Below are 72,089 nucleotides of genomic sequence, written 5' to 3' on the forward strand. Positions count from 1 at the left end.
ACTTTGTGAGCAGAAAGAGGAAAAACACACAGTCAATAGGAAGAAAATAGAAAGAAGTTTCATCTGATATGAAGTGGGAGAGAGAGAAGTATGTGACAAATTAGTAAGAATTACTACATATATTTTTAGCTTATTCCTCCTAAAGGTATTTGAAGTATCATTTTACTTAATCTTTACAGCAATCTCATGAAATTTAACTTAAAGTTCCTGTTATAAAGATGAGAAAACTAAAGTGCAGAAATTTGCTCAGTCATTCAACTAAGAAGAGCATCACCAGGTATTGAAACAACTGAGCCGTACTCTAAGCCTAGACCTTCTCTAGTCTACCCACCTCAAGCAAGAGAAGCCATGTTTGAATTGATATCCCTCCCTTTGGGAACTGAGAAGAGAAATGAGGAAGGGTTAAGAGCTTGCTCTGTTCTTAGGGAGATAGTGGAGTGGGGAGGGAATCAGGTAAGCTAGGTTCTGATTCTGCTGCTGAACAAGCTAAGGAGCCTAGAACAAGTCTCTTCCCTTCCTATTTGTTTCTGATCCCTAGGATTTAAGAGATCTGAGTAGAGGTTTGCAGTGCTGTGACTTCTGAAACTTTCTCTGCCTCTGCATGGCTCTTTACAAGATTATCTCCTGCCTGCTGGGCCAAAATTTTCAGGAGACTCTTAACAGCAGGGGTGTGGAGTTTCTTCCTCAGCTTCCTCCTCTTTTTTAGATGGGGGACGCTGTACATTATAATTTTTTTTTTTTTAATCACCATGGCCTAAATTGAACAGCCAGTATTCTCATCTCCTTAGCTCCCCAAAGTGATTAGAGAAGAGCCAGAGTAAAACTCTCCTAATACTGCATATTCCTAGATGTTAAAACCAGTTGCCATTGAGTCAATTCTGACTCAAGTCGACCTCGTCTGTGTCAGACTAAAACAGTTCTCCAGAGCATTTTCAGTGGCTGATTTTTTAGAAGTAGATCTATAAGTCTTCTAAGGCACCTCTGGGTGGACTCAAACCTCCAATCTTTCAGTAGGCAACCAAGTGCATTAACCATTTGTCATGCGTTAAATATGCATTCCCATGGTAAAATGTCTGGAATCTGAATTCTGCATGAATACTACCCATATTGGAGGGCTGTCTGGAGAACTGGAGAAGTAGAAAGAAGGGAGAAATCTAAGCTGGGAAGGACCTGATCAGAGATTCACTGGGCTCAGGGCTATCAATCTTCCCTGCTTTGCAAATGAGTGTTGTGTAACAACCCTGCGGCACCCAAATCCAAGGTCAGCCACGTCTCCAAGAGACTAAAGAAAGATTCCAGAACCAGTGATCATGACATATGGTTTATTGGGGACCTCACTTACAGAACGGTTGGTCCAGGTCAGCGGCTGGACCTGTTTAGCACCCTCAACTGCTTAGCAGGGGACATAAGCTTATATACAGTTCCAGCTGGGGCTAAGGCTTACTGTTTTTCTTCCCAAGTCCTTGGGCAGCCAGTCTTCCCAGAGACTTCATGTCCAGGCCCAGATGTTTTTTCTTATTGCTGCTAAGGCATTCTTTGGCTTTGGGCACCGGCCCAGTCAAGCCACTCCTGGCCTTGTACCTTAGCCCAAGTCCATCCTGAGTTCATCCTCAGCATGCTTTGGGGAAAAGTAAAGCTGACTCCAATAGTAGGGAGTCCATATAGCTGAATAGCATTTCCCTACATGAGCTATAAACCATACGCACCACTTGGAGCTAACAGACGCTTCTAGGAGCTGGTCAAAGGTGGGACCAGGCTTTTGACATGGGAAGGGTAGTGGCCTCTTATGCCCTAAATGGGGATTCCTGTGAAAGGCTGAGAAATCCTGGGAGATGATACTTGGCATCAGAGGTCACACAACTTCCCCTTTCTTTGTGTGGGGAATACGTGGGGTCAGATTCATCAACTAACCCAACTCTGGTAGTGAAGAAACTGATCTTCTCTGAAGGAAGGCAGGCTCCTTAGAGCTGAGCCACTGAGTGTGCTTCAAAGAAACACACAGGGAGAGCCAGGTCAGGTTTATGTGTAAGGGAAAGTTCCAGAGACTGGAGCCAGAGCAGTGGCTTGGGTGGGGTAAAGGAGGCAGGCAGGAGAGTCCATCCAGGCTTGGGTGGGGTATCAGTGAGAGAAATCCCTTTGCATTCAGGGCCAGCATCCTGGGAGATGGGTTTACATCATGCAGGGCCTGAGACAAGGTGGTTGGCAGCAGGAAACAGAGGAGCAGGAATCATTTCCTCTGGAGCTGAGAATCCCACCAATATAGCAGCTAATCCTGCCTGGAGCTCTTTCTGTCAGGGCTCCTGAGGGTGGGTTTTGGAGGAAAGAGAGACCTGGACCCAAACGTAGAGGAGAGCTAAAGTGAGGTGAGAGGCTTAGAGTTCGGGTGTGGTAGTGGAGGTGGCACCAGCCCAAAGGGAGGTGGCTCATTAAGTGGATGACATCTAAGTAGATGGGTGGGGAAGGCAGCTGGAGCATCTGTCTGTCCTTTCCTGAGCCCTTACATCTTTTCTCAACTCATCCCATGAGGCCTGTCACAAGGGAGGGTTTCCCTTACAAGGAACTTCCTAGTAGTTCTCAAAGCAGCCTTTGGACCTCTCTTTACAAATAATGGCATTCATTCATTCATTCAGTCAGTCCCTAACTGCCAACTCACTGAGCAGCTACTACACCCCAGGCACATGTAGGGTAGTTGTGGACCCATGGCTAGGATGACCCAGTAAGGGCAACTGTTGGTGGGGTGGTGACTTATTCTGGTAGATGACCCAGATGTGGAGCCAGTAGGTACTCCAAACATTTAGGAGTGTGTGTGATTGGGTGGGGGGGAGTGGGCGGAATGAGGAGGAGAAACCATGCACACAGCTGGATTTTAAAGATGATTTGGATTTTCCAAAAGCCACGCCTAATAACAGATTATACTTTGGGGGCAGGTCTGAATTAGTGACCTCAGTTTCTTGTTATTTAATCAGAGAAAATTTCTGATGGTAAGGGCTCAGGGAACCCCATATATCCCCAAGTAAGCCCAATGACAGAGAGAATCTTCACGATCTGACCATCATGTCAGACAGATTATGGAGGAAGGGAAGACCAGGGCAGGTTCTCAGAGGTTGCCCACCTGACTGCCATCCCAATTTCTTCTCTGATGGGGCATCTGGGCCCTGTCACTATGCCATCCTGAGGCACCCTCCAGGGTAAAAGCAGCTCAAGTCCCAAGCAGGCAATTTAGACTTTCCCCTCCTCTCCCAGGCCCTGATCCACTGAAGGGTAATAAATTGAGTGAGTTGCTTATTTTCACCTGTGCTAATAAATTATCCCACCGGTTTCTAGCAGAGCTAAATACAGAAAGCCTAGATTCTCCTTTGTTTTAGCCCCTCCCTTCTCCCCAGTGCCTATAGAGGCATTAAATAAAGCTAGAAATACCTAATGTTTATCCCCGGTGCCACTTAAAACATTAGCAGCTTTATTCCTATTTAAGAGAATTCACCTGAGCAAAGATTAAGTGCTTACCCAGAAGATAAAACTCTGTTTTCTCAAATTGTCACTCACACAAAGCTTTTTCAAATTATAAGTGGACCCAGCTCCAAGCCTCCAGGAGTCTAAGCTGCCCGGTTTTCATGTTTCATCATTTTCTTGCCTAGGCTTCATTTCCTATGACAGGAAAGAGGCATTAGGGAGAAGGGAGGGGTTAAAACAAAGGAGAATCTAGGCTTTCTGTGTCGAATACTTTTTCTCATGGGGTTTGATGTATGACCTTGGGTAAGTTGTTTCACCTTTCTTGGCCTCACATTCCTTAGTCATCACTTGAGGAGCACAGACTAGAGGCTCTCTGAGGTCCCTTAAACTCAGTTGCTCTAAACTATTTTGCATCTCTCACTCCAAAGAGTTCCCGGTCTATGGGGAAGAAGTGGTCTTCATCCTTGGGTATCTTCTAGAGTAAAAGGCATGACTGACATGTATTAGGAGCTCTGTTAATATTCGTGGAGTGAATGAATAAATAAATATTACCACAAGAACAGTGTTGGCTTGAGCAGGCAACCCTCAGAAAACTCCCAGGAGATACAAAGCCAAACAAAGGAGGAAAACGTTGCAGCTGGAGTTGGAAGTGGGCAAGGGGCGGGAGAGGTTTGAGCACTGAGGAGCCCGTGGATGGGCTTGGGGTGGAGGTACCCAGAAAAGGTTTCTGGGCTTCTGGGTGGGGATAGTGTATAGTTGGGTTAGGAAGGGAAAGGGCCATGACCAGATGGCTGGGTGTAGTGGAGGGAAGAGTTTATCCCAAAAGACAGATTAGCCCTTGAAAATCTCTGAAGTAGGAGAGGGGTGAAGGTGTGGCTGGTGAAAGCTAAACAGGTTTGCCCAGCTTTATAACCTGGTAGTCAGGGGTGAAGTTAAGAGGGAACGGTCTGTGAGTAATTCTAAATATGTATAGTTCATTTTTTTTTTTTTTTTTATAGTTCAGTGAGGTTGGGAGAAAAAGGGGAGGAATGGATGTAAGTGTCTTGGGTTCCTTAGACAAGGAGTCTATAATCCATCAATTTCATTACCTCCCACATTCAGCTCAACTAAGGCAAATAGCTCATGCCCACCTCCACTCCACTTGTTCCCTTCCCTTTTCTACCTGTTCATGTACCACCACCATGTTCTGTCCCACAGAATATGGAGGAATAGCTGTTCCAATGAAAAAGAGAACAAGTCAGTGGCAGGCCAAACAAAGACTCGAATCTCCCCCCAGGGTTAACTCATCAAACCAGTTAAGATGCTTGCTGCCCACCCCTCCCCCAACACAAGCTCTACTCCTGGGTCTAAGAGGGAGGGTGGCAGTGGGAATTAGGCCCAGATGACATCATTGTTGGATAGCCGGTGCCAAAAAAATATCAAGTGGGTGGTTTTTATCACAAAAGCTGAGCCAACAGGTAATTGAGGGGAGTGGGGTGAATCATGTTTGACAGGCAAGGAATGAAAACAGAGCAGCCCTGAATGATTCTATTTCCTTGAGGCAAGGATCATTCAATGTATAAAAGCCAGCTGGCCGTGAACTTCACTCCAGAACCAAGCAATCAGAAAACCTGTTTTTCGCTGTGTACCAGGTGAGTCTCTGATTTGAACTGACTTAGCATTCTTACATATTTTTTTCATTTTTTTGGAAACTGGACAAAGAAAAACATGTACGAGGCCAATGTGATAGTCACAGAGTTGGAGAATATGGGAATATCTTTATCTTAAACGAAAACAGTTTGGGCTTGAAGGGACCTGAGAGATGGGTAAGTCTGCTGTTTCAGTGTCCTGCTGTGGAACTGAGGTCAGGGAAGGGGAGCCATCTGTGCACGAGCCCACAGTGAGTTAAGAGTAGGATTAGGACTAGGAGTCAGGCCCACGGTACTTTCAGCAACTCAGTTCTGTGTATGATATTTATTATAGAGATTATAACACATTCAACAGGTCTCTACTGAGCATTTACTATATTTAAGGCAATGTGCTGGACACTTTGGGTAAATCAGACCTATATGGAACTTACTCAACAAACTTATAACACATCAGGGAAGATAATAGTTGTTGATAGCTGCCATTGAGTTGGCCACCGGCTCATGGTGACCCATGCACAATGGAACAAGACAGTGCACTGTCCTGTATCATTCCCATGATTAGTTGTCGATCAAGCCGTGTGGTCATAGGGTTTTCATTGGCTGATTTTTGGAAGTAGATCACCAGACCTTTCTTCCTAATGGAAGATAATACATGTATATACACAGGTGAAATGCAAAGTAGTTGGTGGTTGGTGAAAGGAGGTAGGGCAGGGAGGGGACTATGCGGTTTTGGGGAAACTTTTTGCAGAAGAGATTCCTAGTGCTGACACATGATGTGAGCTATGATGGAGGAGCATTTGGAGAGGCTGCAATGAGTCTGACAGGAATTTGTGAGCAAAGACTAGAAGTGAAATCGTAGAGGCTTAGGTTAATATTGAATTATCTGTAAGTGACAAGACATCCCGCGTTACTATGAGTTTGTAGGTTACAGTTGTTTTATTGTATTATTTTCCAAAAGACCTAGTATACGGGCTTCTTATCCCTCTCCAAATCCAGTTTTCTTAGGGTATATGCCATATCTCAGGAAAACATGGAGCTGGGAAATGAACCCCACTCAAATGGAGCAAAACAGTTAGCTTTAAGCTCCTAGATCCTTCTCTTGAAATGACTCAGAAATTAACAAGGCATTTTTTACTCTCAAATTTAGGGGGACAACCAGGGGAGATGAGAAACTCTGTCTTCTAAAGGATCCAGAAATGTGGCGCATTTTGACATGTAATATGGCTTCTTCACTAGTTAATCCCTGTTTAACTAAATCATCCTTTTTATCTCCAGGTCCAACCACCTTTGAAGCATGAGTTCCGAGCAGCAGAAGCAGCCCTGTGTCCCACCCCCTCAGCTTCAGCAGCAGCAGGTGAAACTGCCTTGCCAGCCTCCACCCCAAGAACCATGTGTCCCCAAGGTGCCTGAGCCCTGCCACCCCAAAGTGCCTGAGCCCTGCCACCCCAAGGTGCCTGAGCCCTGCCACCCCAAGGTACCTGAGCCCTGCAACCCCACGGTGCCTGACCCCTGCCCCCCAACGGTCACTCCAGCACCAGCCCAGCAGAAGACCAAGCAGAAGTAAATGGGTCCACAGCCATGCCCTGGAGAAGCCAAACACCAGATGCTAAAGTCTTTTCCCATTCTGCTTATGAATCCCATCTGTCTGTTGACCTTGCAAATAGCATGTTGTCACCCTGAGTCACAGTCCCTCCCTCGTTTGTACCCTCTAAAAATATTTTCCTCACACTCACTCTGGTGAGTTCCCTGAGCCTCTGAATAAAGCTGGGGTTCTCACTGGGTGAACTAGTCTTCCAGTTGCTCAGGATTTATCTGAGGAGTGACTTTGGGATGGATCAAGTACTCTTTCCTGTTCTGCCCCCATTAAATCACTTTTAATTCCACACCTGACTTCGTGTGTCATTGGCCAACTCAGCCTTCTTCATTGTTCTCTCGAAGCAGGAACTGCACACAGAGAGAGGTTGGTTATAGTCAGAAGGTGCCTGATCCTGGCACTGAAAATGTATGTGTGTGTGTGTGTGTGGCTGTTGTGCACAAAGAACATACCTGGTCTGCCAATGGGAGATTATGAAAGGCCACTCAGAGCCTGCTACTTTAGGCAGCCTCGGCTAGAGCAGGGCTTTCTCCTCGCACCTGAGTGAGCCTTGCCTGAGTTTAGTTGGTGCCTGCCTCAAGTTATCTCTGACCCTGAGTACCTTGCCCCCAAATCACCCCTTATTCTTTTCAGTAATTATTACTATCCTGAAGAAATAGTGCTCATACATATTTTAGGCTGATTATCAGTTCTTGTTCACTCTTCTTCCACTTCTGATTTCTCATAATACACATAGCCAAGCACTTAAACATTCACACTCACAGACACCAATCCACCCACACATACACAGAGACACAAGCAGAAATAGACTCCTATTGGTGGACATTCACACAGACACACACATTAAAAAAAAAAAAAAAAAACCACCCCAAAATCACACAAACATGCATATACTCTGATTTAATGCCCTTAAACTAAACCAAACCAAACGCATTGCCATTAAGTCAATTTTGAGTCATAGGGACTCTATAGGACAGAGTAGAACTGCCCCATAGAGTTTCCAAGGAGTGCCTGGTGGATTCAAACTGCAGACCTTTTGGTTAGCAGCCGTAGCACTTAACCACTAAGCCACTGGGGTTTAGTCAGTCTTTTTCTCTCATGAGTGCCCAGTGTGAAGACACACACTGCTGTAGCAGGAGGGTGGAGGGTATAATCCACAGTCACTTCTAGGAGAAGCTGAAGAGAGATGACCTTCACCTTCTTTCCGTACAAACATATACTCACACAAAAGCATACAGATTTTTTTTTCTCTCTCTAAACACACACATGCACACGCATACGTGTAGGGTCAGGGTCTCTGTCAAAGCAGAACGTAAAAGCAGGTGTGTCAAAAAAAAAAACAACTGAAAAGTTGAAGCAGGTTTCAGTAGGAGGAGAGAGCGATACGGGTAAGACAAAAAGTCAGCCATAATGTTGAGGAAGAGCAGGTCATTATAATATGTAATGTCAGGGGTGAAAGGAGGCCCATAAACAGCACCTATAGCCCCTCCATTATTCAGATAAAGAAACTGATGTCCAGAAAGGGAAGGCAATGAAGGTCATCCAAAAATTGTGTTTCTGAATTATACCCAGAGTCTATTTGTCCAGACTTTCAGGCTCTGGCTCTTTCTCTTGTACCCTTGTGTTCTTAATTTGGGGGTGACTCGTAGGTTTGCATATCTGTGTTCACCAGGTTTGCAGGCCTGTGTTGAGCAGGCCTGGGATATTAGGGAGCCAACTCTGGAAACACAGAGACCAATATTACATTTCAGAAGGACCACAATTGTTGCAGGGAAGTGAACCCCATTTCCAACAAGGTGAGTGGTCCATAATATGAAGGGGCGTGAGGCAAGTGACAGGCAGCACTCCAGATAGACTTGGTAAGAGCTCCAGAGATATTCCAAAACTGCAAGACAGAAATTGTCCAACAGGTCATTAACAGGTGATGAGTAGTTGGCAGGAGAGAATGACGTCTGTAAGGTGTGTGCGTGTTAAGGAGACTTCAAATTGCTACTCATTAGCACGATGGAAAATGTTAGTAATATCTCTAGGAGTAGTAGTCACCATTAAAGGATCAGTCCATGAGCGAGGACACTGGCTAATAAATACCTGTTAGGAGGATAAAGTCAAAGGACCACCTTAGAGGGCTATTGAGCAAAATGAACCAAAATTCTTAAACATCTGCATATCCTCTGCATTCCGCTGCAAAGTATTCACTTGTGTTCACAAAGATTTATTTATAAAAATGGCCATTCCAACATTATACATAATAGAAAAATAAAGTGGGAGGGAAACAACATAAATTCCCAACAAAAGAAAATTAATTAGTTAAGTGATTATGTACCTATGTGGCAGAATATACTGTCATCATAAATTAGTACAGCAAAAAACTAGTCATATGGAAAAATGTTCAGATAATATCAAGATCAAGTAAAATATTATGGCATGTAGCACATAATCACATCTCATTAAAATGTATGCACATATGTATAAACAGAAAAAATCAAACAGCATTTAATACAGCAAAATATAAAGAGGTGAACATAATTAATGTTATTAAATTGTATACATTTCAATATGTGTATATAGATATATACACATGTATGCGTACACATAGATACTGCATAAAACACATAGCTACTGTATACATGTATATGTTTATACACATACAGTGACTGGCTGGTGAGTGAAAGCTGCTGTTTATTCTTTCAATATTTCTCTATATTTTAAGCATTTTTCACTAAAAAATGAAATTGAATTTATTCATAAAATTTATTTTACATGTTTAAAAAAATAAGGCATGTAAGATGCAGATGCTTTCAAGTAAAAATGTTTTTCCAGAGCCTTCTTGAAGCCCTGCATCACTTTCCAGGCCAGCAGCTCAAAGGTGGAGGGGAGGGTTACTGCTTGTTTTGTTTGTTTGTGTTTTGAGTTATTCCACACAAACAACACAATTCTAAATCTTTTGTGAGAAGCCCCTGATAATACCACTCCCTCCACTTCACTCACACTCACAACCCAAAGACTCCAATCTTGTCTACTGACTTTGACCACTGCTACCATTCAGGGTCAAACAGGTTGTCTGGCCTGGGGTCTTAAACGCTAGCAAGCGGCCATCTAAGTTACATCAATTGGTCTCAACCCACCTGGAGCAAAGGAGATTGAAGAATGCCAAAGACATGAGGTAAATGAGAGCCCAAGAGACAGAAAAGGCCATATAACCAAAGACTAAATCAGCTTGAGACCAGAAGAACTAGATGGTGCCCAGCTACCACCGGTGACTGCCCTGACAGGGAACACAAAAGAGAATCCCTGATGGAGCAGGAGAACAGTGGGATGCAGACTTCAAATTCTCATAAAAAGATCAGACTTAATGATATGACTAAGACTAGGGGGACACCAGAGGTCACGGTCCCCAGACCCTTTGTTAGCCCAAAACTGGAACCATTCCCAAGGCCAATTCTTTTTTTTTTTTTAAATAATTTTTATTGTGCTTTAAGCGAAAGTTTACAAATCAAGTCAGCCTGTCACATATAAGCTTATATACACCTTACTACATACTCCCATTTACTCTCCCCCTAATGAGTCAGCCCACTCCCTCCTTCCAGTCTCTCCTTTGGTGACCATTTTGCCAGTTTCTAACCCTCTATACCCTCCCATCTCCCCTCTATACAGGAGATGCCAACACAGTCTCAAGTGTCCACCTGATACAAGTAGCTCACTCTTCATCAGCATCTCTCTCCAACCCACTGAGGCCAACTCTTCAAACAGGGCTTGCACTGGACTATAAGACAGAAAATGATACTGGTGATGAGTGAGCTTCTTGGCTCAAGTAGAGACATGAGACTATGTGGGTAGCTTATGTCTGGAGGTGAGAGGAGAAGGCAGAAGGGGACAGGAGCTGGTTGAATGCTCATGGGGAATACAGGGTAGAGAGGAGGAGTGTGCTCTCTCATTAGGGGGAGAGCAGCTAGAAGTATATAGCAAGGTATGTATAAGTTTTTGCATAGGAGACTAACTTGATTTGTAAACTTTCACTTAAAACACAATAAAAAAAAGTTTTAAAAAATATAGAACAAAATTCTAACTCAATAAGAAAGAACCAGACTTGCTAGACTGACAGAGACTGAAGAAACCCGGAGAGTATGGCTCCCAGACACACTTTCAACTCAGTAATGAAGTCCCTCCTGAGGTTCACCCTTCAGCCAAAGTTTGGACAGGCCCATAAAACAAAATGAGACTAAACGGGCACACTAGCCCAGGGACAAGGACTAGAAGGCAGGAGGGAACAGGAAAATTGGCAATAGGGAACCCAAGGTTGAGAAGGGAGAGAGTTGACATGTCATATTGTTGTTAACCAGTGCCATAAAACAATATGTGTACTGTTTAATGAGAAACTACTTTGTTCCGTAAACTTCATCGAAAGTACAATTAAAAAAAAAAAAAAAACAGGTTACCTGGCAGAGGTGGAATTCTCCTCTCTGTCTGAGCTCCTTCACTTCCCTCAGTTTCTTTCCTCTTCTGAAGAAGAATTACTGTTCACTGAGCCAACAGTAGAGATCAGGGTGCTGCTTTTGGGTAAGGAATTTGAGGTACAAGTTATACACAGGCTGATAAACTGCAGGCTCACTGTGAGGCTGCTGTTCTCTTCTTGTGCATGGAAGGAAATGCGCATTTGATTCATTTTCATGGATGTGTCTTGTTTTCCTCAGCCTCGTGTCTCCATGTTTGCTGATGAGAAAGGAAGTTAGTAACTGGTTTAATTAAGGTCCATTTAATAAAAGGTAAGTTTCCACTGGGCTGCTTGCTGTTTCTCCCTAATTCTGACTCAGGAGCAGTAGCTTCACTAGGGGGTTGTAGGGTATGTGGACCACCACACTGGGTACCAACATCAGAAGAGATGACACCATAATGACTGTCTATAAAATATTTGTGGAGTTTTCCACAGAAATTTATTATTTTTTTAAAAAAAAATCCCTGTAGTTAGCTATAACAGCAAAGACATTTTTCATAAGCCCAGCCTACATGTATCTATGTGTCTACAAGGCTAAAGCTCGGTGCTAATTCAATTTCTGAACCTTCTAATAGGTTCAGAGCTATTATTACTCTGGTTAGTGCTGTTATTATTATCCAATTACAGTGGTACTTTGAATCACCTGGTTTTGTCTGCATGCGCTACAAGCATGAGCTACAAGCCTGCATGCGCTACAAGCCTGCATGCGCTACAAGCCTGCATGCGCTACAAGCCTGCATGCGCTACAAGCCTGCATGCGCTACAAGCCTGCATGCGCTACAAGCCTGCATGCGCTACAAGCCTGCATGCGCTACAAGCCTGCATGCGCTACAAGCCTGCATGCGCTACAAGCCTGCATGCGCTACAAGCCTGCATGCGCTACAAGCCTGCATGCGCTACAAGCCTGCATGCGCTACAAGCCTGCATGCGCTACAAGCCTGCATGCGCTACAAGCCTGCATGCGCTACAAGCCTGCATGCGCTACAAGCCTGCATGCGCTACAAGCCTGCATGCGCTACAAGCCTGCATGCGCTACAAGCCTGCATGCGCTACAAGCCTGCATGCGCTACAAGCATGCGCTGTTGTTTTCATTGCTGCCGGTGTTTTCATAGTCACTGATTTTGTCAAATTTTCTGGTGTTTTAGCTACAATATTGTGGTAATTGGTATCTGTGAACCTACATCAATAACATCAGTAACTTTTTTGAGAATGAAATATTAATTAAAGGAAAAGGAGAAAAATCAAAAAAGGCTTCTGCTCATTTACTGACAATGTTGTAAGTAATAATGTTCTAATTCAATGTAGAAAGATTTTACAAAACAATTTTGTTGTTAGTATTCATACGATCTAAAAGAAATATTGCACTTAAGCAATTTAAAACTGTATTTATTACATATTATTCTATAATTAAAATTGATAATAAACAATACTAAGGATTCTGTATGGTCTGGTATGGGAGAAGGTCGGGGGCGGTGACACCATGAGATATTGCACTGTGTGACAACAACTCTAGTGACAACACTGCTCAGTAGGGTCCCTCTCCTGAGCGTCTATACCAACAACTTTCCTAGTCTGCATCCTCCATCTCCCTACTTAATTTATGTGATTCTCTGCACGTTCTCTTCCTCTCCTTCCTTTGCCCTCTGTCTCTTTTTTGCTTTATGTTCAATCTCCCTTACCCACCATTTCCATCCCACACACTTTCCCAGGGCCAAGTGGCTTGTCTGGGTTTTGGGGTATCATTAGTTTCCTTTGACCGTAGATACATTTGCAAACACAGCAGTCAGATTTGCCACTGCATGAATGTGTTCAAGGAATTATTTGGAAGGTCATCCAAGGTCAAATTCAAAGTTGCACTGTGGTCTGCACCATTCACTGGAACCAGCAGCCTCCTTCTCACCTGATAACCCACAGCTTTTGCCTGTCCCAGGAGAAATACTGCATCTGCTGGGGTGGAAGTTGGTCTATATACAATGACACCCATCATCTGTTCTTGGCCTCTTTCTTCCTGTTCCAGAGGTAGATGAGGATTCCTTGTTCCTCAGGATTTTGTTATGTTCATTGTCCCCAGGCCCTCTTTGTGAATATGAGTGATACCATAAGACTCTCTCTAAAACCTTGATAGATATGCATCTAACACCATCACCAGAAGCAGCACAAGGACCATGGCAAAGATTCAAATATATGGAATGTCTGATTCTGGGTGGACACATATCGGTTACTCCAGAAAATACAGAAACTATCCTCCACCCTCCCACTGGGCATCAAATCTGGCATTCCAGCAAACTTCATGGCACCTACTAGACAGAACACATCAGCTTTATAAATAACACTACATGTTACTAGTCTAAGTGCATGAAATAACTTTATCTACATTGGTTTAAAAATTCTACAGGGTAAGCAGTAAGGGAGGTACTCAAGTGATTGGTATAATTCACTCTATTGTCTCAGAGTGTTCAATTTCCTGTAACCTCTGAAATTTAGAGTCCTGGTAGACACAACACTTTGTGCTTTTGTGTGTTGCTATGATACTGGAAGCTATACCACACCAAGATTTCAAATACAAGTAGGATCACTCAAGGTGGACAGGTTTCAGCAGGGAAGCTATACCACACCAAGATTTCAAATACAAGTAGGATCACTCAAGGTGGACAGCTTTCAGCAGAGCTTTCAGGCTAGGAGGAAAAGCCTGGAAACCTACTTCTAAAAAATAGCAGATAAAAACCTATAGCTCACAAAAGAATATTGTCTGACTTGCTTGCTTTGAATGGGTCATTGGGAGGGATCAATCAATAAAAAAGGACATTGTGTTTGGTAAAGTAGTAGACCAACAAGGGCATGGGAGACCCTCAGTAAGATAGACTGGCACAGTAGCCTCAATGATGGACTTGAACTTGCTGGCGATTGTGAGGATGATACAGGATAGGGCAACATTTCTTCTGTTGCACATGGGAGCGTCATAGTTAGAGTGGACTCGGTGGCAGCAAACAACAACAACATATGGCTTGTGGCTACTCTTTTGGAAAGGCCAGTTCCAGAGCCCAAAGAAGGTATTTAGGTCAATTCCAGTCTCTTCCAACGATTCATCAGGTGGTTTCTCTGACTCTGGGCTAGACATTTATTTCCATCATTGGACAATTGCGTTCATTCTTCTGCATCCTAAACACAGCAAGTGTTTCATGTATCTTAACCTACATTCCTCAAAAAGAGAGTCTAATGAAGTCTTATGCACATGTAATATTTTTAAAGTTATAATGGGGGTAAAACTAGGCAAAAGGTAACAGCAACAAAATGCTATGTTACAAAGCAGGCCACCACAAAGGGCAATTGGCACTTGATCCCACAGGACTTTCTGAGAAGACATAAGAAGTGAATCTCAGAACAGTTTTCCCTGAGGTGAAAAGAGAAAACATTTTATACCAGCTCCAATCCTCCACTGACAAAGTATGGACACCTGGGCGTTAACTGCCCTGCACTTTAAGCTTGCACAAGTGTGTTATAGATCACCACAGGCACCTCACACTATGACATCAGAGAACCCCTGGATCAGGAAGGTAGAAATCTCAGCCAATGTATAAAAATGATTGTTGCAGCCCGGCCAGCAAAACAGCAAGACCGTTTTAGATTTAGAGTACATAAAAGGTCCCCAATACTGTCCGCTAACAGGCCACTGATTTAGGAAGAGTAGAAGCCACCTGCCACCAGAGAAAAAGACCCATATGAAAGACTATGGTGTCTATGGAGATGGGACTCACCGTCAGAAGCCACATGATTTACTCACTCTGTCCGTGTGGCCAGAGTCATCTGCACACCCAGCACTGCTGGTGAAAAAAACCAAGCCCTCTGAAAGGCAGAAAGAGCCTTCTGCCATTCACTCACTGAGAGTGCTTGACCAAAAAAACAGGACGAACAAGATTAATACAGAAATAGAAGTTCTAGAGGCTTATGCCAGAAAGATTTTATTGAGGAGGAGGCACCAGTTAGGGTGGAGCAGGACAGAACCCACTCAGGGAAGGAATACAGGCAATAAGAAAGGAATTTTTTTCTAGAATCAAGGTCCAGAATCAAGAGAGGATGAGAATTATCCAGGTTCAAACTGAGGTTTGGGTCAGCCAGGGCCTCAAACCCAACCTAGGCACCATGGAAGAGAGAGGATCAGGAAGTAGATTTTGCTTGAGCTAAGAATCCCAGATGGAGCAGCAAGGTCTCACCAGAGCTCCTTCTGTAAGGAGAGGAATCTGGACCCAAGCCTAGAAAAGATAAAAAGTGATTCCATAGTCCTAGAACTTAGGTGTGAGGGTGGCCCAGCACCAACCCAGAGTGAGACAGCTGGCCAAACACTAGCAGAGAGGGAAGGAGATAGGTGGGGAAGGCCATAGAAGCATCTGTTCCTTGCTCAACTGTGACCGCTCCTCGGTATCATCCTAAAGACCTGTCTCTCTCTAACTCTCTTTCTCTCTTTTTCATGAACCTACAAATTTGTGAAGGAAATAATAACTACCTGTTGACTGAGCATCTACCATACACAGGCAGAGTGTGAGAATGAAGTATGACCACTCATTTTATACCTGGAGGAAGGAGCTGATGGTAGTGGTGGTAATTGGGGCTTAGGTTCATGGGTGATGACACAGCAATAGAGATGCGGGGAGGAAGAAACCAACCACATGCCCAGGTTTTAAGGATGACTTGGATTTGTCACACACCTCCTATCATTGTGTACTTTGGGCAGCTCTGGGTTAGTGTCCTCAGTTTCGTCTTATAAGCAGAGGAAAAACTCTAGCTTTAAAGACCTTAGCAATCCCAGCTCTCTTGTTTCTGTGTCACTCCGAAAGAAGAGAGGCATCATGAGAGGCAGGGTCTTTATGATGATGCCATCACATCAGTCAGATCCAGTCAATTCTGACTGTCCATTCTCAATAACTTCTACTACGTTGGTCGGTATTAAAGCCTACAACTTCCTTGGGAATGAAGGCAACCCAGATCAAAAGCAGACATTTTATTTTAGCCTTTACTTTCACCCTCTATGCCTGAGTCTAAAGGAAGAAAATCAGAGGACTCATTTATTGATGCAAGCTCATGGCCTCCCAGAATTAAAATTTCAACTGTTTCCTCCACATTTACTTCAAATATTCAGCAGCTCATCACACAAACATGGTATTATGGATTGAATTGTGTCCCCCCAAAATGTGTACCAATTTGGCTAGGCCATGATTCCCAGTATTGTGTGATTGACCACTATTTTGTCATCTGATGAGATTTTCCTGTGCTGTAAATCCTACCTCTATGATGTTAATGAGTTGGGATAGGTGGCAGTTATGTTAATAAGGCAGAACTCAATCTACAAGACTGGATTGTGTCTTGAGTCAAGCTCTTTTGAGATATAAAAAAGAGAAGCAAGCACAGAGACTGGGAGACCTCATACCACCAAGAAAGCAGCACTGTGAGCACAGTGCATACTTTGGACCTGGGGTTCCTGTGCAGAGAAGCTCCTACTCCAGGGGAGATTGATGAAAAGGACCTTCCTCTAGTGCCAACAGAGAGAGAAAGCCTTCTCTTGGAGCTAAGACCCTGAATTTGGACTTCTAGCCTGCTAGACTGTGAGAGAATAAGCTTCTGTTTGTTTAAGGCATCCACTTGTGGTATTTATATTACAGAAGCACTAGATGACTAAACACATGGGCTACAGATTAGGAACCCTGGTCAAGAGGCACATGGTTTCTAGTCTCAAAAGCCCTAGAACTTCCTCCTCTTTTAACCTATTGCCCCCAGTAAGCCTATTGCACACATCAAACCCAACACACAGGAAGAACAGCATGGACAGGCACAGGTAACATCATTGTCAGACAGCAAGTGACAATGTTAAGCTCCAGATTTTCATCACAAAAGATGAAATAAAGATAGGGTGGCCCCCAACATCCCACTTCCTTAAGGCAGGGCTCATTTGCTGCTTAAAAGCCAGCTGGCCAGAGGCTCCACACCGGACTTGAGACAAGCTCGCTCTTCTCAGCATACCAGGTGAGTGTTTCCTCTGGGGACTTAATATTAGCCCATCAATATTTTATATTGATTGGAACTTCTTCAGCATTCTAAGTTTTTTTTTTTTTAATGCAATTACAGTTTGTGCATACTGAACTTTATAAGTTTCACATCTTCCATTATAGCTGTGAAGCTTAGGGTCAGTATAGGTTAGTGATTTTTGTAAGAATTCCTACCATGTTAGCAGAAGATTATGGACTAGTGTCCATATTCAGGAAAATTTTAGTGGCATGTTTGTTCTTCTTCTAATCTTTATTGAGGATTTGCAACATCAAAGGTACTGCACTAGGCAATTTGGAAGTTCAAAAGATGATTTTTTCTTTAAGAACCTCTGATCCATCAGGGAACATAATACATGGGTATAATGTGTGAACACGCAAGATGTAAAGTGATTATTAGGTAATGTGCTGTGGCAATTTGGCAATTTGAGGAAAACGACTTAACATCTGACCAAGTGGGCCTGGGAGGAGCCTCATGATGGGTAAGTGCAGGCCAGCACCATGGAGCGGAATGCTTTCCACGAAGCACACACAGAGGGGACCCCATGAGCAGAGGGTCAAAAGTGGGATCATGTGGAGCAAGGCAGAGGTTTAGAATTTACCTATGAGAGCTCAGGTGCTCCATGGGTTGGACAGGAGTGTGTAGGCCCAGATATTTTACTCTACCACCTTTCCAAATTATCTAAAACCTGCGAAGGACAAAGAAACAATCCTGGAGCCTGCTGTGTTGTGTTTCTAGCACAGCTATTTATGTGAGCCAGGAAGAAAGGATCGTAGGGAAGGGTTCCACTCACATGAAGCGGAACAAATCACTTTAAGACTTCTCTTATTAAAGGGCACAAGAGTCATCAAACACCCTTTGATCTAAAATTTAAGGAAACAGAAAGGAAGAGAGAAGAGATTCTCATTTTGAAGGGAGCAAAGTGTGACATAATTGATATTGAACTTGACTACTGTGTTTAGTCAAACCATTAATTCAGGTTTTCTTTCTCTAGGTTTAGCCACCTTTGAATCATGAGTTCCTATCAGCAGAAGCAGCCATTTATCCCACCACCTCAGCCTCATGACCAGCAGGTGAAACAGCCGTGCATACCACCACAAGATACATTTGTTCCTATAACCAAGGAACCATGTTATCCCCAGGTCCCACAACCTGGCAACCCCAAGGTTCCAGAGCCAGGCTACCCCAAGGTCCCTGATCAAGGCCAAAACAAGTACCCACAGCCATACCCTTTACCAGTCACTCCAGGCCCAGACCAGCAGAAGACCAAGCAGAAGTGAATTCGCCTTCAGACCTGCCCTTGAGGAGCTGACCACTGGATGATGAGCAACTTATTCCCATCTACTTCTCTATCTTAATTGCCTGTAAACCTTCTAATCAATATGTTGTCACCCTGAGTCATAGTCTCTCTCTTATTTGCATCCTAAAATTATGGGCTATGAAGCTTTCACTTACATACGCTGTGGAGTATCCCCTGAGCCTCTGAATTAAGCAGAGGGTCTTAGTGGCTTCAGCTGCTCAGGGTTCATGTAAAGAGGAATTCTGGATGGAAACAAATCCATGTTTCTTTCTCTGTGCCCATTAAATCACTTCTCATTCTACTCAGTCTGTGTCGTTGGCTGACTCTATTCCCTTTCTTGCTCTCGCATCATGAGTCAGGAGCTGGAGACAGCAAAGAGTTGATATAGAAATCATTTGATCCTGGCAAGGGTGTGTGGGGTTGGGCTTAGAGGCCATTTCTGGGTGGTCAATGGATATTGTGCAATGATGCCAACAACCTGGTACTTTGGACAGCCCCCAATAAACGAGGGCTCTCCTCTTGCCCTTCACCAGGAGATGCCTCTGTTCCTTTGGTTGCTACTCCAAGCTGCTTCTGACAGTATCCTTTCCACAGTCTTCTTTTTATTCCAAAAAACATTACTCCTACATACTTGAATCTGATATTAATGTTTTTCTTCACTCATTTTCTGTTTGATATACCCCCAACACATGGAGACACAAAAACACTCAGAAAGGTGCACTCACTGTACATATTCACACTCTCACTTAATCACATACATACACACACAACTCCACCTTCATTATTTCAGACAATGTTACCTTTTGCTAGATATCCTCTGTATGCAGAGAGGCCTAAAACTGTTCCAGGAAGAGGAGACGAGGGTCCACTGTTCTCCTCTTGGAGAACTTGCAGTCTTCTCTAGATGTGATATTTACAGACATACACACACACACAAATATATACACACACAAACACACACATACACTATAGTGTCTCCCCCCAGCACCACCCACAGAAATAGATTTATCTAGTGTTTTAAAACAAGGAGGTGAGTTTCAAACAGGAATTACAAAGAAGAGTACATGATCCAGGTGAAGTGAATTAACAGCCACAAGGCTGGGGGAGAGTAGTTCATTGAGGTTTAAAATATCAGGGTGAAAGACGCTTAAAGAGCATCTAGTATAGCTCCTCCATTTTTCAAATTTAAACACATAAAACTGATTTGAGGGGTAATCAGTGGTTTTCAAGTCTGTAATAACTGAATATGAGATATTAGAGAGCTGTTACCAGAGACAGGGAATTTAGCAAAAAATTTCAGATAGACTTGACTACATTGATCTCTGGGGATCAACACCCATTTCTTGACATGGTGGGTGGTCTGTATTATAAAGGGAGTGTGAGGCAGGTGACAGGCAGCATCTGTATCATGCACAATCACTCCACCTAGGTTTAGCAAGAACTCCAGAGGCATTTGGAAACCATAAGGCAGAAATTATCAGACAAGTCATTACCAGGTGATGAGTAGCTGTCAAACTGGCAAGAGAGAGCGATGTCACTGGTCCAATGCACATGTTGAATTGGCTTCACATTACCGCTGATTTCAATGATAGAAGAATCTAAAAATTACACAGGACCAAAACGAAAACCTATTGCCATCGAGTTGATTCTTACAGCAACTCTACAGGACAGAATAGAACTGCCTCACAGGGTTTCCAAGGATCACCTGGTGGATTCAAACTGCTGACCCTTTGGTTAGAAGCCGAACCCTTAACCACTACATCATCAGGGTTTCCTACACAGGATCAGTCACAATTAAATAAGGTGATCCTAAGTGAGGAAGTGGATTCTAGGATACATAGCTATTATGAATGTGTTGTTGTTGTTGTTAGGTGCCATGGAGTCACTTCCAACTCATAGCTACCATATGTATAACAGGATAAAACTCTGCCTGGTCCTGTGCCATCCGCACAAGCATTGCTATGTTTGAGCCCATTGTTGCAGCCACTGTGTCAATACATCTCATTTTGGGCCTTTTTTTCGCTGACCCTCTACCTTACCAAGCATGATGTACTTCTCCAGCTGCTGGTCCCTCCTGATAACATGTTCAAGGCATGTGAGACAACACCTCAACACCCTTGCTTACAAGGAGTACTCTAGCTGTACTTCTTCCAAGACAGATTTGTTTGTTCTTCCTGAAGTTCATTGTATATTTAATATTCTTCACCAACATCATAATTCAAATGCATCAGTTCTTCTCTGGTCTTTCTTATTCACGTCCAGTTTTCCATGCATATGAGGTGATTGAAAATATCCTGGCTTGGGTCAGGTGGACCTTAGTCCTTAAAATGACATCTCTGCTTTTCAACAATTTAAAGAGGTCTTTTGCAACAACTTTGCCAATGCAATATGTCATTTGATTTCTTGATTTATGCTTGCATGGGCTTTGATTGTGAATCTGAGTAAAATGTAATCCTTGACAACTTCAATATTTTCTCCTTTTATCATGATGGTGCTTATTGGTTCAGTCGTGAGGAATTTTGTTTTCTTTGTGTTGAAGAGGATTTCATACCAAAGGCTGTAGCCATTGGTCTTCATCAGTAAGTGCTTCAAGCCCTCTGCACTATCAGCAAGCAAAGTTGTGTCATCTGCATATCACAGGTTGTTAGTGAGTCTTCCTCCAATCCTAATGTGGCGTTCTAGTCCATATAGTCCAGATTTTCATATTATTTGCTCAGCATACAGATCAAATAAGTATGGAGAAAGGATACAACCCTGACACACATTACCTGATTTTCAACCACACAGTATCCCCTCGTTCTATTCGAAAGACTGCTTCTTTGTCTATGTACAGGCTCCTCATGAGCACAAATAAGTGTTCGGGAATCCCCATCGTACTGATCCTTCTTTGTCTCAAACTTTCCCATTCCAATCATCAGTAATTATCAATGCATTTTGATTGCATGTTTAATCAATTTCAGACTGCAGAAGTTGGTAAAAATCTTCAATTTTCTCATTTTTGGTATTAGTGGTTGGTGTGTAAATCTGAATAACAGTTATATTAGTTGGTCTTCCTTGTAGGAGTATGGGTATTATCCTATCACTGACAGAGTTGTACTTCAGGATAGGTCTTGAAATGTTCTTTTTAATGATGAATGTGATGCCATTCCTCTTTAATTTGTCATTCCCAGCATAGTAGACCACATGATTTTCTTGTTCAAAATGGCCAAGACCAGTTCATCTCATCTCACTAATGCCAAGGATATCTATCTTATGCAGTCCATTTCATTTTTGGCAACTTCCAGTTTTTCTAGATACATACTTCTATGTTTCAATCATTAATGGATGTTTATAGCTGTTTCTTCCCATTTTGAGTTGTGCCATGTCAGCAAATGAAGGTCCCAAAAGTTTACACCATCCGAGTCATTAAGGTCGACTTTTCTTTGAGGAGGCAGCAATTCCCCAGTTGTATTTTGAGTGCCTTCCAATCTGAGGGACTCATCTTCTGGCACTGTACCAGAAAAATTTCACTGCTGTTCGTAAGGTTTTTAGGGACCAAGTTTTTCCAAAGTAGACCTCCAAGTGCTTCTTCCTAGTCTATTTTAGTCTGGAAGCTCCACTGAAACCTGTTCACCAAGGGTGATCCAGCGGGTGTTTGAAATACCATTGGCATAGCTTCCAGTGTCATGGCAAAATGCAAGCCACCACCGTAAGACAGACAGATGTGTGGTGGATTACGAATGTAAAGCAGCTTAAGCATCTTTATGCTGAAATGAATATCCATATTTAAAAAATTTTTTTTTAATTGTGATTTAGGTGACAGTTTATAGAACAAATTAGTTTCTTATTGAACAGTTAATACACAAATTGTTTTGTGACCTTGGTTACCAACCCAGCAATGTGCCAATACTCTCTCTTCCCACCCCAAATTCCATTTCCATATGTCCAGTTTTCCTGTCCCTTCCTTCTTTCTTGTCTTTGCTTTTGGGCTGGTGTGCTCATTAGTCTCGTATACATGATTAAACTATGAAGTACGTGCCTCATGTGTGTTATTGTTGAACCTATAGAACTGTCTAATCTTGGCTGAAGGGTGAACCTCAGGAATGACTTGAGTACCGAGTTAACGAATTCCTGGGGAAAATACCCTCAGGTTTCTCCAGTCTCTGTCAGACCAGTAAGTCTGTTTTTATCTTTTGTGTGTGTGTGAATTTTGAATTTTGTTCTACATTTTCAACTGCTCTGTCTGGGACCCTCTGTTGTGATCCCTGCCAGAGCAGTCTGTGGTGGTAACCAGGCACCACCTAGTTGTTCTGGGCTCAGACTGGTGGAGGTTGTGGTAGTCATGGTCCATTAGTGCTTTTGAAGTAATCTTTCCCTTGTATCTTTGGTCTTCTGCATTCTACTTTGCTCTAGCCAAGATGGGACCAGTAGATGTATCTTAGATGGCCATTTGCAGGCTTTTAAGACCTCAGTCACTACTCATCACAGTTGGATGTAGAATATTTTCTTTATAGGCTAAGTTATGCCAAATGAGCTAGATGTCCCCTGAGACCACAGTCCCCAGCCCTCAGCCCAGTAACTAGGTCCCTCAGGAAGTTTGGATATGTCTATGAAGCTTCTATGACTTTGCCTTGATCAAGTTGTTCTGCCTTCCCAAATATTGTGTACTGTCTTACCCTTCACTGTAGTTACCACTCATCTACTATCTAACTAGTGTTTTACCCGCCTTTCCCTCATAATCATCAAAGATTGTTTCTTTCTGTGTGGAAACATTTTCATGTATTTTTATAATAGTGGCCTCATACAGTACTTGTCCTTTTGTGATTGTCTTATTTCATTTAGCATAATGCCCTCCAGATTCAACTGTGTTGTTAAGTGTTTCACTGATTCATCCTTGTTCTTTGTCATTGTGTAGTATTCCACCGTGTGTATGTACCATAGCTTGTTTATTCATTCATCTGTTGATGAGCACTTAGGAGACTGTTTCCATCTTTTTGCTACTGTGAATAACAATGCAATGAATATCTATTCTTGTGACAGCTCTTATATTTCTAGGATATATTTCTAGGAGTGATATTGCTGGATTGTATGGTGTTTCTATTTCTAGCTTCTTAAGGAAGCACTATGTTGTTTTCCAAAATTGTTGTACCGTTTTGCATTTCCACTAGCAGTGCATAAGAGTTCCATTCTCTCCGTTATCTTTCCAACATTTATTATTTTCTTTTTAGTTCGTGCCAGAATTGGTGAGGTAAGATGGTATATCATTGTAGTTTTGATTTACATTCTCTAATGGCTCATGAGCATTTCCTCTTGTGTCTGTTAATCACTTTAACATCTTGCTTGGTGAAGTGTCCGTTCATATCATTTGCCTATTTTTTGATTGGATTATTTGTCTTTCTATTGTAGAGGTGTTGGATTTTCCCATAAATTTAAGAGAATAGTTCTTTATCGGATATGTCATACCCCAAAATGTTTTCCTAGTCTGTAGGTTCTCTTTTTACTCTTTTGGTAAAGTTCTTTGAAAAGCCTTAGTGTTTAATTTTTAGGAGATCCCATTTATCTAGCTTAACTTCTGGTGTTTTGTGTATTGTTAATTATGTTTTACATTCTGTTTATGTTGTATATTAGGGCCCTAGTATTGACCCTATTTTTTCTTCTATGATTTTTTTAGTTTTTGGCTTTATCATCCAGTCTTTGATCCATTTTGAATTAGTTTTTGTGCATGGTGTGAGGTGTGGGTCCTGTTTTATTTTTTTGCAAATGGATACCAGTTTTGCCAGCTCTGTCTTTTCCATATTTAATGGACTTTGGGCCTTTGTCAAAGATCACTTGGCTTTAGGTAGGTGGATATACATCTGGGTTTTTAATTCTGTTCCATTGGTCTTTTTTGTTGGAAGTATTTTTTTTTTTAATGTGTCCGTTATTGTACAGTACCAGGCTATTTTGTCTACCAAAGCTGTATAACAGGTTCTGAGTTCAGGTAGTGCAAGGCCTCCTACTTTGTTCTTTTTCTTCAATAATGCTTTACTTATCCAGGGCCTCTTTCCTTTCCATGTAAAATTATTGATTAGTTTTCCCATCTTGTTATAGAATGCTGTTGGTATTTGAATTTGAATAGCATTGTATTTGTGGATTGCTTTGGGTAGAACTGACATATTCAGAATGTTGAGTCTACCTATCCACGAGCATGGTATGTTTTTCCATTTATGTAAGTCTCAAACCTAGTGTTGTAGTTGTTAAGGGCTATGGCTGCTAACCAAAAGGTCACAGTTTGAATCCACCAGGCACTCCTTGGAAACCCTATGGGGCAGTTCTACTCTGTCCTTTGGGTCAGTGAGTTGGAACCGACTCAATGGCAATGGGTTTGGTTTTCAGATTTGGTCTTTTGATTTCTTGAATAGTGTTTTATAGTGTTCTTTGTATAGGTCTTTTACATCGCTGATTAGATTTATTCCTAAGTATTTTATTTTTTAGGGATGATTATAAATGGTATTACTATCCTGATTTCCTTTACATAGTTCTCTTTATTGGTGTATGGATTCCAACTGGTCTTTGTATGTTTATCTTGTAACCTGCTACTCTGCCAAATCTTTCTATTAGCTCCAGTAGTTTTCTTGTGAAGTCTTTTGAGTTCTTTAAGTATACTACCATATCATCCATAAATAGAGATAGTTTTACTACTTTCTTAACAATTTGGATGCCTTTTATTTCTTTTTCTTGCCTTTTTGCTCTAGCTAGGATTCCCAGTCTGAAGGGGAATGTTTTCAGCCTCTACATTGAGAATGATGTTGGCTGTTGGTTTGTATAGGTGCCCTTTATTATGCCGAGGAATTTCCCTTTTATTGCTATCTTATTGACAGCTTTTATCAGGAATTTGTGCTGTACTTTATCAAAAGCCTTTTCTGTGTTAATTGAGATGGTCATATGATTCTTTTCTTTTGTTTTATTTGTGTAGTTGATTATGTTGATCAATTTTCTAATGTTGAGCGATCCTTGCATACCCAGTATGAATTCCACTTGGTCGGGTGTATTATTTTTTGTATATGACGCTGAATTCTATTGGCTAGAATTTCACTGAGAATTTTTGCATTTATATTCATGAAAGATGTCAATCTGTAATCTTTTTTCATGTTGTTTTTGCTTTGTTTTGGTATCAGGGTTATGACGGCTTAATAGAATGAATTCAGAAGTCCTTCCTTTTTCTATGTTCTGAAATAGTTTGAGTAAGACTGGTGCAAGCTCTCTCTGAATATTTGGTGGAATTCTCCAATGAAGCCATCTGGTCAGGACTTTTTTTTGGTTGAGAGTATTTTTTTTTTTTTTATTACCTTTTCATTCTCTTCTTTTGTTATGGGTCTATTCAGATTTTCTACCTCAGTTTCTGTTAGTTTACATAGGTAGCATGTTTCTAGAAATTTGACCATTTCCTCTAGGTTTTCTAATTTTTAGTGTACAATTTTTCATAGTACTCTTGTGATCCTTTTTATTTCACTTGGTTCTGTTGTAATGTCCTCCATATCATTTCTTATTTGGGCTATTTGCTTCCTCTCCTGTTTTTCTTTTGTCAGTTTAGCCATTGGTTTGTCAATTTTGTTGATCCTTTCAAAGAACCAACTTTTGTTTTTTTTGATATTTCTATTGTTTTTCTATTCTCTATTTCATTTCATTTTTTTTTTAAATTATTTTTGTGCTTAGGTGAAAATTTACAGATAAAGTTAATTTCTCATATAAAAATTAATACACATATTGTTATGTGACATTAGTTGCAATCCCTACAATGTGACAGCACACTCTCCCTTTCCACCCAGTGTTTCTTGTGTCTATTCAACCAGTTCTGGTCCCTTCCTGTCTTCTCATCCTGCCTCCAGGCAGGAGCTGCCCATTTGGTCTCATGTATCTGATTGAGCTAAGAAACACACTTGTCCAGAGTATTATTTTTAGTTTTGTAGTTCAATCTAAACTTTGTCTGAAGAGTGGGCTTCAGGGGTGGTTTCATTTCTTGGTTAACAGAGCTAACCATGTGGTTAATAGAGCATCTGTCTGTTTTTGTATGATTTCTAATTATTTATTTTGACATTTTGTTCTTTTATTATTTTCCTTTTTTTTTTTATTGCTTTGTCTATGTTTTCCATGATTTTGTCTGCATTTTCCTAACCACTTGGAGAACCCTGAATATTGGAGTTTTGAATTCCCTAAGGTAGTTCCAGTGCCTTTTCTTCAGCTGGAAAGTCAACTGGTGGTTTATTCAGGTTGGTTACTAGAGCCATCTTGTCCTTTTTTTTTTTTTTATGGTTTGATGTTGTCTGCTCTCTCCTAGGCATTCAGGTATTATTTTCTTTCTTTCTTTATTGTAGGTACATTTGTTTCGTCCTTCCTTTTTCTTTTGTTTGTTTATGTCTGGATGAGTGGGTCAGGTGTGCTTTGTTGCTTGATCTTCTGTGGGCGTGATAGTTCTCACCATCTTGTCCAGATGTGCAGGGCTGGCAGCTCAGCTATGGTGCAGCAGGGCAGGTCCAGTAGGAAGGGAAGGGGTGGAATTGGGTTGTTTATTTGCAGCCAGAACCAGGCTGAGGGCTAGAGTGGGGCTGCTTCAGTGTGTACGGGGGAGGGCGTCCCAAACAGGCAAGATGGGTGTGAATTTGGGGCCAGGTCTCCACAGGGCAGCAGTGGGCAACAGGAATGGTCCAGAGCTGATGGGTAGGGGTCTGGGGATCATGGCCAGGTCCTCTTGGGGCTGCATGCAGCAGAGTAGAGGAGAGAGGTAGGAAGGAGCGCAAAAGCAGAGACAAAGGGTACTAAGTGGAGGAAGGCAGTAGGGTGGGCTGGTGCTCTGGTTTCCAGCAGTCAAGTTGCCATGATGGGGTGGTTATAGTCACTTTCACCAGAGGAGTGGGGCTGTAGGAGTCCATTCCTGCAGTTACCAATGAGAGAGCCTGGGCTTCTTCTTGAATTGCAGCCAGGAAATGTGATCTTACTTAATCCTTGGTGTGTCCACACCATACCTCTATCTCCTGTTGGGAATTCTGTGCCTTTCTGTGTATGGAGTTGTTGGCTATATTCCAAGATGGCAACACTGAGTCATGCCATTTGGTCAGGAATCTCCACTCTGTATTTTCTATTCTTTCCCATTTCCTATTAGCTTCTTCTTCTCCTCAGTGATTTCCAGTCTAATATTTTATCTCTTCATTTAAGGTTCAGGGTTCTAAGATTGATGTCTGCATCTCTTTGATTTGGTTTTAGGTCTTTGTTTCGGTGGGATGCCTTAGTGCTCTGACTAGTCCTGCATCTTGGCTCCGCTTTCAGCTCACATTTAACATCTCTGTGAATATGCATGAATATTTCCTAAAAAAAAAATTACTAGAGTGGAATTTGTTGCTCAACAGTCAGGCATGTGTTCAAAGCTCTTGATTCTTCTCTGCCAAACTCCATTATAAGATGTTTTATCAATGTAGTTTAAAGATCTTTTAGAAATTCATTGATAGAAGAACTACATGGTGCCTGGCTACAACCGATGACTGCCCTGACAGGGAACAAAACAGAGAACACCTGAGGGAGCAGAAGAGCAGTGGGATGCAGACCTCAAATTCTTATAAAAAGACCAGACTTAATGGTCCGACTGAGACTGGAAGGGCCCCAGAAGTCATGGCCCCCAGGCCTTCTGTTGACCCAGGACAGGAACCATTCCCAAAGCCAACTCTTCAGACATGAATTGGACTGGCAATGGTTGGAGAGGGATGCTGGTAAGGAGTGAGCTTCTTGGATCAGGTGGACACTTGAGACTATGTTGGCTTCTCCTGCCTGGAGGGGAGATGAGAGGGTAGAGGGGGTTAGAAGCTGGTGAATTAGACATGAAAAGAGATCATGGAGGGAGGGAGTGGGCTGCCTCATTAGGGACAGAGTAACTGGGAGTATGTAGCAAGGTGTATATAAGTTCTTGTGTGAGAGACTGACTTGATTTGTAAACATTTACTTAAAGCACAATAAAAATTATTAAAAAAAAATTCACTGGTGTCTTGCACTTTTACCCAGGCATGATTTGTAGCCTCATACATGAGTCATTTTGAAAATATTGGTTCACTGAGTTATGCAGGTCTTACAGTGTGGACAAATTTCATTATTCAATATAAAATTCACATTCATTAATATCATCACCAATCTTATCTGAAAATTCATTAAGTTATTGGAAGCTGTCAAGCTCACAGTGGCAGATACGAGTCTTCTAAAAGTCTAAATTTTGTTTAGAATTTCAAACTTTGTCATTGGCCATATATACTTCATTAGGTTTCGATTTCTGCATGACAAATTATCACAAACATAATGGCATAAAACACACATTATCTTGCAATTTCTCTGGGTAAGGAATCTGGACATGGCTGAATACTCTGCTCAGAGTCTCACAAGGCTGTAGTCAAGGTGTTGCCTAGGACGTGTTCTCAGCTAGAGACTCCACTGGGCAAGAGTCCACTTCCATGATCATTCAGGTTGTTGGCAGTATTTATTTTCTTGTGATTCTATGACTGAGCGTCCCAGCTTTATTGACAGTTGGCTAGAGGTCACCCTCAAATCTAAGAAACCATCTACAATCCCTAGAGGCAGCACACAGTTTCTTGCCAAGTTGGCTTCTACAGTATGGCCTCTTCATGAAGCTTCCAAGAAGAGCCTCTAGCTCATCTGCTAATTCAGTCATATACATAATGTAATTAGGGGAGTGATATCTTATTTGCATTTTCTATTGGTTAGAAGCAAGTCACAGGTCTTGCATACATTCAAGGAGAGAGAATTACACAAAGACATGAATACCAGGAGAAGGGGATCATAGGCCACAGACTTTGGTCTGTGTGCCACAAATACGTCAGTTGTTTTTCTTGAAGTGACAGGCTCACTTTGTTCATTGAGTAAATTTTTCCCAAATACCCAATTCCATGTAATCATAGTTGCCTCAGTCATCTAGTGCTGCTATAACAGAAATACCACAAGTAGATGGCTTCAACGAACAGAAGTTTATTCTTTCACAGTCTAGAAGGCTAGATGTCCAGGCTCAGGGTGTCAGCTCCAGGGGAAGACTTTCTTTCTCTGCTGGCTCTGGAGGAAGGTCCTTGTCATCAATCTTCCCCTGGAGTAGGAGCTTTTCTGCGCAGGAACGCTGGGTTCAAAGGAGGTGCTCTGCTCCGGTACTGCTTTCTTGGTGGTATGAGATCCCTATGTCTCTCTGCTTGCTTCTTTCTTTTATATCTCAAAAGAGATTGGCTTAAGACACAATCCAATCTTGTAGATTGAGTCCTGACTTATTAACATAACTGCCACTATTCTCATATCCTTAACATCATAGAAGTAGGATTTACAACACAAAGGAAAATCACATCAGATGACAAAATGGTGTACAATCACACAATATTGGGAATCATGGCCTAGCCAAGTTGACAGATATTCTTTGGGGACACAATTCAATCCATGACAATAGTTTCTCTGTCAGTTATTCTTTCAAGTAAAAATTATGTTTCATGAAAGAAGCAGATATTTCAGTTTAAAATTCATTTACACAAATGCTTTTCCTCCAAGCAACCTTTGTACTTGGGAATGCAGCAGAAGTGTCTCGTACATACTTTCCATTTTGTCATGTTGAGTATTTAAAAAGGCAAGTACTCAAAGGTGGATAAATTTTTAAAACTTTTACTCCCTAATCAAAGACATTGTTAAATACAACTGTCATTATTTTAACCACAAGTCTGTGGTGGTGAAGAATAAATAATACCTAAAAAAAAAAAAATTTTTTTTTCTAATAAAGTTTGGTGTCACTGCCTCTGTTCTTGCTAAAGTGCCAATATTTTAGCCTCCTTCCCCCATGTATTTCAAAAAGGCAAAAAATCTTATGATGATGTAGCCAGTCACTGATGCCCATGGCCAGCAAAACAGCAAGACTCAAATTTGCAGAGTGCATAAGAGGCAGGGGCTTATCCACTGAAAATTGTGCCTATGGCAATTAGTTTTAAAGGGCTGGCAGTGAAAACTGTGCTGGCCAACAGAAACTGCTCTTTAGTGTTCCCTCATGAAATGGCACCCAGAGCATGCATCCTACCTGCCATACCTTAGTTACACCTCTGAATTGAGGTGCCCAGTACCATCCACCCTGAGGCTCCAAGCAAGGCTCAGCTCATCTGAGCTTCCTGCCACCAGAGAAAGGGGTCAGTGTGAAAATCCAAGGTGCATGGGGAGGTGGTACTCACCTTCAGAAGCCACACAATTTATTCTCTCTGCCTCTGGGGCCAAATTCATCAGCACACCCAGCACTGCTGAGAAGACATCAACTTCTCATAAGAGCAGAAAGAGCCTTAACACTCTCTTTAACCAAGAAAACAGGAATAACAAGGTAGGGGTAAAAGTAGAAGTTCTAGAGACTGATGCCAAAGAGGCTTTCCTTGGGGAGAAGGAAGAGCCAGTTAGTGCAGGGCAAGAGAGGACCTACCTAGGGAAGGAAAAAAGGCAATAAAAAAAAGGAATTTGTTCTAGAATCAAGCACCATAATCAAGGAATAACAGTGGAGTGACCTTGGTTCAGAGCTGAGGTTCAGGATTTCTATGGCCTCAGAGATAACTCGGGCATAATGGAGGACAGAGGAACAAGAAGCAGGTTCCACAGGAGCTAAGAATTCCAGATGAAGCATCAGGGTCTCACCAGAGCTCCCTCTGTCTGGAGCTCCAAGGGGTGCTTTTGGTAAGGAAAGGGACTTGGACCCAACCATAGAGGAGAACTCAAGTGATTCTGTTGTCCTAGAATTGAGGGTGGCACTGGCACCAACCCAGAGGGAGGTGGCTTGTCAAATGCTAGCAAGGAGAGATGGAGATGGATGGGGTAGGCTGCAGAAGCATCTTTTCCTTATCAAACCATGACTGTACTCTCAATTCATACCACAAAGCCTATCACAGGATACAGAATCATTTCTAAGCAACCATTTACTTAAGGTTCTCAGTTTCTGGCCCGCCCTCTAAGATAACCCTTTTTTTTTTTTTTTGTCTTTTTCCTTCCTGCCTTTGTTCCATCCTTCATTCTTTCATTTATTTCTTCTGTCCTTCCTTGCTTTCTTCCTTCCTTCCTTTCATACATGAACCTACAGAAATATAAGGTAAAATAGTAATCGCCCATTGACTGAACACCTATTTTAACCAGATAGTTTGTAAGAATAAAATGTGACTACTGGCTTTGAGGACTGGTGAAGGAGGTGATGGTAGTACCTGTGCCTGAGCCTGGGTTCATGGGAGGTGACAGAGCCATAGAGCTGTGGGGAGGGAGGTGCCAATCTACATGCCCAAGTTTGAAGGATGGCTTGGGTTTCCCAAGGGCCACACCTAGTAACATATTGTCTATTGGAGACATCCTGGGTTGGTGACCTCAGTGTCATCTTATGACAAGCAAAGGAAGCTGCTGGTATAAAACGTAGGTTATCCCAGTTCTCTTGTTACTGTGTCACACCCAGAGAAGAAAGGCACCACGAAAGGCAGGGTCCTTAGAAATGTGCCACCACATCGGACAGACCCAGTGAATCCTGAATGTTCATCCCAGTAACTTCTACCACCCTGATTAACATGACAGCTTAAAGTTTCCTCTGGAGTGAAGGCAGCTCAGCTAAATAGCAGGCATTTTAGCCTTTTCTTTCCCCTCTCACAACTGGATCTACTAAGAGATGTACAATCAGATGATTCACTTATTGACATCATCCTTCATGAGCTCCCAGAAGAACCAGAAATGCCAGTTGTTTACCTCCATAGCCTCTTCAAATATTCAGCAGCACCACATGGCAAAAAAGGGCTAAAGATTAGGGTCCTGGTCAAGAGACATGGTGGTGTCTGGTCACTGTAACCCGAGGACTTCCTCTCGATTTAGCCTGTTACCCCCAAGAAACCTGCTGCGCACAGCAGCCCCAACACATGGTATGGAAAGTATGGACAGGCTCAAGTGACATCATTGTCAGATACCAAGTACCAAATGATGTTAAGCTCCAGATTTTCATCACAAAAGCTGGAATGAAGATACAGTGGTCCTCAAAATCTCACTCCCTTAAGGCAGGGTGCATTTGCTACATAAAAAGCCAGCTGGACAGAGACTCCACATCAGACCTGAGACACAACACAGCTTGTTCTTCTCAGTGTACCAGGTGAGTCTCCTTTCTGTGAACTTAATATTAGCCCAACAATATTTTATATTGATTGGAATTTCTTTAACATTTTGAGTATTTTTATTTTATATGCAGTTGCAGTTTGTGCATAGTAAACTTTACAAGTTTCACATCTGCTGTTATAGCTGTGCAACTTGGGATCAGTATAGGTTAGTGATTTTTGTAAGAATTTTTACTGTGTTAGCAAAATAATATGGACTAGCGACCATGTTCAGGAAAATTTTAGTGACATTTTTATTCTACCTCTTATCTTTATTGAGGATTTGCAATATCAAAGAACTGCACTAGTCAATCTGGAGGTGCAAAAGATGTTTTTTCTTTACTCTATGAACCTATGATCCACCAGGGAATATAAAACATAGGCATAATGTGTGAACATATAAGATACAAAGTGATTACTAGGTAATGTGCTGTGGCAATTTGAGGAAGGAGATTTAACACCTGGTCAAGTGTGCCTGGGAGGAGCATGATGATGGGTGAGTAAGTGCAGACCAGCACCATGGAGTGGAATGCTTCCACAAAGCACACACAGAGGGAACTCTGTGAGCAGATGGTCAAAAGTGGGATCATGTGGAACAAGGCAGTGGTTTAGAGTTTACCTATGAGAGCTCAGGCACTCACTGGCTTGGACATGAGTGGGTAGGCTCAGACTTTTTACTTTATCACCTTTGCAAATTATCTAAAACCTGAGAAGGACAAAGAAACAATCCTGGAGCCTGCTGTGTTGTGTTTCTAGCATGGGTTTTTAGATAAGCCAGGAAGGAAGGACCATAAGGAAGGGCTACACTCACATGGAGAACAAATCACTTTAGGACTTCTCCTCTTAAAGAGTGCAAGAATCATCAAAGTACCCTTTGATCTAAAATTTAAGGAAACAGGAAGAGAGGAAAGGCTCTCACTTTGAAGGGAGTAAAATGAGATATATTTGATATTGAACTCGACTTCTGTGTTTAGTCAATCCATTGATTTGTCTTTTCTTTCTATAGGTTCAGCCACCTTTGAATCATGAGTTCCCATCAGCAGAAGCAGCCATTCACCCCACCACCTCAGCCTCATGACCAGCAGGTGAAACAGCCCTGCCTGTCTCCACAAGATACATTTGTTCCCATAACCAAGGAACCATATCATCCCCAGGTCCCACAACCTGGCAACACCAAGGTTCCAGAGCCAGGCTACCTCAAGGTCCCTGATCAAGGCCAAAACAAGTACCCACAGCCATGCCCTTCACCAGTCACTCCAGGCCCACACCAGCAGAAGACCAAGCAGAAGTGAAGTGGCCTGCCCTTGAGGAGCTGACCACTGGTTGATGAGCAACTTATTCCTATCTACCTCTCTGTCTTAATTGCCTGTAAACCTTGTAATCAATATGTTGTCACCCTGAGTCACAGTCTGTCTCTTGTGTGCATCCTAAAATTATAGACTCTGAAGCTTTCCCTTACATATGCTTTGGAGTGTCCCCTGAGCTTCTGAATTAAGCAGAGGGTCTTGGTGGTTTTGCTGCTCTTCAGCTGCTCAGGGTTCATGTGAAGAGGAATTCTGGATGGAAACAAATTCATGTTTCTTTCTCTGTGCCCATTAAATCAATTTTCATTCTCCTCAGCCTGTGTTTTTGGCTGACTCTATTCCCTTTCTTGCTCTCCCATCATGAGTCAGGAGCTGTAGACAGCAAAGAGTTGATAAAGAAGTCATTTGATCCTGGCAAGGGGCATGGAGCTGGGCTTAGAGGCCATTTCTGGGTTGTCAATGGATATTGTGCAATGATATCAACAATATGGTACTTTGGACAGCCCCAGATAGAGGAAGGCTCTCCTCTTGCCCTTCACTGGGTCATGCCTCAGTTCCTTTGGTTTCTACTCCAAGCAGCTTCTTAATACCCTTCCCACAGTCTTCTCTTTATTCTAAAAACATTACTCCTGCATACTTGAATCTGATATTACGTTGTTCTTCACTCATTTTTTCTTTGATCATCCCCAACACATGTAGACACAAAAACACTCAGAAAGGCTCACACACTGTACATATTCACACTCTCAGGTAATCACATACACACAAACTCCACCTTCATTATCTCAGGCAATGTTACCTTTTGCTGGATATCCACCATATGAGGACAGGCTTAAAACTGTTCTAGGAAGAGGAGAGGAGGGTCTACAGTGTTCCTCTTGGAGAGTTTGCAGTCTTCTCTTAAAAACAGAACAACAACAACAAAAAAACCCATTTACCACAGAGTCAATTCTGACTTATAGCTACGCTATAGAACTGGCCCATAGGGTTTCCAGGGAGCTGCTGGTGGATTTGAACTGCCAGCCTTTTGGCTAGAAGCCTTAGCTCTTAACTACTGTGCCACCAGGGCTTCTCTGGGAGCTGAGATATTCACATACCCATACAAACACACACACACACACACACACACACACTCTCACACTATAGTGACTCCCCCAGCAAAATCCACAGAAACAGATTTATCCAGTGATTTTTAAAAAAGGAGGTGAGTTTTGCACAGGGATTGCAAAGAGGTGTGCATGATCCAGTGAAGTGAATTAATAATCACAAGGTTGGCGGAGAGTAGTTCATTGAGCTGTAAAATCTCAGGGTGAAAGGCACTTAAAGAGCATCTAGTAGAGCTCCTGATTTTTCAAATTTCAAACATAAAACTGATTTAAAGGGCAATCAGAGGTTTTCAGGTTCATAATGGCTGAATTTGAGATGTTAGAGAGCTGTTACCAGAGACAGAGAATTCTGCAGAAAATTTTGGAGGGGCTATATTGGTTTCTGGGTATCAAATCGCATTTCTTGACAGGGTAGGTGGTCTGCATTATGTGAGGCAGGTGACAGGCAGCATCCGTGTTATGCGCAACCCCTCCACCTAAGTTTGGCAAGAACTCCAGAGATATCTGGAAACCATAAGACAGAAATTGTCAAACAAGTCGTTACCAGGTGATGAGTAGTTGTCAAACTAGCAGGAGAGAATGATGTCACTGGTCCAATGCACAGGTTGAGGTGGCTTCACATTATAGCTTATTTTAATGATAGAAGAATCTAAAAATTACACAGGACCAGTCACAATTAAAAAGCTGATCCTACATGAGGAAATGGATTCTAGGATACACAGATGTTATGAATGTGTCATTGTTGTTAGGTGCCACAAAGTCTGTTCTGACTCATAGTGACCTTATGTACAACAGAAGGAAGCATCCTGGTTCTGTGTCATCCTCACAATTGTTGCTATGTTCGAGCCCATTGTTGCAGCAACAGTGTCAGTACATCTCATTGAGGGTCTTCATTTTTTTCACTGACCCTCTACCTTACCAACCATGATGTCCTTCTCCAGGGACTGGTCCCTCCTGATAGCATGTCCAAAGTATGTGAGACAATGTCTCGACATCCTTGCCTCTACATACTTCTTCCATGATAGATTTGTTTTTCTGGCAGTCCATGGTATATTCAATATTCTTCACTAACTCCATGATTCAAAGACATCAATTATTCTTTGATCTTCTTTCTTCATTGTCCAGCTTTGCATGCATACAAGGCGATTGGAAATATCATGGCTTTTGTCAGGTGGACCTTAGTCCTCAAAGTGACATCTTTGCTTTTAAACACTTTAAAGGGGCCTTTTGCAGCAAATTTGCCAATGCAATACATCATTTGATTTATTGACTTCTACTTCTGTGAGCACTGATTGTGAATCCAAGTAAAATGAAATTCTTGGCAGCTTCAATATTTTCTCCGTTTATCATGATGTTGCTTAATGGTCCAATTGTGAGGATTTTTGTTTTCTTTATGATGAGATGGAAGCCATACTGAAGGCTGTAGCCTTCATTCTTCATCAGTAAATTCTTCAACTCCTCTTCACACTCAGCAAGCAAAATTGTATCACCTGTATATTGCAGGTTGTTAATGAGTCTTCCTCCAATCCTGATGTGGCATTCTACTTCATATAGCCCAGGTTATTGGACTATTTGCTCAGCATACAGATTGAATAAGTATGGCAAAAGGATACAAAACTGACGCACACATTACCTGGATTTAAACCACGCAGTATCCCCTTGTTCTCTTTGAACGACTGCCTCTTGGTATGTATACAGGTTCTGCATGAGCACAATTAAGTATTCTGAAATCCTCATTCTAATGATATTTTTTCTGTTTCCAATTTTCACATTCCAATCACCAATACTTATAAATGCATCTTTATTGCATATTTGATCAATTTTAGACTGCAGACATTGATGTAAGTTTTCAATTTCCTCGTCTTTGCCATTAGTAGTTGGTATGTAAATCTGAATAATAGTCATATTGACTGGTCTTCCTTGTAAAAAAAAGGAGTGTGGATATTGTCCTATCACTGACAGCATTGTACTTCAGGACAGATCTTGAAATGTTCTTTTTAATAATGAATGTGACACTATTGCTCTTCAATTTGTCATTCCTGTCTTGTTCAAAATGGCCAATACCATTTCATTTCAGCTCACTAATGTCTAGAATATCGATCTGTATGTGGTTCATTTCATTTTTGACAACTTCCAATTTTCCTAGATTCATACTTCGTGCATTCCATGTTCCAATTATTAATGGATATTTTTAGCTGTTTCTTCTCATTTTGAGTGGTGCCACACCAGCAAATGAAGGTCTTGAAAGTTTACTCCATCCAAGACATTGAGGTTGACTTTACTTTGAGGAGGCAACACTTCCCAGTTGTATTTTGAGTGCCTTCCAACCTGAGGGACTCATCTTCTGGCACTATACTAGACAATGCTTGGCTGCTATTCGTAAGGTTTTTAGTGGCCAATTTTTACCAAAGTACACCTGTAGGTTCTTCTTCCTAGTCTGTCTTAGTCTGGAAGCTCCACTCAAACTTGTCCACCATGGGTGATCCTGCTAGTATTTGAAATACCATTGGCATAGCTTTCAGTATCATAGCAAAATGCAAGCCCTCACAGTACAGCAAACTGACAGACTTGTGGTGGATTATGAATGTAAAGTGGTTTAAACATCTTAAATGAACATCCATATTTTAAAACTTTTTTTGGAGTGTGATTTAGATGAAAGTTTATGGAGCAAATAAGTTTCTTATTAAACAGTTAATACACAAATTGTTTTGTGGCCTTGGCTGGCAACCCATCGATGTGTCTACACTCTCCCCTTTTCCACCCCAAGTTCCCTGTTTCCATTCATCCAGTTTTCCTGCCCCTTCCTTCAGTCCTGTCCTTGCTCTTTGTCTGGTGTGCCCATTAGTCTACTATACATTATTGAACTACGAAGGCCATTCCTCATGTGTGTTATTATTGACCCTGTAGATCTATCTAATCTTTGACTGAAGGGTGAACCTCAGGAGTGACTTCAGTACTGAGCTAAAAAGATGTTTGGGGGCCATACTCTTGGGCTTTCTCCAGTCTCTGTCAGACCAGCAAGCCTAGTCTTTTTTTGTGTGAATTTGAGTTTTGTTCTACATGTTCACTTGCTTTGTTCAGGGACCTCTATTGTGATCCCTCCCGGAGCAGTCTGTGGTGGTAACTGGGCACCATCTAATTGTTCTGGGGTTAGTCTGGTAGAGATTGCAATAGTTGTAGTCCATTAGTCCTTTGGACTAGTCTTTCCCTTTTGTCTTTAATCTTCTTCATTCTCCTTTACTCCAGTTGGGATGGGACCAGTAGATGTATCTTAGATGGCCACTTGCAGTCTTTTAAGACCCCAGTCACTACTCACCACAGTCAGATGTAAAATATTTTCTTCATAGACTATTTTATGCCAATTCAGCTAGATGTCTCCTGAGACCATGGTCCCCAGCCCTCAATCCAGTAGCTCGGTCTCTCAGGTAGTTTGGATGTGTCTGTCAAGCTTTATGACTTTGTCATAGTCAAGTTGTACTGTTTTCTCCAGTATTGCATATTGTCTTACCTTTCACCAAAGTTACCACTTATCTACTAAGTTTTTCCCACCCCTCCACTCCCTTCCCTCAAAAAAAAATCTAAGATTGTTTTTTTCTGTTAGAAACATTTTCATGTGTCTTTATAATAGTGGTCTCATACAGTATTTGTCCTTTTATGATTGACTTACTTCACTCAGCATAATGCCCTCCAGATTCATTTATACTGTGAGATGTGTTGCAGATTCAAAATTGTTTTTATCATTGCACAGTATTCCATTGTATGTATGTACCATAGTTTGTTTATCTGATGGACACTTAGGTTGTTTCCATCCTTTTGTTACTTTGAATAATTCTGCAAGGAATATGGGTGTGCATATGCCTATTTGTGTGATGGCTCTTATTTCTCTAGGATATATTTCTAGGAGTAGGATTGCAGGATCATGTGGTATTTTTATTCCTAGATTTTTAAGGAAGCACCATACTGTTTTGTAAAATGGTTTTGTCATTTTGCATTTCCACCAGCAGGACATAGGCGTCCCAATCTCCCCACAGCCTCTCCAACATTTGTTAATTTCCATTGTTTTGATCCGTGACGGTAATGTTGGGGTAAAATGGTATCTCCGTATAGTTTTGACTTGCATTTCTCTAATGGCTAGTGATAGGGAGCTTTTCCTCATGTGTCTGTTAGCCTCCTGAATGTCTTCTTTGGTGAAGTGTCTGTTCATATTCTTTGCCCATTTTTTAATTGGATTATTGTCTTTCTCTTGTAGAGGTGTTGGATTTTCCTGTAGATTTTAGAGATTAGAACTTTGTTTGAAATGTCACAGCCAAATATTTTTTTCCCAGTCTGTAGTTTCTCTTTTTTACTCTTTTGGTGAAGTCTTGATAAATGTAAGTGTTTAATTTTTTGGATATCCCATTTATCTAGCTTATCTTCTGGTATTTATGTATCATTCATTATGGTTCATATGCTATTTATGGCCTATATTAGGGTAACTAGTGTTTACCCTGTTTTTTCTACTATGATCTTTTTAGTTTTGGGTTTATATTTAGGTCTTTGAACCATTTTGAATTAGTTTTTGTGTATGGTGTGAGGTATGAGTCCTGTTGCATTTTTTTACACATGGACATCCATTTTTGTCAGCACCATTTGTTAAAAAGACTGTCTTCTCCCCATTAGTGGACTTTGGCCCTTTGTCAAAGATCAGGTAGCCGTAGGTAGATGGATTTACATCTGGGTTCTAGATTCTACTCCATTGGTCAATGTGTCTCCCTTTGTACCAGTACCAGGCTGTTTTGACTACTGAAGCTGTACAGTAGGTTCTGAGATTAAGTAGTGAAAGGTCTCCTACTTTGTTCTTTTTCTTCAATAATGCTGTACTTATCCAGGGACTTTTTCCTTTCCATATAAAGTTAATGATTAGTTTTTCCATCTGGTTAAAGAATGCTGTTGGTATTGGATCAGAACTGCATTGTATTTGTAGGCTGAAAAAAATTTTTTTTTTTTTATTTTATTTATGGGTAGAATGGAAACCCTGGTGGCATAGTGGTTAAGTTCTATGGCTGCTAACCAAAGGGTCGGCAGTTCGAATCCACCAGGCGCTCCTTGGAAACTCTGTGGGGCAGTTCTACTCTGTCCTATAGGGTCTCTATGAGTCGGAATTGACTTGACAGCACTGAGTTTAGTTTTGTATAGGTAGAATTTACATTTTTACAATGTTGAGTCTACATATCCATGAACACGGTATGTTTCCCCATTTCTGTAGGTCTCTTTTGGTTTCTTGCAGTAGTGTTTTGTAGTTTTCTTTGTATAGGTCTTTTTTGTCCCTGGTTAGATTTATTCCTAAGTATTTTATTTTTTGTGACTATTATAAATGGTAGGAAACCCTGGTGGTGTAGTGGTTAAGTGCTACAGCTGCTAACCAAAGGGTCAGCAGTTCGAATCCACCAGGAGCTCCTTGGAAACTCTGTGGGGCAGTTCTACTCTGTCCTATAGGGTCACTATGAGTCAGAATCGACTTGATGGCACTGGTGGGTGTTATAAATGGTATTGCTTTCGTAATTTCCTTTTTGTAGTTCCCTTTATTGGTGTACAGGAATCAAACTGATTTTTGTATGTTTATCTTGTATCCTACTACTCTGGTGAATCTTTCTATTAGTTCCAGTAGTTTTCTTGTGGAGTCTTTCAGGCTCTCTCTATATAATATTGTATCACCCACAAATAGGTATAGTTTTAATTCTTCCTTACTAGTTTGGATGCCCTTTATTTCTCTTCTTGCTTTACTGCTCTAGCTAGGACTTCCAGCACAATGTTAAATAGGAGTGGTGATAAAGGGCATCCTTGTCTTGTTCTCTTTCTCAAGGAGAATGTTTTCAACCTCTCGCTGTTGAGAATGATGTTGGCTGTTGGTTTGTATACCAAAAAAACCAAACCCACTGCAGTCAAGTCGATTCTGACTCATAGCGACACTATAGGACAGAGTAGAACCGCCTCATAGAGTTTCCAAGGAGCGCCTGGCGGATTTGAACTGCCGACCTCTTGGTTAGCAGCTGTAGCACTTAACCACTACGCCACCAGGGTTTGTATATATATAAAAAAAAAAAAAACCCAGTGCCGTTTGTATAGATGCCCTTTATTATTCAGAGTTTTTATCAGGAATGAGTGTTGGACTTTATTGAATGCCTTCTCTGCATTGATTGAGATGATCATGTGATTCTTTTATTTATGTGGTGGATCATGTTGATTGATTTTCTAATGTTGAACCATCCTTGCATACCTGGTATGAATCCAACTTGGTGTTGGTGTATTTTTTTTTTTTTTTGAATGAGACTGACTTTTATTGGCTAGAATTTTTGCATCTATATTCATGGGAGATATTGGTCTTTTTTTTATGGTGTCTTTGCCTGGTTTTGTTATCAGGGTTATGCTCACTTCATAGAGTGAATTTAGAAATCCTTTTTCATTCTCATTTGAGTCTAGAAATTTTTTTTTATTCCATCTTTGATTTCTTCTATTACCCAGTGGTGTTTAAGCAAGGTGTTCTTCAGCTTCCATTTATTTTATTTTTTTCCTTGCTTTGTATTATTTCAATGTTTTGGATTTCATTGAGAGTTGTCTTGTGGCCTAATATGTGGTCTATTCTGGAGAATGTTCCATGTGAGTTGGAAAAGAATTGTACTTTGCTGCTGTTGGTTGGAGTGTTCTATATATGTCCATGAGGTCAAGATGGTTGATTGTGGCCTTCATATCTTCTGTATCTCTGCTGAGTTTCTTTCTAGATATTCTGTCCTTTACCAAGAGTGGTGTGTTGATGTCTCCGACTATTATCGCGGAACTGTCAGTTTCTCTTTTCAGTGCTGTTAGAGTTTCTTTCATGTACTTTGTGGAGCCCTGCTGTTGGGTGCAGAGATACTTATTTCTTATGGTTATGTCATCATAGTGGACTGTCCTTTTAATCATTATATAATGTCTTTCCTTATCTTTTATAGTGGGCTTTATTTTATTAAAGTCTATTTTATCTGAGATCAGTATTGCCACTCCTGCTCTTTTTTGGTTGCTGTTTGCTTGATATATTTTTTCATCCTTTGATTTTTAATATGTTTATGTTTTTGTGTCTAAGGTGTGTTTCTTTTAGAGAACATATTGATGGGTCATAATTCTTTATCCATTCTCTTTTCTTTATGGGTTCATTTAAGCCATTACATTCAGTGTGATTATCAATAGGTGTGAGTTGATTGCTGTCATTTTGCAGTGCTTTGTGTGCATGTGTGTGTGTGTGGTGCTGATGTTTTCTTTGATTCTCTTACTCTCTTGTGCTGAGTTCCTTTTGTTTGTGAAATTTCCTTTCATTTCTTTCATTATTGTAGATTTTGTCTTTACTGAGTTTTTGTTTTTCTTATTTATTTTGGTGAGTAGATTTGTTAACTTTCTTTGTAGTTACCTTGAAATTTACCCTTATTTTCCTAAGTTTGAACCAGTCTTTTATTCCTTGATATCACCTTGACTTTCCCTCCACTTGAAAGTTCTATATCTACACTGTGCATTCCCCCTTTTATTTTTCTGACATCGTTGTCATTTACAGATTGAGGTCTTTAGTTCCCTGTTTTGAATCTTTTAGTTTTGTTTTATCCTTGAGAGTTGATTACTTAGATTAGTATTTGGCTGATACGGACCTGTGTCCTAGATTCAGATTGTTGTCTGATGTTGCTTCTCTTACAGAAAATGAAAATACAAATCCATTGCCATCAAATTGATTCTGACTCATAGCAACCCTATAGGACAGAGTAGAACTGCTCCGTACGGTTTCCAAGAAGAGCCTGGTGGATTCAAACTTCTGACATTTTGGTTAGCAGCCAAACTCTTAACTGTTACCATCGCTAACAGAGGACTCCCTTTAATAATTCCTGTAAGTTTGGTTTGGTTTTTACAAATTCCCTTAGTTTCTGTTTATCTGGAAATGTCCTAATTTCACCATCATATCTGAGAGAGTTTTTCAGGTTATATTATTCTTGGTTGGAAATTTTTTTCTTTCAAAGTTTTATATGTATCCTCCCATTGCCTTCTTTTTTTTTTTATAATAACTTTTATTAAGCTTCAAGTGAACGTTTACAAATCCAATCAGTCTGTCACATATAAGTGTACATACATCTCACTCCCTACTCCCACTTACTCTCCCCGTCTTGAGTCAGCCCTTTCAGTCTCTCCTTTCTTGACAATTTTGCCGGCTTCCCTCTCTCTCTATCCTCCCATCCCCCCTCCAGACAAGAGTTGCCAACACAATCTCAAGTGTACACCTGATATAATTAGCTCACTCTTCATCAGCGTCTCTCTCCCACCCGCTGACCAGTCCCTTTCATGTCTGATGAGTTGTCTTCAGGGATGGTTCCTGTCCTGTGTCAACAGAAGGTCTGGAGAGCATGGCCGCCGGGATTCCTCCAGTCTCAGTCAGACCATTAAGTTTGGTCTTCTTATGAGAATTTGGGGTCTGCATCCCACTGCTCTCCTGCTCCCTCAGGGGTCCTCTGCTGAGCTCCCTGTCAGGGCAGTCATCGATTGTGGCCGGGCACCAACTAGTTCTTCTGGTCTCAGGATGATGTAGGTCTCTTGTTCATGTGGCCCTTTCTGTCTCTTGGGCTCTTAGTTGTCATGTGGGCTTGGTGTTCTTCATTTTCCTTTGCTCCAGGTGGGTTGAGACCAATTGCTGCATCTTAGATGGCTGCTTGTTAGCATTTAAGACCCCAGACGCCACATTTCAAAGTGGGATGCAGAATGATTTCATAATAGAATTATTTTGCCAATTGACTTAGAAGTCCCCGCAAACCATGTTCCCCAGACCCCCGCGCTTGCTCCGCTGAGCTTTGAAGCATTCATTTTATCCCGGAAACTTCTTTGCTTTTGGTCCAGTCCAATTGAGCTGACCTTCCATGTATTGAGTGTTGTCTTTCCCTTCACCTAAAGCAGTTCTTATCTACTGATTAATCAATAAAAAAACCCTCTCCCACCCTCCCTCCCTCCCCCCCTCGTAACCACAAAAGTATGTGTTCTTCTCAGGTTTACTATTTCTCAAGATCTTATAATAGTGGTCTTATACAGTATTTGTCCTTTTGCCTCTGACTCATTTTGCTCAGCATAATGCCTTCCAGGTTCCTCCATGTTATGAAATGTTTCAGAGATTCGTCACTGTTCTTTATCGATGCGTAGTATTCCATTGTGTGAATATACCACAATTTATTTACCCATTCATCCGTTGATGGACACCTTGGTTGCTTCCAACTTTTTGCTATTGTAAACAGAGCTGCAATAAACATGGGTGTGCATATATCTGTTTGTATGAAGGCTCTTGTATCTCTAGGGTATATTCCGAGGAGTGGGATTTCTGGGTTGTATGGTAGTTCGATTTCTAACTGTTTAAGATAACGCCAGATAGATTTCCAAAGTGGTTGTACCATTTTACATTCCCACCAGCAGTGTATGAGAGTTCCAATCTCTCCGCAGCCTCTCCAACATTTATTATTTTGTGTTTTTTGGATTAATGCCAGCCTTGCTGGTGTGAGATGGAATCTCATCGTAGTTTTAATTTGCATTTCTCTAATGGCTAATGATCGAGAGCATTTTCTCATGTATCTGTTGGCTGCCTGAATATCTTCTTTAGAGAAATGTGTGTTCATATCCTTTGCCCACTTCTTGATTGGGTTGTTTGTCTTTTTGTGGTTGAGTTTTGACAGAATCATGTAGATTTTAGAGATCAGGCGCTGGTCGGAGATGTCATAGCTGAAAATTCTTTCCCAATCTGTAGGTGGTCTTTTTACTCTTTTGGTGAAGTCTTTAGATGAGCATAGGTGTTTGATTTTTAGGAGCTCCCAGTTATCGGGTTTCTCTTCATCATTTTTGGTAATGTTTTGTATTCTGTTTATACCTTGTATTAGGGCTCCTAGGGTTGTCCCAATTTTTTCTTCCATGATCTTTATCGTTTTAGTCTTTATGTTTAGGTCTTTGATCCACTTGGAGTTAGTTTTTGTGCATGGTGTGAGGTATGGGTCCTGTTTCATTTTTTTGCAAATGGATATCCAGTTATGCCAGCACCATTTGTTAAAAAGGCTGTCTTTTCCCCAGTTAATTGACACTGGTCCTTTGTCAAATATCAGCTGCTCATACGTGGATGGATCTATGTCTGGGTTCTCAATTCTGTTCCATTGGTCTATGTGTCTGTTGTTGTACCAATACCAGGCTGTTTTGACTACTGTGGCTGTATAATAGGTTCTGAAGTCAGGTAAGGTGAGGCCTCCCACTTTCTTCTTCTTTTTCAGTAGTGCTTTGCTTATCCGGGGCTTCTTTCCCTTCCATATGAAATTGGTGATTTGTTTCTCTATCCCCTTAAAATATGACATTGGAATTTGGATCGGAAGTGCGTTAAATGTATAGATGGCTTTTGGTAGAATAGACATTTTTACTATGTTAAGTCTTCCTATCCATGAGCAAGGTATGTTTTTCCACTTAAGTATGTCCTTTTGAATTTCTTGTAGTAGAGCTTTGTAGTTTTCTTTGTATAGGTCTTTTACATCCTTGGTAAGATTTATTCCTAAGTATCTTATCTTCTTGGGGGCTACCGTGAATAGTATTGATTTGGTTATTTCCTCTTCGGTGTTCTTTTTGTTGATGTAGAGGAATCCAAGTGATTTTTGTATGTTTATTTTATAACCTGAGACTCTGCCAAACTCTTCTATTAGTTTCAGTAGTTTTCTGGAGGATTCCTTAGGGTTTTCTGTGTATATAATCATGTCATCTGCAAATAGTGATAACTTTACTTCTTCCTTGCCAATCCGGATACCTTTTATTTCTTTGTCTAGCCTGATTGCCCTGGCTAAGACTTCCAACACGATGTTGAATAAGAGCGGTGATAAAGGGCATCCTTGTCTGGTTCCCGTTCTCAAGGGAAATGCTTTCAGGTTCTCTCCATTTAGAGTGATATTGGCTGTTGGCTTTGCATAGATGCCCTTTATTATGTTGAGGAATTTTCCTTCAATTCCTATTTTGGTAAGAGTTTTTATCATAAATGGGTGTTGGACTTTGTCAAATGCCTTTTCTGCATCAATTGATAAGATCATGTGGTTTTTGTCTTTTGTTTTATTTATGTGATGGATTACATTAATGGTTTTTCTGATATTAAACCAGCCTTGCATACCTGGTATAAATCCCACTTGATCAGGGTGAATTATTTTTTTGATGTGTTGTTGGATTCTATTGGCTAGAATTTTGTTGAGGATTTTTGCATCAATGTTCATGAGGGATATAGGTCTATAATTTTCTTTTTTTGTAATGTCTTTACCTGGTTTTGGTATCAGGGAGATGGTGGCTTCATAGAATGAGTTGGGTAGTATTCCGTCATTTTCTATGCTTTGGAATACCTTTAGTAGTAGTGGTGTTAACTCTTCTCTGAAAATTTGGTAGAACTCTGCAGTGAAGCCGTCCGGGCCAGGACTTTTTTTTGTTGGGAGTTTTTTGATTACCGTTTCAATCTCTTTTTTTGTTATGGGTCTATTTAGTTGTTCTGCTTCTGAATGTGTTAGTTTAGGTAGGTAGTGTTTTTCAAGGAATTCATCCATTTCTTCTAGGTTTTCAAATTTGTTAGAGTACAATTTTTCATAATAATCTGAAATGATTCTTTTAATTTCATTTGGTTCTGTTGTGATGTGGTCCTTCTCATTTCTTATTCGGGTTATTTGTTTCCTTTCCTGTATTTCTTTAGTCAGTCTAGCCAATGGTTTATCAATTTTGTTAATTTTTTCAAAGAACCAGCTTTTGGCTTTGTTAATTCTTTCAATTGTTTTTCTGTTCTCTAATTCATTTAGTTCAGCTCTAATTTTTATTATTTGTTTTCTTCTGGTGCCTGATGGATTCTTTTGTTGCTCACTTTCTATTTGTTCAAGTTGTAGGGACAATTCTCTGATTTTGGCTCTTTCTTCTTTTTGTATGTGTGCATTTATTGATATAAATTGGCCTCTGAGCACTGCTTTTGCTGTGTCCCAGAGGTTTTGATAGGAAGTATTTTCATTCTCGTTGCTTTCTATGAATTTCCTTATTCCCTCCTTGATGTCTTCTATAACCCAGTCTTTTTTCAGGAGGGTATTGTTCATTTTCCAAGTATTTGATTTCTTTTCCCTCGTTCTTCTGTTATTGATCTCTAGTTTTATTGCCTTGTGGTCTGAGAAGATGCTTTGTAATATTTCGATGTTTTGGACTCTGCAAAGGTTTGTTTTATGACCTAATATGTGGTCTATTCTAGAGAATGTTCCATGTGCGCTAGAAAAAAAAGTATATTTTGCAGCAGTTGGGTGGAGAGTTCTGTATAAGTCAATGAGGTCAAGTTGGTTGATTGTTGTAATTAGATCTTCCGTGTCTCTGTTGAGCTTCTTACTGGATGTCCTGTCCTTCTCCGAAAGGGGTGTGTTGAAGTCTCCTACTATAATTGTGGAGGTATCTATCTCGCTTTTCAGTTCTGTTAAAATTTGATTTATATATCTTGCAGCCCTGTCATTGGGTGCGTAAATATTTAATATGGTTATGTCTTCCTGATCAATTGTCCCTTTTATCATTATATAGTGTCCTTCTTTATCCTTTGTGGTGGATTTAAGTCTAAAGTCTATTTTGTCAGAAATTAATATTGCTACTCCTCTTCTTTTTTGCTTATTGTTTGCTTGATATACTTTTTTCCATCCTTTGAGTTTTAGTTTGTTTGTGTCTCTAAGTCTAAGGTGTGTCTCTTGTAGGCAGCATATAGATGGATCGTGTTTCTTTATCCAGTCTGTGACTCTCTGTCTCTTTATTGGTGCATTTAGTCCATTTACATTCAGGGTAATTATAGATAAATAAGTTTTTAGTGCTGTCATTTTGATGCCTTTTTATGTGTGTTGTTGACAATTTCATTTTTCCACATACTTTTTTGTGCTGAGGCGTTTTTCTTAGTAAATTGTGAGATCCTCACTTTCATAGTGTTTGACTTTATGTTAGTTGAGTCGTTACGTTTTTCTTGGTTTTTGTCTTGAGTTATAGAGTTGTTATACCTTTTTGTGGTTACCTCATTATATACCCCTATTTTTCTAAGTAAAAACCTAACTTGTATTGTTCTATATCGCCTTGTATCACTCTCCATATGGCAGTTCAATGCCTCCTGTATTTAGTCCCTCTTTTTGATTATTGTGATCTTTTACCTATTGACTTCCATGATTCCCTGTTATGTGTATTTTTTTTTTTAATTAATCTTAATTTGTTTGTTTTTGTGATTTCCCTATTTGAGTTGATATCAGGACGTTCTGTTTTGTGACCTTGTGTTGTGCTGATATCTGATATTATTGGTTCTCTGACCAAACAATATCCTTTAGTATTTCTTGTAGCTTTGGTTTGGTTTTTGCAAATTCTCTAAACTTGTGTTTGTCTGTAAATATCTTAATTTCGCCTTCATATTTCAGAGAGAGTTTTGCTGGATATATGATCCTTGGTTGGCAGTTCTTCTCCTTCAGTGTTCTGTATATGTCGTCCCATTCCCTTCTTGCCTGCATGGTTTCTGCTGAGTAGTCAGAACATATTCTTATTGATTCTCCCTTGAAGGAAACCTTTCTTTTCTCCCTGGCTGCTTTTAAAATTTTCTGTTTATCTTTGGTTTTGGTGAGTTTGATGATAATATGTCTTGGTGTTTTTCTTTTTGGATCAATCTTAAATGGGGTTCGATGAGCATCTTGGATAGATATCCTTTCGTCTTTCATGATGTCAGGGAAGTTTTCTGTCAGAAGTTCTTCAACTATTTTCTCTGTGTTTTCTGTCCCCCCTCCCTGTTCTGGGACTCCAATCACCCGCAGGTTATCCTTCTTGATAGAGTCCCACATAATTCTTAGGGTTTCTTCATTTTTTTTAATTCTTTTATCTGATTTTTTTTCAGCTATGTTGGTGTTGATTCCCTGGTCCTCCAGATGTCCCAGTCTGCATTCTAATTGCTCGAGTCTGCTCCTCTGACTTCCTAGTGTGTTGTCTAATTCTGTTATTTTATTGTTAATCTTTTGGATTTCTACATGTTGTCTCTCTATGGATTCTTGCAACTTATTAATTTTTCCAGTATGTTCTTGAATAATCTTTTTGAGTTCTTCAACAGTTTTATCAGTGTGTTCCTTGGCTTTTTCTGCAGATATCCTAATTTCATTTGTGATATCATTAAGCATTCTGTAAATTAGTTTTTTATATTCTGTATCTGATAATTCCAAAATTGTATCTTCATTTGGGAAAGATTTTGATTCTTTTGTTTGGGGAGTTGGAGAAGCTGTCACGGTCTGCTTCTTTAAGTGGTTTGATATGGATTGTTGTCTCCGAGCCATCACTGGGAAACTAGTTTTTCCAGAAAATCCGCTAAAAAAAAACTGCAGTCAGATCCCTATCAGAGTTCTCCCTCTGGCTCAGGCTATTCAGATGTTAATGAAGCCGCCTGCGTGCAGTCCAAATCCCTGTGGGACGGTTCCCCGGCTCGGATGCTACTCTTTCTGCTCCAAGATCTGTCACTGCCTCCCGGGGACTTCTCCTAACGGCTGCGTCCCACGCCGCCCGTGGAACCGGCTAGTCCCCCTCCCGGGGTTAGTTCAGGGGGGTGGAGCAGGTCTCTGTGCTTGTGCCGTACCTGACTGGTATGCTGGCTCCAGGCTCTGGAAAGAATCGCTGCTTCCCTGTATTAGTTCGTTCTCCGTCTCTAAATCTGTGTTTGTTGTTCAGGGTTCGTAGATTGTTATGTATGTGATCGATTCACTTGTTTTTCCGTGTCTTTGTTGTAAGAGGGATCCGAGGTAGCGTCTGCCTAGTCCGCCATCTTGGCTCCCCCCCTCCCATTGCCTTCTTGCTAGCATGGCTTCTACTGAGTAATCAAATCTTAGTTTCATTGTTTCCTCTTAGTATGTGACTTTTCTTTTTTCTTGAGCTGCTTTCAGGATTTTTTCTTTGGTTTTGGCAAGTGTGATTATAATATGTCTTGGTGGCTCTCTTTTGGGGTCTATCCTCTATGGGGTTTGTTGTGCTTCTGGGATGGTAGCTTTTCATCTTTTGTGATATTAGGGAAGTTTTCTATCAGGAAATCTTCAATGATCCTCTCTGTGTCTTCCATATTCTCCTCCAGTTCTGGAACTCAGATCACATGCACATATTTGCTTTTGATTGTATCCCCACATAGTTCTTAGGTTTTCTTCATTCTTTTCTCTGATTTTTCCTCAAAGTGGTATCCATGGATTTGTCTTCAATTTTGCTGATTCTGTAGCTCGTTGTTTCAAATTTGCTCTCAAAACCTTCTATTGCATTGTCTGTTTCTGAAATTTTGTTGTCTATCCCTTTTTTTTTTAGTATCCCTTGTATTTTTAATTGCTGTTTTTGTATGATTTCTAATTGTTTACTTATTTTGACATTTTGTTCTGGTATTGTATTCCTGAATTCTTCTATTGCTTTGTCTGTGTTTTTCTTAATTTTGACTATGTTTTGTTGGTTTGGTCTGTGTTTTCCATGATTTTGTCTGCTTTTTCCTTGATCTTTTTCCTAACGTCTTGGACAGCCCTGAATGTTAGACTTTTGAATTCCCTATCTGGTAGTTCCAATACCTTTTTTATGCTGGAAGGTCAACCAGTACTTTATCCAGGTCTCTTACTGGAGCCATCTTATTGTGTTCTATTTTTTTTTTCTTTTTAAATGTTTTGATATTGTCTGCTGTCTCAGAGGCATTCAGGCATTATTTTCTTTATTTACTGTAGGTTTGTTTCTTACTTCTTGTTTGCTTTGGTTATGACTGGGCAGGTTGGCTGGGCATGCTTTGTTGCTTACTTGTCTGTGAATATGATAGTTCTCACCACCTGGCCCTAGTGTACAGGGCTGGTTGCTCAGCTATGGTGCAGTAGGGCAGGTCCAGCAGAAAGGGAAGTGTAGAGTCTTTTATCTGCAGCATGAATCTGGCCAGAGGCTGTACTACAGCTGCCCTGGTCCCAAGCCAGTGGGAAGGGCCTGGGGCCAGGTCCCTTTGGTGCTGCTGCGGGCAGCAGGAAGGGTACAGAGCTGGTGGGAAGGGGCTGGTGTCTGGGCTGGGACCCTTTGGGCAGCAGGTGGCAGTGAGAGTGGTCCAGAGCTGGCGGAAAGGGGCCTGGGGTCCAGGCTGGGTACCCTTTGCACATGGGTAGTGGGATGGAGAACTGAGGCAGGAAGGGGGGTGAAGGCAGGGGCAGAAGGGGTTAAATGGAGGATGGCAGTAGGGTGGGTTGGTACTCTAGTTTCTGGCAGTCGGGGTGCTATGATGGGGTGGTTATATCTGCTGTTCACCAGAGGGGTGGGGGCTGTAGGATCGTGCTCTTGTGGTTACTGGGTGAGAGAGCCTAGGCTTGCCCTTGAGTTTCAGCCAACAAACATCGTCTTAGTTAGTCCTGGGTGTGTCTACACCAAACCTCTATCTCCGATTGGGAATTTTGTGGAGGTGCCTTTCTGTGTGCATGGTAGTTGGCTATATTTCAAGATAGCAATGCTGAGTCATGCCCTTTGGTCAAGAACCTCTACCCCGTTTTCTATCAGTTTCTTCTACTCCTCAATGACTTCCAGTCTAATACTTTATCCCTTCGTTGAAGGTTCAGGGTCCTGGGATTGAAGTTTGTATCTGTTTTACTTGGTTTTTAGGTCTTTGTTGCAGCTGCATGACTCAGTGCATCTGTAAAAACAGTGTGGGGGCAGTGTCTGGCCTCCTCCAGTCCCACAGGGGAAGGAGAACCAAGATCAACATTGCTAGACAAGCCTCCTCTCTCCTCCATCTTTACTAATTCTGACACCAACTCTTCCTCACACAATACTCTGTACTTCTTTGCTGGGTTTGAGAATTCATTGCAATGGCCACATAGAACTTGCAGGCCGTACTCGAAATTATGGGGTTTATTAGGTAAGTAACAGTTACAATTCAGGCTCAGGAACACTCAGGATACAGCTCTTCCATCAGGACAGCCTCTTACCAACCATTCTAACAGGCATACCTCTCCTTGGCCCTAGGCCTTTCCCCTAAGTCACTCAGCTTTCTCCCTCCTTTCCCTGGGAAGCCCTCTGTGCTGTCTCCTGCTACCAGGTATCTGCTGCCGAGTCTCCCTTGCCACCATTTCTCACCATCTTCAGGGTTACAGCTTACTCTCCCTCCCACTCTCTTGCTTCTGGGAGCTTCTCAGTGCAGGGATTCCAGGCCCAAAGGATGTGCTGGCTCCTGACAGTTCTTTGTTTGTGGTGGTGGGATATCCTTCTGTGCTCTGGAATTGGCTATCTTTTAAGGCAAAACTAACCAATCCCTTTGGTGGGCCACAATTACCCTATTACACAGTCCCACTCAGTGAGCTGGGTAGGAGTTACAAGACCATGGCAAAAAGGGCCATATTAAATTCATCACACCGCAATATCTGACTACACCATCCTGGCTCTGCCTCCAGCCCATATTTTAAAGTCTTTGTGAACATGCATGAATATTTCCTGAAAATAAATTATTAAAATGGAATTTGTTTCTCAGCAGTCAGGTATGTCTTTAAAGCCCTTGATTTTCCTCTGCCAAATTCCATGATAAGATGTTTTATGAATGAAAAGTAGTTTAAATATCTTAAAATGGATTTGGCAGAGAAGAATCAAGAGCTTTGAAGACATGCTTAAATGTTGAGCAAAAAATTCCATTCTAATAATTTATTTTTAGGAAATATTCATGTATGTTCACAAAGACTTTATAATAGGCATTTTGAAAATATTGGTTCACTGAGTTATGCAGATCTTACAATGTAGACAAATTTCATTACTCAATATGAAAAATCACATTCATTAGTATCACCAATCTTATCAGAAAACTCATTAAGCTATTGGGAAGCTGTCAAGTTCACAGTGGAAGATACAAGCCTTCTAAAATTCTAATTTTTGTTTCGAATCTCAAATTTTATCATTGGCCATATGTAGTTTATCAGGTTTCTATTTCTGCGTAACAAATTACCACAAACACTGTGGCATAAAACAACACACATTTATTATCTCATAGTTTCTGGAATCTGGGCAGGGCTGGATACTCTGCTCAGAGTCTCACAAGTCTGCAACCAAGGTGTTGCCTGGGCTGTGTTCTCATCTGGAGACTCCACTGGGGAAGAGCACACTTCTGTGCTCATTTAGGTTGTTGTCAGAATTTATTTCCTTGTGGCTCTATGACTGAGGGCTCCAGCTTTATTCTGACTGTTGGCTGGAGGTCACCCTCAGATTCGAGAAACCACTTACCATTCTGAGAGACAGCACACAGCTCCTTGCCAAGTTGGCTTTTCCTACATGGCCTCTTAATTCATGAAGCATACAAGAAGAGTCTCTAGCTTCAGTCTGCTAATTCAGTCATATACGTAATGTAATCATGGGAGTGATACCTTATTTGCATTTTCTGTTGGTTAGAAGCATGTCACAGTCTTAACTTGCATTCAAGGAGAGAAGATTACACAAAGGGATGAATACCAGGAGAAGGGGCTCATTGGCGATCACCTTTGAGTCTGTCTGCCACAAATATATCAGTTGTTTTTCTGGATGTGACAGGCTTACTTTGTTCTTTGAGTAAATTTCTATAAAATACTCAATTCCATGTAATCATAGTTTTTCTATCAGTTATTCTTTCAAGTAAAAATTATGTTTCATGAAAGAAGCAAATATTTCAGCTTAAAATTCATTTGTACAAAATGCTTTTTCTCCAGGCAACCATTGCACTTAGGAATGCAGCAGAAGTGCCTCATACATACTTTCCATTTTGTCAAGTTTAATATTTAAAAAGGCATGCACTCAAAGGTGGATATCTTTTTAAAACTTCTACCCCTTAATCAAGGACATTATTAAATACAATTGTCATTATTTTAACTACACATATGTGGTGGTGAAGAACAAATGATTCTTAATACAGTTTCGTGATCCTAGAAATTTCATGATAGAATTTTGCAAGACCAAATACTTCTTCATTGCAAATGCCTTTCTCAAACAACATTAACAGTGACTATACATGTGGGCCTCACCAGACGGAAGACACAGGAATCAAATCAACTATATCTGCAGAAAGAGACTATGAAAAAGCTCAGTGTCATCAGTCAGAACAAGGCCAGGGGGTGACTGCAGAACAGACCATCAATTGCTCATATGCAAGTTCAAGTTGAAGCTGAAGAAAATTAGAACAAGTCCACGAGAACCAAAGTATAACCTTGAGCACATCCCACCTGAATTGAGAGACCATCTCAAGAATAGATTTGATATATTGAGCACGAATGATCAATGACCAGACGAGTTGTGGAATGACATTAAGGACATCATACACGAAGAAAGCAAGAGGTCATTAAAAAGACAGGAAAGAAAGAATAGACCAAAATGGATGTCAGAAGAAACTCTGAGATTTGCTCTTGAACATCGAGTAACTAAAGCAAACAGAAGATATGATGAAGTAAAAGAGCTAAACAAAATATTTCAAAGGGTGACTTGAGAAGGCAAAGTAAAGTATTATCATGAAATGTATAAGGACCTGGAGCTAGAAAACGAAAAGGATAGAACACACTAGCTATTTTTCAAGGTGAAAGAACTGAAGAAAAAATTCAGGCCTCGAGTTGCAACAGTGAAGGATTTTATGGGCAAAATACTGAATGACACAGGGAGCATCAAAAGAAGATGGAAGGAATATACAGAGGCACTTTATCAAAAAGAACTGGTCGATGTTCAACTGTTTCAGGAGTTAGCATATGATCAAGAACCAACAGTACTAAAGGAAGAAGTCCACACTGCACTGAAGACATTGGTGAAAAACAAGGCTCCAGGAATTGATGGAATACCAATTGAGATGTTTCAACAAACAGATGCAGTGCTGGAAGTCCTCACTCATCTATGCCAAGAAATTTGGAAGACAACTACCTGGCCAACTGACTGAAAGAGATCCCACACTTATGTCTATTCCAAAGAAAGGTGATCCAACCAGATGTGGAAATTATCAGACAATATCATCAATATCACACACAAGTACAATTTTGCTGAAGATCATTCAAAAGCAGTTGCAGCTGTACATCGCCAGGGAACTGCCAGAAATTCAAGCTGGATTCAGAAGAAGATGTGGAACAAGGGAGATCATTGCAGATGTCAGAGGCTTCTTGGCTGAAAAAGCAGAATACAAGAGAGATGTATACCTATGTTTTATTGACTATGCAAAGGCATTCAAACTATGCAAAGGCATTCGACTGTGTGGATCATGACAAATTATGGATAACATTGGGCCTCTCTCTAAGGTAATTTTTTTTCCTCTTTTTTTCCCTTTTCCTTCCTTCCTTTGTTCCATCCTTCACTCTTTCATTTATTTCTTCAGTCCTTCCTTCCTTCCTTTTATACACGATCCTACAGAAAATAAGGTAAAATAGTAATTGCTCATTGGCTGAACACCTACTATAACCAGGTAGTTTACAAGAATAAAATGTGACTGCTGGCTTTGAGGACTGGTGAAGGAGGTGATAGTAGTACCTGTGCCTGGGGCTCAGGTTCATGGAAGTGACAGAGCCATAGAGCTGTGAGGAGGGAGGAGCCAATCTACACTTCCAGGATTGAAGGATGGCTTGGGTTTCCCAAGGGCCACACCTAGTAATATATTGTCCTGGGTTGGTGACCTTAGTGTCATCTTATCATGAGAAAAGGAAACTGCTGGTGTAAAACTTAGGCTATCCCAGCTCTCTTATTTCCGTGTCAAACCCAGAGAAGAGAGGTACCGTGAGATGCAGAGTCTCTAGGACTGTGCCACCACAACAGTCAGATCCAGTCAACCCTAAACTGCTCATCCCAGTAACTTCTACCACCCTGATTAACATGACAGCTTAAAGTTTCCTCTGGAGTGAAGGCAACTCAGCTCAGTAGCAGGCATTTTAGCCTTTTCTTTCCCCTTCAAAGGCTGAATCTACTAAGAGATGTATATTTGGATAATTCTCTTATTGACACCAGAAGAACCAGAAAGGCCAATTGTTTACTCCATAGCCACTTCAAATATTCAGCAGCACTATAGGGCAAACATGGGCTAAAGACTAGGGCCCTGGTCAAGAGGTGTGGTGTTATCTGGTCACAGGAGCCCAGAATTTCCTCCTGATTTAGCCTGTTACCCCCCAAAAGCACAGAGCAACAGCAACACATGGGATGAAATGTATGGACAGGCCAAGGTGATATCACTGTCAGACAGCAAGTGCCAAACAGTGTTAAGTCTCAGATTTTCATCCAAAAGCTGGAATGGGGATACAATGGCCCCCAAAATCTCACTTCCTTAAGGCAGGGTGCATTTGCTACATAAAAAGCCAGCTGGTCAGAGATTCCATACCAGACCAGAGAGACAATACAGCTCGTTCTTCTCAGGGTACCAAGTGAGTCTCGCCATTAGGAGCTTCTCAATATTAGTCCAGAGATATCTTATGAATATTAGGACCTCTTTGATATTTTAAGAACTTTTTTTTTTTTTAATTTAAAATGAAATTGCAGTTTTTGTGTAGTGGGTTTCCTTTATTTATATAATTTTCTTTATTTTGCTGTTGTTGAGAATACACACAGCAAAACATACACCAATTCAATAGTTTCTACATGTACAATTTTGTAACTTTGATTACATTCTCTGAGTTGTGTGATATTCCCACCTTCTTTTTCTGAGTTCCTCGCACATTAATATAAAATCACTGCCCCCTAACATTCCTATCTAATCTTTCAAGTTACGGTTTTCAATTTGATTCCATATAGATAATTATTAAAAGAGCATAATACTCAAGGTAAACATTTTTTATTAGTTAAGCTATACTATTGTTTGGTTTTAAGAAGAATTAAGCGGGTATTTTTGGTTTAAGTTTTTTGTGTGTGTGTGTGTTGGTGAATCTTTACAGAGCAAATTAGCTTCTCATTCAAAAATTTATACTCAAATTGTTTTGCGACATTGGCTGCAATCCTTGCTATGTGTCAATACTCTCCCCTTCCATGTTCCAATTCCCCATTCCATCTGTCCAGTTTTCCTGTCCCTTCCTGTTTTCTCATCATTGCTTTTGGGCAGGTATTGCCCCTTTGGTCTTGTATACATGATTGAACTAAGATGCATATTCCTCACATGTGTTATTGTTTGTTTTATAGACCTGTCTAATCTTTGGCTGAATGGTAAACTTTAGGAGTGGCTTCAGTTCTGAGTTAAAAGGGTGGCCATGGGCCATAGTCTCAGGGGCTCTTCCAGTCCTTGTCAGAACAGTAAGTCTAGTCTTTTTTTGTGAACTTAAATTTTGTTCTACATTTTTCTCCTGCTCTGTCGAAGACCCTCTATTGTGGTCCCTGTCAGAACAGTTTGTGGTGATGGCCAGGCACCTTCTGGTTCATCTGGGCTTAGTCTGGTGGAGGCTGTAGTGGTTGTCGTCCATTAATCCTTTGAGCTAATATTTCCCTTGTGCCTTTTGTTTTCTTAATTCTCCTTTGTTTCAAACAGGATGGGACCAGTATAAGTATCTTAGATGGCCACTCACAAGTTTTAAGACCCCAGACACTACTCACCAAAGTAGGATGTAGAACATTTTCTTTATGAACTTTGTTATGCCAATTGACCTAGGTGACCCCTGCAACCATGGTCCCCAGCCCTCAGCCCAGTAACTCAGACCCTCAGGGTGTTTGGATGTGTTTATGAGGTTTCTGCGACTTTGCCTTGGTCAAGTTGTGCTGACTTCCCCTATAGTATACACTGTCTTTTCCTTCACCAAAGTTGCCATGTATCTACTATCTAATTATTTCCCTTCCCCAACCCCCCCCATAGCCATCAAAGACTGTTTCTTTCTGTGTGTAAACATTTTCTTGAGTTTTTATAATAGTGATCTCCCACAGTATTTGTCCTGTTGTGATTGACTTATTTCACTCAGCATAATGCCCTCCAGATTGGTTTAAGTTTTAGAGATTATCCCTGGGCAATAGTTTCTGGAGTTCTTCCAACCTTCATGGCTCCAGGAAGTCTGGATTTCATGAGAATTTGAAATTCTGTTTTGCATCGTCCCCCCTTTGATCAGGATTCTCCTATGGAATCATTAATCAAAACATTCAGTAATGGTACCCAGGCACCATCCAGTTCTTCTGGTCTCGAGGCAAAGAAGGCAGTTGTTCATAGAGGCAACTAGCCACAAATTCCATATCCTTTTCCTATTCCTGCCTCTTCTTCTTCCTCTGTTGTTCCAGGCAAATAGAGATCAATTGTTGTACCTTGTGTGGCAGCTTGCAAGCTTTTAAGACTCAAGGGGCTACACATAGAGCTAGGAGGTAGAATGGAGGCACTAAACATATTATTAGGCCAATTAACTGGGATGTCCCATGTATAATGGACTTTATAGATCTTCACGTCTGACATTATAGCTGTGCAACTTGTAGTCAGTAAAAGAAGTGGTTTTTGGAAGAATCTCTTCTGAGGTAGTAGAAATATTTAGACTAGTGCCCATGTATGGGGCACTTTCAGTGACATTTCTATTCTTCTAATTTTAATTGAGATTTTGCAATATCAAAGGCACTGTACTAGGCAATTTGGAAGTTCAAATATACAAAATGAAAAGTGGTTGCTAGAAAAAATGCAGGGCAGGTAATATGCTGGGGCAATTTGAGGATGGTGACTTGACATCTGGCGGAGGGTAACTGGAGGGAGCATCATGATGGGCGATTAAGTGAAGACCAGCAGCATGGAGTGGGGAAGCCTTCCAGAAAGCATGGAAGGGGATTCTATGGACAGAGGCTCAGGTGGGAACATGTAGGGCTCAGGACAGGTTTATATAGAGTTTACCTATAAGAGCTCATGGGTTGGACATAAGTGGGTAGACTTAGATGTTTTACTCTATCACAAATCTGAACTACCTAAAACCTGGGGCCTCACATCAATCCTAGGAGGAAGTTTGTTGCTGTGCTGTTTCTAACATGACTATTTTGGTGTGCCAAAAAAGAAGCAAACATAGTGAATGGCTCAGGCAGGGACAGGTTACCCAATAAGCAAGGAGAACAAAAAAAGGGCATGTGAAACTGTATGCTACAGATAAGCAGGTAAACACAATTAAGTGCCTACGTACCTTGTTTACTGTAAGCCAGTGCATACTCTGCTTACTAGCTAATTCGCCCCTGGACTTGGGGCATGTGGAGCAGAACAAATCTCCTTCAGACTTCTTCTCTTAAAAGGGCACAAGAGCATCAAAGTCCCCTTAGATCTCAAATTCAAGAAAACAGAAAGACAGAGAGAAGAGGCTCTCACTTCTGAGAATGAAATGAGACATATTTCAGCTTAAACTTAGCCTCTCCTCTGTTTAGCTAAACCATTGATTCAGCTTTTCTTTCTCTAGGTTCAGCCACCTTTGAATCATGAGTTCCCATCAGCAGAAGCAGCCATTCAACCACGACCTCAGCCTTACCACCAGCAGGTGAAACAGCCCTGCCTTCCTCCACAAGATACAATTGTTCCCATAACCAAGGAACCATGTCACCCCCACAACCTAGCAACACCAAGGTTCCAGAGCCAGGCAACCCCAAGATCCCTGATCCAGACCACTCCAAGAACCCAGAGTCATGCTCTTCACCAGTCACTCCAGGCCCAGGACAGCAGAAAACCAAGCAGAAGTAAAGTGACCCTCAGGCCTGCCCTTGAAGAGTCGACCACTAGATAAGGAACACCTTATTCCAACCTACTTCTGTGTCTTAATTGCCTGTAAACCTTGTAATCAATATGTTGTCACCCTGAGCCATAGTCTCTCTCTTATTTGCATCCTAAAAAAAAGGGCTGTGAAGTTTTCCCTTACATGTGCTCTGGAGTGTCCCCTGAGCCTCTGAATTAAGCAGAGGGTCTTAATGGCTTTGCTGGTCTTCATCCGCTCATGTGAAGAAGAATTCTGGATGGAAAAAAATTCATGCTTCTTTCTCTGTTCTCATTAAATAACTTTTCACTGCTCTTAAGCTGTGTGTCATTGACAGATTCTGCCCCCTTCCTTCCTTGCCTTCATGAGTCCCATGCTGTAGACAGAGAGGAGGAAGAAAGGATCGAAGGACTTCTATACCTACCACTCAGGTATGAAAGTGATTTGATCCTGGAAGGGATGCATAGGGTTATGCTTAGAAGCCACTTCTGGGTTTTCAATGGGTATTGTGAAATGATGCCTGCAACCTGGCACTTGGCTCTCCCAGCTAGAGCAAAGCTTTCCTCTTGCCTTTGACTGAGTCATGCCTTGATTCTGTTGGTTCCTGCCCCAAGCTGCCTCTGGCCCTTAGTATTCTGTCCACGGTCTCTCTTTTATTCCAAGGGTACATTACCCATATATACTTAAACCTAATATTACATTTTTCTTTACTTGCTTTCCTTTTGACATTCCCTGGACACATATAGACACACACTAATGTGGAGGCATACTCTTTGTACATATCCACACATTCACATAATCACACACACACACATAGATCCCACCTTCATTAGAACAGGAAATATTTCCTTTTGCTAGGTATTCAGTGTATGCAGATGCTAAAACTGTATCAGGAAGTATGTTCAGTCTTCTTTAGAAGATACAGTATTCATGCCCTCCTCATACAAATACACACACATTCTATTAGTGTCTTTTCCAGAATAACCTACAGAAACAGATTGGAAATAAGGAGGTTAGTTTCAAGTAGGTATTGGAAGGAGAACATGATCTAGGAGAGGTGAATGCTAGGGAAGAGTCCCTCATTGAGATTTAAAATGTTAGGGCTGAAAGGGCACCTAGTACATACAGCCCTTTCATTTTTCACATAAAGAAACTGAAATCCAGAAAGGAATAGACAATTAATGAAGGTCACCTAGGAATTGTGTTTCTGAATCATACCAGCAGCCTGGTTCTCTGGACTCCCAGCCATGGCTCTTTCTCCGGTACCACCACCATCTGGAGTTTAGGGAGACCTTCAGGTTTGTAGGGCTCTGTTGAACATATCTGGGGTATTAGTGAGCTGGATCTTGAAACAGAAAAGCCAACATAAGATTTCAGAGGGACTACAGTGGTCATCTGGGAGCAAATCCCATTTTTTGACAGGGCGTGTAGTCCATAACATCAAGGGGATGTGAGCCAGATGACAGGTAGCACTTGCGTGATGCACAAACACTCCAGGTAGGCTTGGAAAATACTCCAGAGATATTTGGGAACTGTAAGACAGAAATTGTGATGAGTAGTTGATGACTATGAGTCGGAATCCACTCAACTGCACTGGGTTTGGTTTTTTGGGTTTAGTTGATGACTACTCCTGATACGAGAGATTGACATCACTTGCGTCTGTAAGGTCTGAGCTGGCTTCATATTACTGCTAATTTCATTGATGAGTGTAGAGATAATTCTAGAACCAATCACAATCCTATAGGCTGATCCTGAGCAGAGAATCAGGATCTATGATTCACAGATAATACGAACATAAAGGAGTTTAAACATTTTAAAGTAGAATTTGGCAGCTTTAATGGTCTGCCTCTATTTATTACCAATTCTAGTCTAGAAATTTATTTTTAGGGAATATTCATGCATGTACTCAAATATTTTATACAGCGGGATGTTCGTTTCAGCATTATCTCTAATAGCAAGAAGATGGTAACAACCAAAATGTGTAAAGGAGTGATTGGCTCAATAATTGATGAATGTCTATGTGTTGGAATCATAGCACAGTCATTTAAAAAGATGCTGTCAAAGAATGCTTAATCATACTGGAAACTGCTCAGGTTATATTAATAAAAAGCAGATCCCAAACAATATGAGCAACAAAATTGCATTTTTGTTAACACGAATGCATGTGACTTTATTAAAAATTAAAAAAAAAATTTTTTTTAAGTATAGCATAATACAAACTGTGGTTATTTCTCATTTCTTCTGTGTTAGCGTTTATTCTTTTTTTGGCTAACTCTGTTTTTCTACATTATATATTATGCAATATTATTACACTTTATAATATTTGTTATGATTTTGTAAACAGAAATTTATATCCTGCCTGTTCGAAGTATTCCATAACTCTTTAGCAGAACCCAGCTGAGCAACCCAAGTGTGAGAACACTTCTGCCCTGTTGGGGTAGCCCTTCATGTCTCTTTTCCTCCACACATCCCCATCTGTCTTAGTTAACTGGTACTGCTACAACAGAAATATCACAAGCAGGTGGCTTTAACAAAGATAAATGTATTCTCTCACAGTCTAGTATACTACAAGTCTAAATTCAGGGTACCAGCTCTAGGGTAAACCTTTTCCTCTCTCTCTGTTGGCTCTAAAGGAAGGTCCTTGTCATCAACCTTCTCCTGCTCTAGGAGCTTGTCAGCTCAGGAACCTCAAGTCCAAAGGATGCACTCCCCTCCTGGTTCTTCATTCTTTGTGGCATGAGGTCCACCTATCTCTCTGTTTGCTTCTCTCTTTTATATCTCAAAAGAGATTGACTCAAGATACCACATAATCTTGTAGATTGAATCCTGCCTCATTAATATAACTGCTTCTAATCCTGCCTCATTAACATCATCACCCAAACAACCAAACCCATTGCCACTGAGTCAATTCTGACTCATAGTGACCCTATAGTACAGGCTAGAACTGCCCCATAGAGTTTCCAAGGAGCATCTGGTGAATTCCTCTTAACCACTTCACCACCAGAGTTTCCATTAACATCATAGAGGTAGGATTTACAACACATAGGAAAACCACGGCAGATGAGAAAATGGTGGACAAACACACAATACTGGGAATCATGGCCTAACCAAATTGACACACATTTTTGGGGGATACAATTCAATCCATAACACCATCCTAATTCTAGGACTTCTGTTAAAGACCCTGGAATACTCCTCTACCCCACTGACACTCATAAACCAAAGTCTTCAAACCTTGCCCACTGTCTTTGACAATTGCTGCTAATTAAGGGTTATTTGAGAGATGGTTCTCTTCTTGTCTTGGCTCCTGCTCTTCCCTGGGCCTCCTTCTCTGTGATTTGGCAGATTGTCTCCCACTCAGCTCACAATTTAGAGAGAAGCATACAGCTTCTGTGTGAAGAACTTGAGGTCCAATCTATGCACAGCTTGGAAACCTGCAGCGTGACTACTGATCTCAACTTGTGTGGGTAAAGAAATGCACGTTTGGTTTCTTTTCATTGTTCTTCCTTGTTTATTTCACCCTTGTGTTCCCTCTTCCTACCAGTCCTTGGCATCCATAACTCCCAGGAAAAAATTATTCATTTCTGGTTCAGACAGAAACTGGTTATTGAGGGAGTTCTCTGTACCTGGGCTGCTTTTTTTTCTTCCTTGTTTTTGACTCAGAAAATCCTCATTCCCAGATATACAGATCGATCACTTTCCTGATCTATTTTTTGTCAGCTTATAACTGAATTTACTCAATTCTCTCCCCTCTTTTATTCCTGTTTCCTTTTATTCTCTATATTCAACACCAACTTGCCACTGCCAACTTAAATGCTATTTTACAGAACCGAGTGGCCTGTCTGGGCTTTGGGAACTAATTAGGGCTCTTCTGGTGCTAATTTGTAGGCACAGCTATCAGATTTGCCACAGCTCGTGCCAAACTGCCCACACTTCATACACAATTGCACTCATCACACCCATGATTATTAGATTCAGATCTGTCTTCTCCAGACTGTGAGTTCCATGAGGGTAGAGACCTTCTCTGTCTTGCTAAAGGTTGTCCTTAAGGCCTAGCCTACTGCCTGTGAAACAGTAGGAGGTTATTTAATGTCTGCTGAGTTGTCAAGTCATTCATAACTTCACTGAATGATGCAGTGAACTTGAAGAGAATGTTCAACACCTCACTCTTTGAACCTGGGTTTCTTCAGTCCTCTAAGAAGTCTTTGAGTCTGATTCTTCCCCGATCCATTTCTGCTTCCTTTACACCTGAAGCAGCAGTACTTGGAACTGGAAACCATCTGCTCTTCCCTGCCTAAATCTGCAATACTCTCGCAAAGAAGCGTCCTGTATTTCCCAGAAGACCGGGAGCTCCCTGAGAGCAGGGTCACATCTCCCCAATCCAACTGACAGGCTCCACAGTTGGAGACTGTTTATTTCTCACACAAATTTCATGGATGCCGTACGGAATTGGGAACTCAAGACCACATACCACTTTCCTAGAGAAAAAATGATATAAGAAATATGATGGAATTATCTACAGAGATGTGACATAAGATATAATCCTCAAAAGCACATTAACACTCAAAACCCAGTGCAGTCGAGTCGATTCCGACTCATAGCGATTCAGACTATCAGTCTGAATCAACTCAATGGCAACATGTTTTATATTTTATAAAACACAGACTAATGTGCTATGGGGCAGTTCTACTCTGTCCTATAGGGTCGCTATGAGTCGGAATCGACTTGACAGCACTGGGTTTGGTTTGGTTTGGTTTACTATGGTAGGAGTAATTCAGTGTTCCTGCCACCAAAACTAACAAACTAAAAATAATCAAACAAAATGTATTTCATTTTATGTGTTTTTGTCAGGGTAGGTTAACTGCTGTAACAAAAATTTCTAAAATGTTGACATCTTTATACAATAGAATTTTATTTTTCACATGTATCAGAGTCCAATGCGAGTTGGAAAGGACTCATGTTCCTTCCCTTCCAGGTTCCATCACTTTTAAAGGCTGCTCCTTTTATATTCTACTGTGCAGGCAGGGAAAGAGAGTTGAGAGAAGGCACACCTGTTCCTGTATCTCTGAATCTGAAGATGACGCCCTTCACTTCCAGTGATATTTCATCAACTAGATATCAGACACATGGTCCCATGCACCAGCATATGGCTTCCCAGAAAATTCATTGGATAACCCAGTACTGCTAGGGAAGAATTGAACTTCCTGTAGAGTAGAAAAAGCTTTAACATCCAACTAGTCAGTGTGTTTTAGATTAAACTTAGAGCATAACAAGTAGAAGGGTACAAAGAGCTAGAAAGAGAAAGCCATTGGCTTTGGCCAAAGGCTTACAAGTCAGGTAGATGCATGAGGTCAAAGCCAAGACAGAAATATTGGATGACAGGGGAATTCTTTGCATCAAGAAATGTGGGCCTAGGAAAGATATGAAAGCCAAGGGCCCAGGCTGAAAGCTGAGATTCAGGTCAGCCAGAGCCTTAGAGAAAACCTGGTGGCATGAAGGACTGAGGAGCAGAAAGCAAGTTGCCTTAGCTCTGAGAACCACACCAGACACATCAGTGGCAAGGTATGATTGGAACTCCCTTTGCAGGGTCCACAGAGAGGGGTACTAGGTGGAGAAAACCTTGTACCCAAGCCTACAGGAGAGCTAAACTGATGCAAGAGGCATGCCTTAAACTAGGGCATGGTGGCAGCACTGGCTCCAGCCCCAGGGGAAGAAGCTATTCAAACTCTAGCAGAGAGGAAAGCAGATGGGTAGGAAAAGTAGCAGGAGAATCTGTCTCTTGCTGAGCCCTTAACTCTTTTCTCAGCTCATCCCATGAGCCCAGTCACAAGGGAGTATTTCCCTTTCAAGAAATTTCCTAATAGTTCTCAAAAAAGCTTTTGGGCTTCACTTTACAAATAATGTTATTCTTTCATTCATTCACTCTTGCTGTAATTGTCAATACACTGAGCAGCTACTACACAGCAGGCACTGTGTGGGTAAAAAAAAAAACAACTCACTGTGTGGGTATAGAGGTATAAAAATGGATAGGGGGACCCACCGACAGTGGCTTCTTGGTCCTGGGCACAAGTTCATGGGAAGTGACACAGCTGTGAAGCCAGCAGGCACTCCACAAACATTTAGTGAGGGAAGTAAGGTGGGAGGGACCATCCAAACATCTGGCTTTGAAGGGTGATTTGGATTTTCCAAAGACCATACCTTGTAAGATTGTGTGCTGAAGGCAGACCTGGGTTAGTGACCTCAGCCTCATATTCTCTCATGCAGACGAAACTCTGGTTTAAGGACTCAGGGAATCTCAGCTCTCTTGTCCCTGTGCATCCATCCCACCAACCCTCCCCTCTACCCCAAACAAGAAAGAGTCCCCATGTGAGGCAAGGCCTTCAGGGCCTGCTGTCATATTAAACAGAACAAGGGAATGGACTAGAAGGGCCAAGTTTCTCTGGGGCTGCTGAACATGGCTGTCTTTCCCCAGTGTTTTTATTGATTGGGTCCCCCCTCTCCTGTCTGCTATTGACCCTGAGGTCTTGCTTGGAGTGAAGGCTTTTTATGGCCAAAACAATCATTTCAGCCTTTCCTTTTTAGCTATCCTTAATCAGAATGTTTATTTTTCCAGCCGGGGGCAATTCATGGCAGGTGAACCAGAAACAGCGATTGTATATCTGCACATCCATCTTCAAATATTAAGCAGCCCAGTAAGCCTCATCTGTGCTAAGGATTAGGGTCTTCTAGAAGGCAGGACTGTGTCTGATGCCAGCAGCCCCAGAGCTTTTTCCTCACCTCTCCTTTCATCCCCCACCACCGTCACTGCATACATTATTCCTGGATGCAAAGGGTGTACAGTGGGGATGAGTCTTAGGTGATATCATTATCTGACAGCAAGTGCCAAAAGTATGTCAGGTGGGTGGTTTCATCACAAAAGCTGAGCCAACAGGTAAGTGAAGGGGGGTGGAATGAATCATGTTTGACAGGCAAGGAATGAAAACAGAGCAACCCAAAAAGATATCATTTCCTTGAGGCATGGCTCATTCACTGTATAAAAAGACAGTTGGCTGTGGATACCACACCAAGCTCAAGAGACAAGACAGCCCATTCTTCTCTGCACACCAGGTGAGTCTCTTTACTTGGAACTTAGAACACTCACTCAAGGTATTTGATTTTTATTGGAACCTCCTTGACATTCTTAGTGTCATTTTTTTCCCCCCATTATTGAGTTTTATCGTAGCCATGCTGAGTGTCAATCAGAGTTATAACCTCTAGGGAAATCTTTGTTCTCAAAGTAATCACAGTTTTGAGCTTCAAGGGACTTTAGAGGTGAATGATTTTGGCCCATCAATTCTTATTATGTCATCAGGAAGGGGACTGGCTTGTGGAAAGACCCATAGTAAGTCAGTAGCAGGATAAGGACAAAACCAAGGTCCACAGTGCTTTTAGTGACATTTTAATTCTTTCCTTATTCATAATTTTAGTATAGAGCGTTTTATTCTTTTGTCATATCTTTTTGTGAACTTCTACTATATTTGGCACTTTGACAGTGAAAATATAATTTAGGCCACTTGGAATTTATACCACAAAACTACAATTTATACTAGAAAATAAGACACGCACATGAATAGCTAAAATACAACATAGAAAGTGATCACTGTAAGGTGACAAGGGTAGGTAAAGTGCTGTGGCAGTTTGGGGAGAGAGAGGTGATTTCTAGAAGGCTTGCTCTAGAAGAATGTCCCAAAAGTATCCTATGAGATGAGCTCTGATGTGTGCATAGTACTTGAACAAGTAGGAATGAGGAGCAAACCATTCAAGGGAGAGAGCTGTGTGTGAGGGAAGCCACAAGTGGATGGCGTGGGCCTCCTGAGACCTCAGTGGAATTATCCTATAGGTAATAAGTCACTATATTTGCTAGAAAGGAATGGGTAGACTTATGTTTTATTCTTTTAATAATATCATATTTCCATATGATCCAATACTGAGGGTCTCACCTCCCTCCTAGAAGCTGCTGTTGCAGTCTGTTGCTAAACGGGCTTTAATATGGGTCAGGAATAAAGTCCAGAGAAAGATCCTACTCAAGCAGAGCAGAACAAATCACCTTTAAGTTCCTTTCCATCAAAAGGCTCAGATCATCAAAGTATCCTTTAGGGCAGACAGAGAGAGAGGAAAGGATTTGCTTCTTAAGATATCTGAGGTTACATTGAACATGGCTTCTTCCCTAGTTAATCCCTGTTAAACTAAATCATCTTTTTCACCTCAAGGTCCAACCACCTTTAAAGCATGAGTTCCCAGCAGCAGAAGCAGCCTTGTACCCCACCCCCTCCACTTCAACAGCAACAGGTGAAACAGCCTTGCCAGCCTCCACCGCAAGAACCATGTGTTCCCCAAACCAAGGAGCCCTGCCACCCCAAGGTGCCTGAGCCCTGCCACCCCAAGTTGCCTGAGCCCTGCCAGCCCACAGTCACTCCTGCACCACCCCAGCAGAAGACCAAGCAGAAGTAGAGGGGTGCACAGCCATGCCCTGGAGAAGGCAACCACCAGATGCTGAACCCCTTCCCCATTCTGCTTATGAGTCCTGTTTGCCTGTTGACCTTGCAAATAGCATGTTGTCACCCTAAGTCATAATCCCTCCTTCATTTGTACCCTCTAAAAAGGTTTTCCTCACACTCACTCTGGTTCTCTGAGTCTCTGAATTAGGATGAGGGTCTTAGTACCTGAACTAGTTTTCATCTACTCAGTACTTATCTGAAGGGGGATTTAAAGTGAAAACAATTGAATCATCCTGTTCTGCCCCCATTAAATTCACTGTGAGTTCCACTTCTGACTCCGCATGTCATTTTCGGACTCTACTTTTTCATTCCTCTTGCTCATGAAGCAGGGGCTCTATACAGAGACAGGTTGTAAAGAAGGGCTTTGTTCAGAAGGCATCTGATGCTGCACTAGATTGGTGGGGGTTTGCATCCACAGTGCCTTCCTGGGCTAGAAGTGGGAGATTGTGCAATGCCACCCAGAGGCTGTTGCTTTGGGCATCAAGGGTGGAGCAGGGCTCTCCTTTTACAATTCAGTTGAGTCATGCCTGAATTTAGAGGTGCCTGTTCCAAGCTAACTCTGACTGTACAACTCAAAGTGTCTTGCCCCTAAGTCTGGTTTCCAGCTTGCTGATTTATCCTGTTTAGCCAATTTCTATTTATTTCAATGAAATGTTGTTCCTGCTTATGTGAATCCAATTATGTACTCCTCCTGACTCACTTCCTCCTGATTCCAACAACTCAGATATGAACACATACCCAGAGACTCACACTCTCTGTTCTCTGTTATATCCATTAGTCCTCTTCTAGTCACTGAATGCCCACTATGTGCCAGAAAAGGGGGTAAGAAAGGCTCATGGTGCTTGCTCTTGAGGAGTCTGCAGCCTTCTTAAGAGCTGTACTTGGGTCCTCGCTTCACATCTCATACAAACACACATACACACCTGCACACAGTAGATCTGAGTCTCTCACAAAGAAACAGCCCGGCTTGGGATTCCTCAAGTTGGAGACTGTCACTCGTCATCCTAGTGCAAAGAAATATCTAGAGTCAAATGAAATAAGATAAACTTTTAACAGTATATTCATATAAAATACATATTAATAAATATATATACAAATTGTATGTATTATACATAACTTATTATATGTAATTATATATAATGTTCCTGTTTTTTAGGTTACTGAGAAAAAAAAAATTCTTATTCCATAGCAGTATAAAAAAAGACATAGTTTTCCTGAAGTTAGAAAATGAAATAAAGGTACTTTTGATTCTAATATTTTTACCTGATGGCATTCTTTAAAATTACAGTCTATTTGAAAAATGTTTACCCTGAAGTCTTATTACCCTAAATATCTTCTTGTTTAATCAGAAATTAAAGTCTATGATCACAACCAAGTAAACAGTGTCTCCCTCCCAACATCAGAACCAACCAGACAGGGAAAAAAAAAAGCTTTCAAGGTTCAGTCCACATTGTTGCACGTTATCAGTGCTCCATTCCTTTTTTTTTTTTTTAGTTTTGGTGAATGTATACACAGCCAGAGATAAATCATTTCAACAATTCCTACATGTACAGTTCAGTGACGTTGATTATATTCCTCAAATTGTGCTACCATTCCTGCTATCCTTTTCTAGATTATTCTACTACCGTTATCTTAGACTCCCTGGCCCCTAAGCTTCCCATCCAACCTTTCTGGTTACTACTGCCAGTTTGATCTCACATAGATAATCCTTTAAAAGAGCACAATGCTCAGGTCAGACTCTACTAATTAAGCTATTTTTTGGTTCAAAGAAAACATCAGGAGATAGCTTTGGTTTAAGATTCCATAGAAGAACCCTGATCAAAATGGGGGAACAGAATTTAAAGTTCTCAATGGAATCCAGACTTTCTGGAGTCATCAATGTTACCACAAAACATGGGTTCAAGCTGTCTGCTGCAAAGCCAATGATGAGACGGGGTGAGGTAAGCAGCAAGAGGGCTTTATTGTATACTGGTATACAAGAGACAGAGGGGAATGGGCTCCTCCAAAATCTGTCTGTCCGTCAGAGACCGACCAGAGGGTTTTATAGGGTTAGGATTTAGGCTTGAAGAATCTGGAGAATGGCAATTCCCCTTTGGGGGGGAGGGGCACGTTGACCACATTCGAGACATGTTGACCTTCTGTGGGTATTATTAGGGGTCCTCTGATGCCATCTTGGTTTTGGTCACAAGATGGGTGGACCCCCATTGTCTGGTTGTCTCATCCCAGATCTTATTGACTGTTCTGTTTCTTCAAGAGGAACATAGATTAATTTTAAACTTTATAGAATCATGGAGAATGGGATAGGGAAGGGAGGAAACACACCACAAGTCACAAAATCACCAGGGAAGGCAAAAGCTAACTATGCAAGTCATGTAGAAACAATGCTACAATACCCAGGACTTTAGCCCCTATGATCTCTTTTTCATGCTGTCCCTTTCATTAAGGCTGGATAAACCTCCAAAACTATTGCCTTGAGTTAATCATTAAAGTTTAAAACTTAAACCAACAGTTCATTCATTTTAATGGTTGAATAATATTTCATTGTACAGATATAACCCAAAAACCCACTGCCGTCGAGTCAATTCCAACTCATAGCGACCCTATAGGACAGAGTAGAACTGCCCCGTAGAGTTTCCAAGGAGCACCTGGCGGATTCGAATTGCTGACTTCTTGGTTAGCAGCCATAGCACTTAACCACTAAGCTACCAGGGTTTCCTGTATAGATATAGCACATTTTATTTATATATTTATCCATTTAAATCCACTCATTTTTTTTTAATTCACTGAACTGTTATATACTAAATGTACCCGTTTAATTGTACTTTTCAATGGGTTTTAATTAATTAAGCACAACCACAATTAAGATATGGAGCACTTTTATCACCCCAAAAAGTTTCTTTGTGTCCAATAAAAGCGGATCATTCTTCTAGCCACACAACCATTGATGCGCTTTATATCACTATAGCTATAAAACCCATTGCCTTTGAGTTACTTCTAACTCATAGTGACGCTATAAGGCAGCATAGAATTGCCCCACAGGATTTCCAAGGCTGTAATCTTTACAGAAGCACACTTTCACATCTTTCTCCTGCAGAGGGCTGGTGGGCTCAAATCGCTGACGTTTTGGTTAGTGCTGAGTGCTTAACCGCTGTGCCACCAGGGCTCCTTACTCTTTTCTAAAATTTCATGTAAATATAATCATGCATTCTGTTCTCTTTTGTGTAAGCTTTATTTCAACCACCAATGTTTCTGAGCGTGAGTCATGTTTCATCAAGTTGTTTGCCTTCGAATTATCAAATTTTCAGAGTTCTCTATGTATTCTATAGGAGCTCTGGTGGCACAGTGGTTAAGCGCTAGGCTGCTATCCAAACCATCAGCGGTTGGAACTCACCAGCCACTCCACGGGAAAAAGATGTGGCAATCTTCTTCTGTAAAGAATACAGCCTTGGAAAGCCTATGGGGCAGTCTTACTCTGTCCTGAAGGGTCGCTATGAGTCGGACTTGACTAGACAGCAACAGATTTTGGTTTTCCTATGTATTCTGAATCAGTATATTATCTTCCTTTTTTATCGCTGAATATTATTCCACTGCATGAGCAGACCACAATTTATCCATTTCATCCATTCACCAGTCGTTGGACTTTTTTAAGTTGTTTCCAAATTTGACTAGTATGAATAAACCATCTATAAACAGTCATTTAAGTTTTTGTGTGGACATATATTTTCATTTTTCTTCACATAACATAGATAAGTAGAATAGCTGGAACATATAGTAAATGTATTTGTGATATTTTAAGAAGCTAGTAAACTACTTCCCAAATGAGAGTAGGATTTTATCTTGCCACTGGCAATGTATAAGAGTTTCACTTGCTT

The 72,089-nt window shown here is 41.2% G+C and overlaps 3 protein-coding genes and 1 pseudogene across 3 annotated transcripts; all 4 read left to right on the plus strand.

The window, feature by feature from the left end:
- Window positions 1-6,372: 6,372 nt before the first annotated feature.
- On the plus strand, window positions 6,373-6,642 carry LOC126073635 (cornifin-B). The gene has a single exon (XM_049880520.1). It carries the CDS (start codon window positions 6,373-6,375, stop codon window positions 6,640-6,642), a length of 270 nt encoding a protein of 89 aa, XP_049736477.1.
- Window positions 6,643-33,654: 27,012 nt separating this feature from the next.
- On the plus strand, window positions 33,655-33,921 carry LOC126073637 (cornifin-A-like). The gene has a single exon (XM_049880522.1). The coding sequence runs from the start codon at window positions 33,655-33,657 to the stop codon at window positions 33,919-33,921; it is 267 nt and encodes an 88-aa protein (XP_049736479.1).
- A 25,490-nt stretch (window positions 33,922-59,411) lies between these two features.
- LOC126073638 (cornifin-A-like) lies at window positions 59,412-59,670 on the plus strand (annotated as a pseudogene).
- Window positions 59,671-67,948: 8,278 nt separating this feature from the next.
- LOC126073647 (cornifin-B-like) lies at window positions 67,949-68,170 on the plus strand. Its single transcript, XM_049880532.1, has one exon. It carries the CDS (start codon window positions 67,949-67,951, stop codon window positions 68,168-68,170), a length of 222 nt encoding a protein of 73 aa, XP_049736489.1.
- The last annotated feature ends 3,919 nt before the right edge of the window (window positions 68,171-72,089 follow it).

This window comes from Elephas maximus, chromosome 3 (assembly GCF_024166365.1).
Source record: "Elephas maximus indicus isolate mEleMax1 chromosome 3, mEleMax1 primary haplotype, whole genome shotgun sequence".
Lineage (NCBI taxonomy): Eukaryota > Metazoa > Chordata > Mammalia > Proboscidea > Elephantidae > Elephas > Elephas maximus.

What these genes read in the sequence shown, in the direction of transcription:
- LOC126073635 (XM_049880520.1), top strand. Translation starts at nt 6,373, where the DNA reads ATGAGTTCCGAGCAGCAGAAGCAGCCCTGTGTCCCACCCCCTCAGCTT.
- LOC126073637 (XM_049880522.1), top strand. Translation starts at nt 33,655, where the DNA reads ATGAGTTCCCATCAGCAGAAGCAGCCATTCACCCCACCACCTCAGCCT.
- LOC126073647 (XM_049880532.1), top strand. Translation starts at nt 67,949, where the DNA reads ATGAGTTCCCAGCAGCAGAAGCAGCCTTGTACCCCACCCCCTCCACTT.